The following is a 72089-nucleotide window of genomic DNA, read 5'->3' on the forward strand; positions in this document are numbered from 1 at the left end:
CACACCGTTGGGTGGCTTGCGGAGTGTAAATGTAGATGTAGATGTAGACCAGTACGAAGTCTGGGCCCACATACCTCGCAGAAACTGCACATGGGGTCCCAAGAACTCATCACGATATCTGAGAGCTGTTAAACCTTGCCACTCATACAATTTTCTGAAGAGGTGTTCTAGCAGTCAACAAAATCTCTGCCCACAGCATTAGGGATCCTCCTCGATACCGGTCTCTTTCCAGAATGTTTTAATTCCGAAATCGTGTTCCAAAGTCCCCTCCAGATGCTAATTCGTCGAGAATCTCTCTCCCGACCGAATCGGAATTCGTCTGTGAAAATAACTTTGGCACATTGTTTGACCGTCCAGGCGGCATGCTGACGATTCCACTCTAGACGATTACTTCTGTGAAGACGCGTCAGAGGTACACATACAGCAGGTCTCCGACAATAAAGGCCACTCTACAGAAGCGCTCTGTACATTGTTTGCCTCGATACAACACGTCCAGTTGACGCTGCGAGGTCAGATGCCAGTTGTAGTGCAGTACTAAGGCGGTACTATCATGTCCTCGCAGCCAAATAACGGTCCTCTCTTTCTGATGTCACGCATGAGAGGCCCTGTCCTGGTCTTTGGGATACAGTTTCGGTCTCTATTAACTGTCGCCACATTCGAGAAACAACAGAACGATTCACATTAAGCCACTGGACCACATCTCTTTGCGTCTGTCCTGCTTCCATTCTTCCTGTGGCCCTCAGAGAGTCTGGTGGGCGTTTTCTCTGTACCATATCGCGCCGTCTGTGACTAAGTACACAGCGGATGTGGGACTACCTAGTAAACACTACCACGTTTGGTAGGTGCCCTGACGTTATCACTGGAGTGGTTGTCCGTTGAACAGAACGCCACCTTCCACATCTACATCTACATCCATACTCCGCAAGCCACCTGATGGTGTGTGGTGGAGGGTACCTTGAGTACCTCTATCGGTTCTCCCTTCTATTTCAGTCTCGTATTGTTCGTGGAAAGAAAGGTTGTCGGTATGCCTCTGTGTGGGCTCTAACCTCTCTGATTTTGACCTCATGGTCTCTTCGCGAGATATACGTAGGAGGGAGCAATATACTGCTTGACTCCTTGGTGAAGGTATGTTCTCTAAACTTCAACAAAATCCCGTACCGAGCCACTGAGCGTCTCTCTTGCAGAGACTTCCACTGGAGTTTATCTATCATCTCCGTAACGCTTTCGCGGTTACTAAATGATCCTGTAAGGAAGCGCGCTGCTCTCCGTTGGATCTTCTCTATCTCTTCTATCAAACCTATCTGGTACGGATCCCACACCAGTGAGCAGTCTTCAAGCAGTGGGCAGAACACTATCGTATGGACATCTATTGACAGTTTGTATGATCATATCATGAATTAGACACAGGGCAGGGAAATAGCGGTTTGTTGCTTTACTTTCGGACACCACTGTATCTCGATACTCATTCAGGAGCAGAATGTGTTTTATAATGCCCAGTGTCGGGCCTGAAGTTTTATAAGCAAGCTTTCGCGAACTGCTATGATATCTCGTCGAGTGTCTAGCAGTTCTAGTTTTTCCAGCAATTATGCGGCACCACCCTCGAGTTGAAGAGACATCATTCACACTGATCTTGTTGTGTTTGATCGACATGTCCGCTCAACAGCACTTTATGCGTATACCATACAGTGGGCCAGTGGATAGTAAAACCTGTTAACCTACGTTCTCAATATTTCCAGTTGATAAAAAGTTTTGTAACCTAAAAAAAAACTTCTTAAAAATAAATTAGGGTTTCGTTTCATTTTCATGTTTATTTTCTGTACATATTTGCTCTGAACACCTACTGGACTAAATGTCAAAGGGAACGGGGAATAGAAGTGGGCAGTATGTACACTTATCTAATAGTCTCATAGAATTTTGCGGTTATTTTGTACCTCATAATTAATACTTCTCTCTTATTTTGTATCAAGGTTATGTATGGCCGGCCGCTGTGACCGAACGGTTCTAGGCGCTTCAGTCCGGAACCACGCTGCTGCTACGGTAGCAGGTTCGAATCCTGCCTCGGGCATGGATGTGTGTGATATCCTTAGGTTAGTTAGGTTTAAGTAGTGCTAAGTCAAAGGGACTGATGACCTCAGATGTTAAGTCCCATAGTGCTCAGAGCCATTTGATTTGAAGGCTTCGTCTTGGTTTTGACTGGTGTCAAAAATGCTTTAATAGTTGTGAACTCTCGCCTTTTTCCCACTGCATAGTCTGTCCGAATATGTCACAAGAATACAGCCAGGTAAAAACTGTCAAATAGACATATTTCTACAGACAACCTGCCCATCGTTCTCAAGGCACCAACTGCAGCACAATCTGTTTTGTTTATTTGTGAATTACATTCACTGAATTGGAGGCCGGTCTAGAGTGGTCATGATACCGTTCTTCAAACTCTGATAAGGAAAACAATGATGATGATTGATAGGGACTCTTGATAACAGTGGGTAAGTAGCTTGTATATGGAAGCTACTGGAGTGTATTCTTTATTAAGAAGGATTCTGGACATATTGGAGGAAGCAAGAGATAATGTAGATGTAAGAATTAAAAGGCAGGAGAAATGTTAGAAGCTAGGGCGATACGATCAGAGCGGCTGGTGCATGTGTTTACGGAAGGCATGACTATAACTGCCATAACGCCAGGAAGTCGCCAGGTTCTTTTATCGAACGAAAAAAAAAAAAACATACAGTTCACAGGCACGACTGTCTGGGAAGGTTAATAGCCTTCTTTCAAGTGTTGGAATTGGTCGGCCTGGAAAGATCTCTTCGTAAATAAGGGACTGTGGTCTCAACTAGGTAGACGTATTTTGCCAAAACATGGCCATTCTTACTGTGAGAATGACGCCCCCTAATCTAAATTTTTCTTTTTTCCGACTAGAGAGATTTTGAGTCCCTGATTGGATCCCCTCAGGATATGCAAAGCAGAGGCTTACTCCCCCAGCGTGGGAAAGCCGGTGCTGCGTCTGGATTGGCTACCAGATCACCAAAACAGTCAAGAGTGGAGATTCAGTAAGTTCGATTGGTTTGTAGAACATGGAGGCGGGTTTTCTCTGCTAATTCGGCTCCTTTACTAGGCTAGGTGGAAAGTGTTTGTGCTTCTTTGTTTTCTTTCGTCTTCTGGTACTCCCCTGAAGGAGAACTTCGTGTCTTTCCCTAGTGCATGAGACTTGTTGTATGCAACTTGTGGTGGACTAAGAGCCAGTGGCAGTTTCCTACTGTACCGACAGTGGAACTGAATATCATCTTCGACATGTCGTGTGTCACGAGGGTGAACTTATCATTCCTGTGAGTCAAGTTGGTTGGCCAGACCAGGGAATGGGTGCACCTCACACTGAAATCCGCCGAGTTCTAATAATCAGAACACCAGTCCGCGTAGTTTGCAAGTTTTCATGGACACGCCAGAACATTACAGTTGCTGCCGCACTCCGGTCATCACCCACAGCGTGACGTTTTCTGCTACCACCTGAATCAAGGTGAATGGATAAAGTATTGCTGCACCGGCGTAGGACTGTTAAATGATATCACAGCTCCCTGTTTTTCGTGAACCATAGTTTGCGGTGTCGTAGTTGATTCCATTTGAATATAATTTAACCTCATAGTGGATCAAGTAAACGAAGTCTGACTGCATTGTAAAAGGGCTTAATTCAGGGAAGAACTTGTTTAGTTTTCACCCCAATGAATGCTTTGCCAATCAAGCACCATTCCTTTCCAGATTTATGTTTGTCATTTTATGTAAGATTTATCAGCTAGATGGTGGTTACAAAAGGGCGAATAAAAACTTGTCATTACTTTTGTAGACTTAAATACGCCACTGTTCTCATTCATACTTCTCCAGCTATTCACTGTTTTTATTTCATTGTGGTGATACATGGATACATTAGCAATACAGATTGCAGTCGTACTAAATCAGTTATTCTGATGATTCGACATCTACATCTACATACATACTCCGCAATCCACCACACGGTGCGTGGTGGATGGTACATCGTACCACAACTAGCTTCTTCTCTCCCTGTTCCACTCCCAAACAAAGCGAGAGAAAAATGACTGCCTATATGCCTCTGTACGAGCCCTAATCTCTCTTATCTTATCTTTGTGGTCTTTTCGCGAAATGTAAGTTGGCGGCAGTAAAATTGTACTGCAGTCAGCCTCAAATGCTGCTTCTCTAAATTTCCTCAGTAGCGATTCACAAAAAGAACGCCTCCTTTCCTCCAGAGACTCCCACCCGAGTTCCTGAAGCATTTCCGTAACACTCGCGTGATGATCAAACCTACCAGTAACAAATCTAGCAGCCCGCCTCTGAATTGCTTCTATGTCCTCCCTCAATCCGAGCTGATAGGGATCCCAAACGCTCGATCAGTACTCCAGAATAGGTCGTATTAGTGTTTTATAAGCGGTCTCCTTTACAGATGAACCACATCTTCCCAAAATTCTAACAATGAACCGAAGACGACTATCCGCCTTCCCCACAACTGCCATTACATGCTTGTCCCACGTCATATCGCTCTGCAATGTTACGCCCAAATATTTAATCGACGTGACTGTGTCAAGCACTACACTACTAATGGAGTATTCAAACATTACGGGATTCTTTTTCCTATTCATCTGCATTAATTTACATTTATCTATATATAGAGTTCGCTGCCATTCTTTACACCAATCACAAATCCTGTCCAGGTCATCTTGTATCCTCCTACAGTCACTCAACGACGAGTCCTTCCCGTACACCACAGCATCATCAGCAAACAGCCGCACATTGCTATCCACCCTATCCAAAAGATCATTTATGTAGATAGAAAACAACAGTGGGCCTACCACACTTCCTGATTAATTTGAGTTCTGAAAGTGAGCGCAAACAAAGGCAAGAAAAGTGCCAAGAGTAAATTCATCATTTTCAGATATAAAAATTAAGGGTGTAAATCACGATTTGAAGATTGTTGAGAAGATAATACCTTTCATATTTATGATAAAGCAAACGACCGCTTGCGAGAGAGAGAGAGAGAGAGAGAGAGAGAGAGAGAGAGAGAGTGTTAATGTCATTTAGCGGTCTTTATACCGCGATAGCAGGTTATAGCCACCTTGTCATTCAGTTTTAGCACATTTGTCGTATATTTTTGCGAAAAGTTTCAACGCCGACATTAAAGAGCCTTATACCAACGTAATTCTTTTCTCAACAGGTTTGGATGCCATTAAAGAAAGACCATCGTTCCATTTAAACAATCTATACACGTTTCAATAGCGGGATTCACTCAGTAAGCAGACTTAGAGGGATGGATCTAGGTTGCAGTAGTTACTCGGAGATGAAGAGGGATGCGCAGGCTAGAGCAGCACGAAGAGATACATTAAAACAGTCTTGGGACTGCAGACCAAAGCAACAACATCTGGATTCATACAAGAGCATTCATTACCTGCTGTGTCTGCCATCAGATGCGGTACACAACTATATGCACAGAGGGCTCCACACGGCAGGGCGAGGCTCCAGCATGGCTCCACATAGTCATGTGTAGGCGCCACACAGATGGCGCACATAACCGGGACCATGTTGTGCTTCCGCCATAAGTCACACAAATAGTCCGATCCATCCACCGTATTAGGCTCTGACGCCACAGAGGGCGCTGATTCCACTAGAGAAATAGTTCGCAAACGATGGTTAAAAGTGGAAGAACACTTCCACTCGGCCAGCTGTCTCCTATGCTAGTAGCTGCCATTAGTTATCCAGCAATCATCGCGCAGTGCCGAAGTAGCTGGCGAGTGTCGCAGAGTGTGTTATTAACAGAGTCACAACGTTAGAAACTGTCACACACAGCAGAGCTGGACTGCAGTTACTACAAACATTAGATTAGTTATCCGTCCTTCGCTTCATTAAGTTTAGATCAATACTGAGAATTTTAAGCTCAGTGCCACATATTCACACCATGATCATCACACAAAAGCTGAGTGTTGTATAAATATTCCTTATAATTAACGACTGTTGATTGGTGCTCATAGTGTTCCAACACTTGAAACGTCCCCTTAGAAAAATTAGTGAATTACTGTGCTGATAAATCTCTTACATTATTTGATTTTCAAACAGCTGAGCAAAACTGAACGTACTCAGACATTTCGCTCTTTACCTATTCTGATCAACACTAAACTGACACACAATATTTTTAGCGCAACGCAATCTGACTTTCAAAAATCCCTACAAAAGAATGGCCCTGACTAACATTAACCTATACCTTTCACAAATCACTTACCTCACAAAATCTTCGTTACTCGAACTACTGCAATACAGCGAGCGCCACTACTGCCAGCTAAATAAAAGATTCCAACTACTGAAGGCGCTAACTGCTGATAGGCACAGTTAGCAAATGAAAGATTTTGATAGAGAATAAACAATGCATTTACCTTAATAGTATTCAAAAGTCATATATAGCAGTTCATGACATCCATTCTTACAAATGTACCGTTTCTGATGGACACACGTCTAGATCATCCGCTCTCAAAAATCCGCCATCTCACTTCCCCACATCCACCACTGCTGGCGGCTCACCTCCAACTGCGCAACGCTACGCGCTGTTAACAGCCAACTGCCCAACACTACAATAGCCAACAACAATGCAAACCAGCATAGCCAGTGATTTTCATACAGAGCGCTACGTGGCGTTACCAATATAAAAACCTAAACAGCCTACTTACACACTATTTTCGTTGTGCCCAACTGTGACCCGCGACGAGACAGTTACGGGGTGCAAGCGCATCTCCTCATTAAAGCACTACCTTCTGCAGTAGGGAGTACGCTTCCTATTAACCTCATGTTGTTCGCCAAACTTACAAGGTGACAATTACTGAACTATATGAAAAAAAACTTAAATTAGTTACAAACTAAGGCGTGCATACACTTTATTCAACATGTAAACTTCACTACAGATATTCAGATTTAGGTTATGACATGTTCGATACGCCTGCCGTTATTGGTGATGATGTGGCGCAGACGAATAGCGAAATTCTACATGACCCCGCTGAAGAGTCGGAACATCGATGCTGTCGATGACTCTTGAATGGCTCTTTTCGCCTGAGCAATGGTTCTGGTATTATTACTGTATACTTTTTCTTTAATATAGCCCCATAAAAAGGAGTTGCATGTGTTCAGATCCGGAGGATACGGCGCCCAATCGATGCCCATCCCAGTTACCTCTGGGTACCTCAGAGCCAGGATACGGTTCCCGAAATGCTCCTCCAGGACATCAGTCTCCTGCTTCGATGGGATCGAGCCCCGTATTTCATGAACCACATCTTGTCGAAATCAGAGTAACTTTGGATAATGGGAATGAAATCATCTTCCAAAACCTTCGTGTACCGCTCAGTAATCACCGTGCCATCAAGGAATATGGCACCGGTTATTCCGCGACTGGACATTGCACGCCAAAAAGTCAGCCATTGAGGGTGAAGAGACTTCCTGATCGCGAAATGCGGATTCTCAATCCCCTGAATGTGCCGGTTTGCTTATTGACGAACCCATCCAAATGTAAATGGCCTTCGCCGCTGAAACTAACCGTACGTACGCATACTAATTTCCACCATGCCCCACTGCCAACCGTGCAGTTTGAACGTCCTTACGCAAATCGTTCAGAAGCTACGACAATTTTATTTCATATACACTGAAGCGCCTAACAAACTGGTATATTCATGAGTATTCAAATATAGATATATGTAAACAGGCAGAATACGGTGCTGCGGCCGGCAACGCCTGTATAAGCTACAGTGGCAGGTTATCAAGATTTAAGTGAGTTTGAACGTGGTGTTATAGTCGGCGCACGAGCGATGGGGTACAGCGTCTCCGAGGTAGCGATGAACTGGGGATTTTCCCGTACGACTATTTCACGAGTGTACCGTGAATACCAGGGATCCAGTAAAACATCAAATCCACGACACTGCTGTGCCCGGAAAAAGATTCTGCAAGAACGGGACCAACGACAACTGAAGAGATCGTTCACAGTCACAGAAGTGCAACCCTTCCGCAAACTGCTGCAGATGTCAGTGCTGGGCCATCAACAAGTATCATCTTGCGAACCATTTGGAGTCGAAGACTCTTAATGACTGCACGACACAAAGCTTAACGCCTCGCCTGGGCCCAACAGCGACATTGGACTGCTGATGATTGAAAATATGCTGCCTCGTCGGACGAGTCCCGTTTCAAATTGTGTCGAGCGGACGGAAGTGTACGCGTATGGATACAACTTCGTGAATCCATGGACACTGCATGTCAGCAGGGGACTGTTCAACTTGGTGAAGGCTCTTTAGTGGTGTGGTGCGGTTGTAGTGATATGGGACCCCTGATACGTCTAGATACGACTCTGACAGGTGACACGTACGTAAACATCCTGTCTGATCACCTGCGTCCTTTCATGTCCATTGTGCATTCCGACGGACTTGGGCAGCTCCAGCAGGACAATACTGCACCCCACACCTCCAGAATTGACGCTCCAGGAACACTCTTCTGAGTTTAAACGCTTCCGCTGGCTACCAAACTCCCCATACGGTGAACATTATTGAGCATATCTGGGATGCCTTGCCAATTGCTGTTCAGAAGAGATCTCCACTCCCTCGTACTCTTACCGATTTATGGACAGCGCTGCAGAATTCGTGGTGTCACTTCCCTCGAGCACTACTTCAGACATTAGACGAGTCCATGCCACCGCGTGATGCGGCACTTCTGCATGCTCGGGGGGCCCTACACGATGTTAGGCAGGTGTACCAGTTTATTTCGCTCTTCCGTGTAGTTCAATAATTGTCACCGTGTATTTGCCAACTCATCATTACTACAAATGTTGCCACTCTGGCAACTACAATTTGCCGACAAACCTCGTTTTGATACCTAGAACAGAAGATAGAAACTCCTGTCCGGAAGGGTCATCGAAAGATACTACAAGTTGTCAATAACATAAGGCCAACACCTGCTGCTAGACCATCACTTCCGTAGCAACTTCCGTAGCACTTCCGTAGCAAGTTTCTTCGCCCGCGGGCCGAAAGCATAACTTTTCCCATTGTGCCGAACAGCATTCATGTTGTTACATGGAGTCGAATAATCTACAGTTGCAGTTCGTCCGCGTGTAAGCTCACGTTTCTGCAGAAGGGATGGCGTGGCAACAAGTGTCTGTCGTACAAGTACCATAGCGTCGTTAGTTAATATTTCCATGAATGTTTATTGCCTTTCATTTTTTCTTCAAAACGCCCTCTACAACACCTCGAAAATTATCGGCATTGTTTTATTACGTCAGTGTCGAATCACAGCTGCATGGAATACGATATTCATCTACCTTGCAGATCCTAAAAGACCTTCATCATACATGGACATCGAAACAAACTACATTTTGCGCCATCTGTATCGTTTGTGATGCTACCTACACAGGGAAGAAACTTGTTTTCTCACGAGCCTTCTCGATACCCTTCATCGTTTAGTAAGATGGTATCAGACACTGGCGAAGATGTAAATTCTGTCAGTTGGCTTTATCGAAACAACTTGTCCTAGAGTATCATCACCTTGCTTCCTGATCAACACACCATAGAAAGAAAAGTACAAACCCTTTTCCATCTCTACAGAAAAATGGAAGTTTGAATGGATGGAGTAAATATGCTTCACAAGGAGGTGCAAATTTCCGTAACCTTAAGACCAGTTTACAAAGATATCCAAATTTGTCAAGAAGGAAGAAGGCTTAAATTCCACAGACTCAATGACGTGTTCCTGAAAGTGCTACATAGATAAAGGTCATACGCAATAGGGAACAAAGGGCTACCCATGATCAACTTTCCAGAAGAAGTGGTTATTAAAAAAACATAAGGACACAAACATGTGTAGAATACATTAATTAGTTGGTTGTCAAACGCAGCCCCAATTAGTCGCAAAGACTGTCTCAGTGAAACATGAGCTACAAGAGACTCCACATCGATACTTACATACTGGCTTTCCCAAAATCCATATAGGGCGTGACCCGACTTCGGCCTACTGTTAGCAATATCCATGAATTAGCTGTGGCTCGAGATCCTCTAACATCGATGAACTGGTAGGCCATCCTGGACAGCATATCAGGAATTAGTTATGTTTTTTACGCCATTTGAAACCATTGTGTCTAACGATTTCGAGGCATCTGTATAATTGAAATACTGACTGGCAGAAGAAATGTATAAGTAAAGAATAAACGTTGATAGAGTAATTCAACGTCTCTCCTTGGGTAATTCAGCGACTCTCCTTGGGAATGCCTAAAGACAGAAAAATTTCTTCTCCTATTAGCAGATGACTTGTGGCTTCTTGCCTCGATATGATTCCAAAACCGTTAATTACGTCACATCAGTGCTACCAATATCTGCCAACAGCAGCAGCAATTCTCGGTGGTGGCTTCATTGTGCTAGCGTTTACCCTGCACATTCCCAGCTGTATATGTATGGTCTCCCAGCACGTCTGCTATGTAATACGAGAGCTAACACAGTCCCCGAGCAGAAAGATATCCCTGTACCTGTTTTACAACACAAGCTGAACAGGTTATCCAGCGATGACACACTAGCCTCTTGCACTTTGGACGGTGGAGAAATGTCATCCTTGACTTTAACCTGTGTGAGTCACATTCAGTCTTCATATCTGTAGAGAACTTTTGGAAATTCATGAGATGCGAGGTGGGTGAACTTGTTAAGCGACTGCCTTCGTACTCGGGAGCTGCTACGTTCACATACCAGTCAGTTCGTCCTGATTCAATTTTGTCGTAGTTATTCCTAAATACCTTCGCGCGAATGCTGCTTTAATTCCTTAAAGCAAGCTGTAATACTGCTCTGTCTGCAAGAACTTCGACATCGACAAGACGTTAAACTGTAAAGCGCGTTCCGAGGTGCACACACTGTAGTTTGTCTCATTGTTGTCTGAGTTAATCAATAGCTAGTACCATATTTCATGTTAGCATAATATGTCAAGAATGTCTGCTTAGATGCTTGGCGCTATGTCCGTAATCTTACCAGCAAAATAAATGGATGAATATTTCCTGCTATTACGTATTAAGGTAGTTGATGGTTTCATGTATCGCTGTTTCGTTGTATTCCGCTGTTCTGTGGCTATTCTCTAAGACCATCTTATGATGGAAAATGTTTCGGGAGTGTTAAGATATCTGCTGCGGTTCAGTTATTGTTTCGTAACAAGAGAATCATATTCGAAGTCGATACAGATCCATTCATTAACTGACTGATGTTCAGGTGTAGTCCAACAAATATAATGGATATAGTTCAGCATCTTTCCTATCGCGTGTAAACGCACTATGTGAAATTCATCGACTATTTGCGGTTGGTTTTAGAACTGCCCCTCAGGCAAAGGTTGCGTCCCTTTGTAGAACTAATGTAAGTCCTAAACTGGATAATTAACGTAACAAAATTCGTCAGCTACCATAAGTTGTATACAGCGGTTTCACGACAGTCAAAATAGAGAAATGGTACCTTTTTTTATTTGTTCAGATTTCACGTCAAAATATTGACCTTGCACGTGAATTTGTTGTCGGTTTGTGCTAGATTCGTTTTCATAACACAAAGTATCGTCACCCGTGATTATTTTTTGGTTTCTTCAGGAAAGAATTTTCCGCATTTTGAATTTCAGTCAAGTCGCTGCAAGCGTTCACGAGCCTTTGTTTTTGGTCGGAAGTCACCGTGTGCAGATCAGACTTAGCACATACTTTTCTTCAAAACATTCTAGAGAATGTCTTAAACACTTGATTTAGAGTTGCTGCTCCATCGCAGTTTGTGAAAGAAGAACGTTGATCACTTCAGCGGCACGACCGCTACTTGAAACTGATTGGTCGATTACTGCTTAAAGCTGTTAGTTCAGTCTGCCACTGTAGTTATTGCACTGACGCAATTAAACACCAGGAATAAAATCAGTCTCTGAACTTTTTAGATAGACGGCACATACAGGGTGATTCCGTGAAGACGTTACAAACTTCCAGGAATGACGGATAGGGACGCTGGTCCGGAAACGGCAGAGTCGAAAGTTACAAACTAAAATCCTTCTGACACGTGTGACAGTGCAATACATACACCAATACTGTGATTGCCAAGACTGTAGTGTAGGCAACTTTCAGAGGTGACGGTATGGACCAAAACTAGGAGAAAATGTTGACTAAACATTGATTCTAAAATACGTATCGTAACAGCTATGAGCAAGCGTTCATATTTGATACTTTGAAACACAGCTCTTCTACTGCAAGCTCTACGTTTTCCATATTTTTGGGGGGATGTAGTACGGACGAAAACAAGAAAAAAGTGTCCAGTAAATGTGGGCTCTTAAATGCATACCGTGAGAGCTATAGGTACTTCTTCAATAGAAGAGATTTGTTTCACAGTAGCGAAGATGAACAAAAGCTCACATCTCTTAAGCCCACGTTTACTGGACTTTTTTTCCTTGTTTTTGTCCATACTACCACCTGTGCAAGTTGCTTCCCCTACAGTCTTAACAACCGCAATATCAGTATACGTATACCACTGCCAGAGGTATCAGAAGGATTTTCGTTCATAACTTTCGACTGGACCGTTTCTGGACCACCGTCCCTTACCTCAAACTGACACATTTATCCTTCTCCATTATCTTGAAAGTTTGCATACTGTCACCTGAGCGGAACAGCATTCGCCAGTGAGCTGCAGGAGTGTGCAGAAAGACAACGTCCATCACAGATATTTGCAGAAGTGCTAAGGAGTGGGTCATACACCCAGATGTCTAAATTTAATGTTTTTAGTAAGTACGTGTTTTAATTTTCTGCATATACTGTAACACATCATAATCGATTTCGAGGCAGTCTGCAAAGGTCATCGCCTGCAAGAGCTGGTAATAGCTATCTCTGCTTGCTGATAATTCTAGCGATGGTACAAGTCTGGAACAGTGATTACCTTACTATTCGCTGTTTGTGAAAACTACAGTAAGAGGACACTAGTCTTTAGGTTACTTTCAGTGTATGCACGGCCTGAGTGAGCAGTGGTTTCAGTTTTATGAAAAGACTGAGCTATGACACGTAGTTGTAGTGTCTGAGTGTTAAGTATGATTATAGGAGTATGAGTATAGAAAACGGAACCTAAAAATTTTTAGAAGACGGAATTTAGATGTTTCGGACAAGATAAGATTAATTTAGACACTGACGGACATATTATTAAAGTGTAAGGAGATTAGGAGCTGGGTAGTACCCTGACATGTGATGGACGATGTGACAGAGATATCCAACAACAGATCGCTCAGGGAAGGTCGGCTGTCCAAAAACTAAATCCCGTACTTCGGTCCTCAGGAAATGAGAATGCATTTTTACAAATCCTTCGCGGAACCGATATGCTATGGGAGCTCACAGAAAGAAAGAGACTTAAGAGCTTTAGAAATGGATCACAGAAAGAAATAGAAAAAGAGCTTCAGAAATGGATCACTTGAGAAGAGCATGATGAATTTCACCACTTGAGCACGTAAAAAAGGAGGCAATGAGAGAAAGGAAAGAGACTCGTTGTAGTATTATGGGTAGAATAGGAAAAAACCAGCAAGGACGGTCTGGGCATGTCAAAAGAATGGATTAAAGATAGATGGTTCAAGAGAGTACTTTGACGGCAACGTGCTGGAAGGAGAAGGGGATGACCTCGGAAAGTGTAGCTAAGTGGTACCGAAGAGGTGATTGGGAGAAGAATAATAGAGGAGGATGAGGAAGAATGGCGCGATGAAGGTGTTTGGTAAGAGATGTTGGTGCGGCGACACCTGTAGGACCGCCCCGCCCCCCCCCCCCCCCCCCCCACAAGAAGAAGAAGAGAAACATGCCTCGGGTTGGTAGTGCTAGATTTAGTGAACACAAAATCTTATTAGTCGTTTCCTTCGTATAATATGCGGAAGTAATGTAATACGATTCAAAATAACAGTAAATATTGTTGAACATTTGGCCACACTGTTTGTTCACCAGTGCTATGGGCCACCGCGACGTTAACTCCCCCCCCCTCTCAATCAACCCCCGCCCACCGTCCCTGTATACACCCACGACATCTTTCAAGCAGTAGATACAAGTGAATCGGTATATTCCGTCTCCACAAATTTCTGAAAGTCGTTTGACGCTCTGCCAGAACGTCTAATACTACAGCGCACGTCACGAAAATAGGCACAAGTTCATCTCACCAGTTAGTGGTAATTTCAAATGTTGGGAAAAATTCCGAAAAAATATTAGATATCTATTTTTATTCTATAAAACGATGGAGTACTTTCCAAACGAAAATTCTTACTACCTCTACAAAAAAAAAAAATGAAAACTGACGTTACAAGAAATTTTGAAGAGAAATAATTTTACTTCAACGTATTAATAAAAAAGAATCACTGACATATTTGGACTGAAAAATGTATAAACACTGTGAAAGTTTATAGATGAATGTGATAAAATATTTTATCGTGAAAACATGGAAGTACTCCGACATGAAAAATATACACCAAGAGGTGTGAAACTGTTCCGAGCGTCAAGCCAAAAACGTCGCTGAGGAATCTGCGTTCTGTTGGACCTTTTAGAAGCTCCCAGCGAGAAAGTTGCTAACAAAACTATAAAATTGATTTTGGTAACTGCGAGAGACTCCGTGGCAGGCCGCTGTGGTCGAGTGGTTCTAGGCACTTCAGTCTGGAACCACGCGCCTGCTACGGTCGCAGGTTCGAATCCTGTCTCGGGCGTGGATGTGTGTGATGTCTTTAGGTTAGCTAGGTTTAAGTAGTTCTAAGTCCTAGGGGACTGATGACCTCAGATGTTAAGTCCCATAGCGCTTAGAGCCATTTGAACGACTTGAGAGGCTCCGTGCCCGGCAGCGCATGGATACTTCTATGCTGGCGTCAGGAGTTTTGTTCCGAGGGCCCGCCGTAATAAGACTGAGAATATTCCCTACCTCCAGAAAATATTTTATTTGCATGTCTTACTGACCGTTCGTCACTGCACCAGTCACCCAAATCGCGGAATACGCTACACAAAAGTAGCTGGTCCTACTTTCAGGCCGCTACCTTCGTTGAAGTCGGCGAAATTTATTTTTGCGTTGGTTTTTTTTTTAAACCTAAGTTTTAGCAAAGTATGCTAAAAGGCTATTGCCCTCAGCAAGCAATAAGTGCATTGTACACAAAACTTCATTCGTGCGGTTGCATTGTTTCTGTATTCCATTAAAAGGTTTCGTCTACCATTACTCTTTCTGAATCAAAAACCGGATGAGCGGAGAGAGAACAACTCTTCTGAGCCAGAATAATTAATTTTTTCACTGAAATCACCCTGTCTTTTTGTAGCTATTGTATATTCTGATCTGTCATACTACTAAGTACAATTCTATGGATTAACTTCTTGTCAATATCGTCAGTTTCCGTAGGTTTCCATTTTCATTTGCATCTCTTTCGTGTAGAAGCAAAACACATGTCGAAATGTGCAGATTCTGTCGAGTTAATTGCACTGTTGATATGGGACAGAATCGATTCCGAGATACCACAAACTTCTGTCATCTTTTTATGAACTTGCGAAAAATTTGTATTACCAGTATTCTTGCTTTCTTTACTGTTAGCCAGCATATTCGATACGACAATTTTAGATTGTTTTCGTATCTCTTTTCGCCCATTACGCACACCGATTGGAGTAACATTACACGTAGGCCCTGCTCATGCATTTCGCTCACTACCAAACGCCAACCCAGCGTTCCACTGGAGACGGAAACCACAGTTGGTGCTGACCTATTGCGCTGCTACGTGTGGCAACAAATCTAGGAAGCGGGCGAATCACAGTGCTTAGCACCTGTGGACTGTAGGCAGCGGTTATGATCTTGAGGGTGTCTTACTTTCGTGACGGCACTATAGGTAAGATATTGTGATAGGCAATGTCTTCGCAAATACGTGTTTGGATCGATAAATAAATATTAATAAGCGAATCCCACTCGTTATACTGGACGGTGAATGTTTCATAGAAGCGATAGTAACGTCGATACACACAGAGAGAGCAGATGAAATCTCTTAAAGTTTTCAGTGTAGGTAAGAGAGTTATCAGAAGATCTCAGCAGTGCTCCTCTGTTTTTCTCTGGCGGTGCTCCTGTCTACAGAAAATGCTGCTTGATGGAAATGCAGAAAGACAAAGATAAATGCGAGATAATGCCAGTAACAATGGGAAAGAAATTGCATCCGGTTACAAGATTAGTGCTGAACATCTGATACATATGACCTTGTGTCAGTGTTTGCGGGTCATACTAAGAATAAATATCAAATGGGAAATCAGTATTAGGGAAGGCGAGTAGAAGACTTAGATTTGTTGGAAGGGTTCCGGAAAGAATGCATTGCGCCTGTGGCGAAATCGCATAGTATTTCGAGACATTATCAAAAACGCATGAGAAGAAGCACTGATAGGATCTTGGAAAGTCGATATAGCCCGTAGAAAGTGTAATAGAAATTCTCGGAGAACCTAAGTGGGAGTGCTTGGATGAAAAACGACGTCGTTCTCACGAAACCCTGTTGGGTAAATTTAGTGAAACTGCAACGTAAGTGGACTGAGCGATCATTTTGTTACTGTCACGTAGGAGTAGGTATCATGGGAACAACATAGGAGGGATATTTGGAAAGCAGGACCGGCTTTCTTATACAACATAAAACGTCACAGTTTTTTTTAATCTTTTTATTTAATTCCTTCCATGTCTCTCTTATTTTCCTACCTAGTTCGAACATTTGTCACAACATTCTACAAGCTTCTGTATTCGTAAGTGACAGCCTGTGAAGATCAACAGTCTTCAGCTGCTTCTTTCGTCTTGTCATCTGTTGCGAACAAGTGAAAATCGTTCGACGTGAAGTCTGGACTGTACCATGGGTGGCCAGTTTGTTCCCATCCTAAATATTTGACAAAATGGGGTCTGGCATTGTCATGCAGCTATAAAACTCCAGATGCCAGAAGCCACGTCGCTTATCCTATGTTACATGTCGAAGGGCGGTATCCGCCAGACGTCGGATACCGGTGCAAATGGTTCGAATGGCTCTGAGCACTATGGGACTCAACTGCTGAGGTCATTAGTCCCCTAGAACTTAGAACTAGTTAAACCTAACTAACCTAAGGACATCACAAACATCCATGCCCGAGGCAGGATTCGAACCTGCGACCGTAGCGGTCTCGCGGTTCCAGACTGCAGCGCCTTTAACCGCACGGCCACTTCGGCCGGCTGATACCGGTGCACACGTCAGCGAACAGGCGAAATACGATGGTGACGCAAGGCGGGTAGACTGCCTGCGATAGGGTCTCCAACCCACGCCGGAATCGAGCAAAGGGCAGACGAACGGCGGATCGGACACAACGAGAGAAAGACACTCTATGCTACGACGAAGTGCAGCGAACTGTCGACACAACGCTGTCAACAGATCAAGTAACACCATAATCCAAATCGATACTAGGGAGAAAAACCAAAATCAAAGCGAAGTTGTTGAGGAGCACTCAATAGTACGATGGAGATAGAAAACGAACGCTTAATGTACGAAGTACACGACTGACAGAACAGAGGGAAGACAAGGCAGGAGGGAGTGCAGAGACACTGAAAGGGAGCACAAGAGAGGGAGGGGGAGTAGGAGGGGGAAGCCGCTCAGGAGAAGGGAGGGGGAGGAAAGGGAGCCCTGAGGAGGAGGCAGGAAGATGGGGTTAGAGTTGGCAGGAACAGTAGATGTCAGGGCGAAGCTCATCATCCGGGAAGGGTAGATGGTGGAAGTAGCGTTGGTAAAGGAGGCGCAGGGTGTGGAGATGGAGAGAGGGTGGGACACAACGATAAGGCGCGCCAACATGTTGGGGGTGAAGGGGAAGGGAGACTGAGGGGATGAGGGGGATCAAGGCGGCGGACAATATATAGTGTGCGGATGTGTTCAAGGAAAAGTAGAAGGGGGGGGGGGCGGAAGGGACGAGGTCGTAGAGGGTGCGCATGGGGGACGGAAGGCGGATACGGAAGGCGAGGCGGAGGGCATTGCGTTTGAGGATTTGGAGGGCTTTATAGAACTGGGGAGGGGCGGAAATACCAGCTACGCTGGCATAACAGAGGATGGGCCGGATCAAGGATTTGTAGGTGTGAAGGATGGTGGAAGGGTGCAGACCCCACGTCCAGCTGGACAGGAGTTTCAGGAGGCAGAGTCGGTTGTAAGCTTTGTGGTGGATGGTAAGGAGATGGGGAGTCCAGGTGAGGTGGCGGTCGAGAGTGAGGCTGAAGTATTTGAGGGTAGGAGTGAGGTGGATAGGACGACCATAAATGGTGAGGTAGAAATCATGGAGACGGAAGGAGTGGGTGGTGCGGCCGACGATGATCGCCTGGGTCTTGGAGGGGTTGATACGGACAGAACAGTAGAGACATGGCGGTATTTATGCCGGACGCAAGGGACGCTTCTGGCCAGTGTATTCACGTGGGGAGACTGTGGCGCACTCACTAGGCGAATGCGGCGCTGTGGCGACCATGGAGGTAGAATAAGGGGAGATGGCGCTATAGACTTGCGCTGTACGTTGTTTTGAAGCCAGTGGGCGGGGCCTGCCGCCATCTTGGATCCCCCAAAACATTAGCAGACGAGTGTTTACAATTGCTTCTTGTTCGTTATTTATGTCGTGTGCACGTGATATTTGTTTTATATAGTAAATGTTACTCGGTTTTAGCGAACAACACAGCATAAGGAACGCAACTTCAAACGTTTTTCTGGTCTTAAATGCGTATTCGATACAGTAATACGTAAAAATATTACGCTTCTTGCCTCAGTACTGTAATTCCTTTTTGTTTATACACTTATAATAACCGAGAAGAGACGTATGTGCTATGAAAAGCGTGCTTTTGTAATCCATTTCTATTCACTTTCATTGTGTTTGTGTCGATAACTAATAAAGCCAGAACTCCAAAAACAATGATTGATAGTTTAGAGGCACCGATTTGTATTCGTTGCATTTTCAAGTCAAATGCAAATTTTAAATGTTCACGTTTGCAAGAAACTTACCTTATTTCCTTTGGTGTCCCATAGATGTATGCAGGGATGATATAAACAAGCCAGCTGTCATGTCAACAAAGTGAAAAATACGTTAAATTACGAAGGAACAGAACTGAATTTAAGATTGTCAGGCCCATTGCAATTTCCACATCTGCTTTCTTTTTAAATTGAACCTACCAAATGACATTCAGCGTGGCAAAGAACAGAAATTTACAGGGTAATACGACAACACAGTGATTAATGTAATGATCTAAGCCTGGACTTCGATAGGGAACTTTGCTTTAACAAATATGTAACCATTTAAGTACTTATATTTTAACCACTGTAACAGGTGTTCCACGCATTTTACTGAAGATTTAATTAACTACATGTAGTTACATTAGTTTTATATTAAATTATTGCATTTTAAAACATTAGTCCCTATTTCCAGGATATTTCTTGCCAGGACTTTTCAGTTACTTCAGAATAACCACACAGTGAAAACCAAGTGTAATGCTCACTTCCAGACAGCTCTTCGCCTTGGATTGATAGAAATCTAAAGTTAAATCACAGAAATAAAACCATACTGTAAAACTTTACAGTGCATCAGAATTTCAAGTATATATAAGAAAATAGCGCTTAAATAAGTTCACTTACGAATGAAATGTGATTTGTTTAAACTTTAGACTACAATCAGAACGATTAGTACACCCGTGAGCGACGCAAGCCCGGCATTTTTTATCAAAAAACTTCACGACTACACGGAATCAAACCACCAGAAGCGAATGTTTTAGGGTAGCTAACATCGCGGACCTTCTCTTGGGTCGGCTTCAAGTTTGTGACGTCATGACAACTCCTCTTATTTTTACCTCCATGGTGGCGATACTGCCCTGTACCGGCCATAGAGATCCTTTTGTCCCGGCGGACATTCAACTTTCGAGCGGCACGATATCAGATCGAAGGTTAAATAGTATAGCGCAGTAAGTGACTGCATTAATTGTTGTCCCTTGCTGCATAAACTCAATTAACGAGACTCAACGTCTAGCCAGAGATGCGGTCGCCATAAACTTGCATGTTGAGGTTGTTGGCTTGGCCTTGACTTTATTTATTTATTTTAGTTATTGTTTCGTGGGACCACATTAAGGAGAAGTCTCCATGGTCATGGAACGAGTCAATACATGAAATTATAACACGATTGTAGAAACAGATAAAATGAAATATAAGAAACATATTCAGTTGTAGATTGTAAAAACAGATAAAAAATATAAGAAACATATTCAGGCGACAAGTCGTTAGCTTAAATAAAGAAAATCAAGAATGTAACACTGGAATTTGCTTAATTTTTTAGCTCTTCCAGGAGCTCCTTGACAGAATAGAAGGAGTGAGCGATGAGGAAATTTCAGTTTAGACTTAAAAGTGTTTGGGCTACTGCTAAGATTTTTGAGTTCTTGTGGTAGCTTATTGAAAATGGATGCAGCAGAATACTGCACTCCTTTCTGCACAAGAGTCAAGGAAGTGCATTCCACATGCAGATTTGATTTCTGCCTAGTATTAACTGAGTGAAAGCTGCTAACTCTTGGCAATAAGCTAATATTGCTAACAACAAACGACATTAAAGAAAATATATACTGTGAGGGCAATGTCAAAATTCCCAGGCTATTGAATAGGGGTCGACAAGAGGTTTTCGAACTTACACCATACATAGCTCGAACAGCCAGTTTTTGTGCCAAAAATACACTTTTTGAATAAACAAAACTGATAAATTAATAATTAATAAAATTAATAAATTAATAAACAAAACTAGTACTAATTTTATCTTATTTCATTAGTTTTGTTTATTAATAGAAAATGTTATGTACGCATGCTATTCCTATTTTTTTGCTAAAGGTTTTCCTGTCAACTCCATTGTTATTTATGTACTGTTCAGTTTTTACTATTTCATTGCAAAGATGTTACTCACTGTATGTTTCTACATCTCTCTAGATGTGTTACTTCTCTTCCAATGTTGTCTGCTAACATTTAACTTCTTTGGTGATAATACTCAGTAAATGTCTGAAGATGGCCTTGTAAGCCGAAAACCGATTAGCAATAAAAATAATATTGTAGAACAAAAGCAAACTGGTGCTTTTCATTTATTATTATAATGTTGTTCTACCAAGAACCGACGGAAGATTCTGTTAATATGAGTCTATTATTCTTTATCTTTGCCGTTCTTGCGCGGTGCCTGTAAATCTCTATGTAGATGTATCGATTAATGGTGTAAAAAAGAATTCTGTTGTTTCAAGACAAATGAAGCTTTTGGCGCCTCAACTTTTTACTGTTTGTATTCTATGAAAGGCGGACGCGGACTTGCTGCGTTCCGCAACTGTATTTTATATTTTATGTGAAAATACTGAGTGAATATGCTAATTGTTATTTTTTCAATCAGAAAACATGTAGTTTCTTGTAACTGAATACGAACAGACAGCATCAAGAGGGCATTTTGACTGTTATGTATAAAGTATTTAACCACAATGGTCATCTATTGTAATTTAATATGAAAAGGTACGTAGCATTAAAAAAAAGGTGTGTTACAGATAAGTGTGCTTATTTTAGTAAATTAACCTTGATGATTTCCATCTCCTCATTGTCCGCCCCAGTAGCTGAGTGGTCAGCGTGACGGATTGCCGTCCTCTGGGCCCGGGTTCGATTCCCGGCTGGGTCGGAGATTTTCTCCGCTCAGGGACTGGGTGTTGTGTTGTGTTCATCATCATTTCATCCCCATCCGGCGTGCAGGTCGCCCAATGTGGCGCCGAATGTAATAAGACCTGCGATATGGCGGCCGGACCTGCCCCGCGAGGGGCCTCCCGGCCAATGACGCCAAACGCTCATCATCATCATCATCTCCTCATTTGCTTGAATTATAATTATTTTGTGTTACTTCATCACCAGAAATTACGATCACGCTGATGGGCCGAACGCAGCATGAAGCAGAAGGAACATTATTGTTTTCCAATTATTTCTGAACCAACTTTTTTGTGTAGTGTTGCATTTCTTTTAAAGTCTATAAATCTTCTGGTCCCTTAGTGTTGATCCGGGTATGACTACATCACGACTATAAAAATGCACAGAAATGATAATGTTTCTTCCGAACGATCTCAAATATATATATCAATATGCTGCTCTTATTCAGGTATTTAATGCTCAACGTATGTTATTATAATAGTGTAATCAATCCCTGATTGTTGCCAAGTGGCCCACCAAAATATTCACTTTTTCGACATTAAAAAAAAAAAATAAAATAACAATTCATTTTCTTTTCGTCCCCCAAGAGCAACGTTACACTTGGCGCCCGAACAGGGACTTGAACAAAAATCATTTCATGTATGTGTTTAAAAATTTTTCAGTGCTTGTTCTAATAATTGTTTCATTTTTTCATGTGGATGCAATTCAACCGAGAAAGAGAAGTGGGAAAACCTTTTAATTAATTCAGAAGAACGATTGATGAAATTACCAAAAAACGCGAGTATCCAGCCGTATCACCATCAAGACAGCCATAGTAAGTCAAATTTTTGTACACAGTAGCCAAGCTTTCGTAGTGACATTGCATCATTCGAGTTGATCAGAGCGTAAACCGGTCTTTCCTTGGCTTGAAACAGCTTTATTTCAATTTGTCCATAGTCCATTCTTATGTAGTTAAATTCAGTGAAAGTGTACCATTGTTGTCAGTACATAAAAAAAATTACGACATGGCGGATAACTACGCTCAAAACTGGTAAAACGTGTGATATTTCATTTGCTTGTAGTTAGAAGGAACCATCTTGTCTTCTTGGTGTACATGAACGTCAGTTGTTACCCAGAGTTAAAATTTCATCTTAGGTCCCAGTAAGCTACGTTACAGACAAACGACTGACGGCAGTGACAAGCAATATCTGTAGCATTTTGACGTTTGACAAATAATTCATGAACATGGCTGACGGTAAACAGCGGACACAAACAAAAGCAGACGACAACGGTGATGCGGATGGGCCTCACTATCCATTACGATCACGCGTGATAGGTTCACGAGCGACGGCAGAAACAGCCTCGACCGAAGTTTTAGAAGCCGGTCCTAGTGTGCAAACTATTCCCGCTTTTGAAAAAAATGACTTGGCCGCAATGATCGAAGCAATAATGGAACGCAAGTTCGAAAGTCAAAGACAGAGAGAAGCGCAAACACAAGAACGTGAAAAGCAGGAAAAACTAGATGAAAAAGCCTGCGAAGAAAACGAGAAGGCCGAAAGACGGTATAATAAAAATCAGGTCCTTACAAATCTGTGCAATTCAGTAAAAGCAGACATAAATTCAATAAAAACAGATCTGCAAACGGAGATAAATAAATTTGTGTCATACCGGAAAAGAGCTGAAGTGTTTGCTCAGAAAAGAAAACTCGCCAAGAGTGGGTTTACTCTGAGGGAAGATCTGACGCGCGAAAGACTAAAAGTTTTGAACACTGCGATCACACAGTTCGGCCTTCAAAATGTATGGACCCAGGATGGAAGGATCGTAGTCAAGACGGAAGGAGGGAGGAAAACGGTGACGAACATGTCCGAACTGAAAGACTGAGCGAAATCTCGCGAGACACAAAGTCTCATATTTTACTCTGTCTAATATAAGTTAATTTTTATTCTTTCTTTTCATTTTTTTACGTCAATATTGCTTCGTTATTTCTATATGTACCATAAGTACTCTATTTAAAATCAGTCAATTGTTTCACATAAATATTGCTTCTTTAGTTGCCTATCATAAGTGCTCATTTGTATTCATATTGTCAGTCAAACGGGAATTAACATTCTCCATTAACAGGAATCTCCTTAAAACCGCCTTTCTATATCTGTTATTTTCATCCTCGTCACTACCACTACTACTACTACTATCTTTTTCGTAACCACTACTGCCACTTTCCATCTTTCTTTTCGCTCCCTTCTCCGATACCTCCAGCTTGTCTTTCACCTTTAGCCCACAGACGCTTGAGTCAGTCACGACCTTGGACACACCCGTAAATATGTCTTCCCCCGCGAAATCCAGCTTTTGTCCCTCTTCCGGCCAGCAGGTAGACGGAGCGCGCTCGGTCCTACAGGCGGCCACAATGGGACGGACCGGTTCCGGCGGCGGGCTCTTTGTGGCCCACGCGAACGCTCAGTCGCTAACGGCTCACTTCGACGAGTTCTGTGACCTGTTCTGCCAATCGCTGTTCCACATTATCCTCGTCTCTGAAACTTGGTTGAAACCAAACATTTCTTCCGACGCTATCCGAATCACTGGTTACTCTCTCCTAAGGGCAGATCGTGAAACACGACGCGGGGGTGGTGTGGGTGCCTATATTCGCTCTGATCTGAGACCTACTATACTATGCACATCGGATGCAAAGGGCGAAGGAGAAGCAGAGTTCTTGTTTTTCGAAATAAATACATCAAATCAGAAACTGCTAATTGGAGTAATCTATAAACCTCCGAACGTCGGTGCTATGTCCTCCTTTCAGTCTGCCCTGTCCTCGCTCGTGACACTGTATGAACACATAATCATTATGGGCGACACAAACATCGACTTACAGTTAAAATCTCCCTCTGCAGAAAAACTTAGGAGACTGTTCCACTCCAATGATATGAGTTTAACACCGCTGGACCCAACTCATCACACGCCACACAGCCATACACTCATAGATATAATAGCAACAAAGCGACCAGATAAAATAATTCGCGCCAATCAGACATCCGCTCCAGGACTCTCTGCTCATTACGTGATTTTCTTAAATTACTCAGTACATACTACCAAAGAAAAATCTCACCTGGTAACCTACAGAAACCTAAAAAATGTTAACCATGACGCTCTTCAAAAGGATTGCTCAGACATCCTTTGGCATGATATAAGCAATGAACCGACTTTAGACGGAAAAATTCGGGAATTATGTCGCAAAATTATTGCACTGTATGATAAACATGCTCCTCAACGCACTGTCAAGGTAAAGAGAGCTCCCGCTCCGTGGCTCACCACTGCATTACGCCAGTTAATGAATGAACGTGATGCTGCACATAGGGCCTTCAAGCGTAACCCAACTCCTGAGGCGTACGAAGCTTATAGGAAACTCCGAAATAGAACCAAGCAAAGCGTGAGGAATGCCAAAATCAGACATGCCCGCTCTGTCGTATGCGGCATATCAAAACCTGCTGCATTGTGGAAAAAGCTGCGCAGTTTTGGTATAGGGAAGCGAAGATCTGACGCTGTTTATCAAGCGTCTGCAGAAGAATTAAACGATTTCTTCTCAACAGCCGTAAACTGCCACGCAGCGACAAATTACCAGCCCCAAGATATCAATCTCTCGAGAGACAAGTTTTTCCTAAAACATGTCACTACCGGCACAGTACACAAGGCAATTATGAGAATCTCTTCCGAGGCAGTAGGAAATGATGGAGTGAGCATTGGCATGATTAAGAACGTCGTAAACACTATTACTCCAGTTATCACAGACATCTTCAACCTGTCTCTTGTCAGTAGTACATATCCTACTGAGTGGAAGCAAAGCTTAATTCAACCTATACCCAAGACTGACAACCCTAAGTCGCCAGGTGACTACAGGCCGATCAGCATACTTCCTGCGATATCTAAAGCCCTAGAATACATCGTCCATGAACAGCTGACGGATTACCTCAAAACTCATAACACCCACGACAAATATCAGTCAGGCTTTCGAAAGCACCATAGTACAGCAACTGCATTAATCAAAGTAACTGATGACATTAAACATGCTATGGACAGACGTGAAGCTACCATCCTAACACTGCTTGACTTTAGCAAGGCTTTTGATACAGTTGACTTTGATATATTACTAATTAAAATGAAGCAGCTGAATTTCTCAAACAGCGCAATACACTGGTTCGACAGCTACCTCAAAAACAGAAGTCAACAAGTCATTTGTGGGTCGGAAAAGTCATCATGGAAAAACGTGCGCTCTGGAGTTCCCCAAGGCTCTGTCCTTGGTCCATTACTCTTCTCACTGTACATTAATGATATTTCTTCAGTGATTCACTCCTGCAACTACCATCTATATGCCGACGACATCCAACTGTACATAAGTGCAAGCCCCAAGAACATTGCTGACGCAGTAGCGAGTATGAACGCAGATCTTTGCTCTGTTTCTCGATGGGCACAGAACCTAGGTCTGAAACTAAACCCCAAGAAATCCCAGGTCATACTTATATCTCATCCAAAGTTAATCAGTCGGTACTTTCGCGAAACAGTCCCTCAAATACTCCTCAATGGTACCCAACTACCATACCAAAAAACAGTAAAAGACCTTGGAATAATCTTGGATGAACACCTAAACTGGGAAGAACAAACAGTCACAGCTTGCCGGAAATCGCTCTCCTCCCTACATGCAATTCAAAAATTTAGAAAAATATTTCCAACCCATGTTAAACAAAAATTAGTCCAAACACTAGTCTTGCCTAATCTTTACTACTGTGATGTAGTTCAACAAGGCACAAATAATGAAAATTCGAGATGCCTAGAGCTAGTGATGAATGCTTGTGTTAGATACGTATGCAACATACGGTTGTATGATCATATCAGTCCTTCATACTCCCAGCTAGGTTGGATACGTCCACATAAGGCACGCGATCTCCACACGATGTGCTTACTTCATCGATTTCTTAGCCACTGGTGCCCCCAATACTTATCTTCTCACATTAAACACCTATCATCATTCCACAACCGCAATACCAGATCGGATACGTCTAGCATCTTGGCTGTACCTTTACATAACACAAAATCTTTCTCCGTGTCATTCTCCATCTCAGCCATACGACTATGGAACGCGCTCCCCTGTGATCTGCGTCTTATCCAAAACCACTCAACATTCAAGAGGGAACTTAAGACTTACATATTAGGGACGGTATAGCCACCATTGTTGTGCCCCCCCTCATCTTTTTCTTTCTCCTCTCCATCATAGCTTCGAATTTTACCATTCTACTTCTCTTCCTCTAACCTATCTACGTCTTCTATATCTCTTTCACCCCATTCCATCGTCTTATGTCTCTGCTTGATGAGAATAACTCACAAGCTGCTAGAATATAACGAGAAAATTCCCAACTAGCAATAGGACTGACACTCATAAAAGAAAAATATGTTTACTTTCATATACATAGTCATTATTATTATTTTCGATTATTCCCATTTAAGAGAGCGTTTGAACTTGAATTCCTTTATGATGATTGTTTGTGTTTTTTCTGAGCCCAAATTTTCTTCATGTGTTCACTGTGTTGTTTCTTTCGCTCCGCTGTCCATTTGCATCCTGGTCTCTTCTGTGTTGTGGTGTCAAATTTATGTTTTTTGATGATGTTCCTGAATTCAGTTCTGTTTTCTGCATCGTTTACTGTTATTTGTGCTTGTCTGAGGTCCTCTTCAACTTCTTTTATCCATTTTGTTTTTCCCCTGCCTGAGTTGACGACTTTAAGAATTCGCTTTGAAATTCTGTTTTCATTCATCCTGTGGATATGTCCGTAGAACTGCATTCTTCTTTTCCTTACTGTATCTGTAATCTTGTCTGTGTATTTATATAATTCTGATGTTGGTCTCTTCTTCCAGATTCCTTGCTCTTGTATCGGGCCAAAAATTTTCCTGAGAATTTTCCTTTCTTGTTTCTCTATTTCTTTGATTTTAGTTTGCCCACCTATTTGTGTTGTTTCAGATGCATACAGTGCCTCCGGAAGTACGACAGTGTTGTAGTGCCTCAATTTTGCGTTAGTGGATATGGACTTTTTGTTATAATAGTTCCACGTGAGTTTATATGCTTTCTGTAATTTTTTTATTCTTTCCTCATTGGCCTTTAGGTTGATCCCTGATGGCTGAATGATTTCTCCCAGGTATTTAAAATGTGGTACTTGTATGATTTTCCCATGGGTTGTCACAATAGGCAATTTGTCTTGTGGCACTCTTTCTATGTACTGGGTTTTCTCATATGAGATTTGCAGGCCAGTTCTTTGTGCAATTTCGTGTAACTTCTCTATGGCGTTAGTGGCTTCTTTTCTATTATTTGTGAGGATTGCAAGGTCATCTGCAAAAGCTAAACACTTCACATTGAATCTATTATCTTTTATAATGCCAATTTGGATTCCTTTGACTTCTTTTTCCCATGTCCTGATGATTTTTTCAAGAATGATATTAAAGAGTAATGGTGAAAGTCCGTCACCCTGTCGCACTCCAGTTTGGATTACAAATGGTTCCGAGATATCCCCCATAAATTTAACCTTGGAGACTGTGTCAGTTAATGTTTCCTGAATGATTGCTCTTGTCTTTCTGTCAATGCTGAATTCTTCCAGCGTCTTGCAGAGCACTACTCTGTCTATTGAGTCGTAGGCCTTTTTAAAATCTACAAAAGTAACCACTGTGTTTCGGGTGTTTCTTATCTGGAGAATCATTTTCAGATTCCAGATCTGCTCTATGCATGATCGTCCCTTGCGAAAACCATTATTATTATTATTATTATCATTATTATTATTATTTTTATTATTCTTGATTGTTATAATTATTTTTTGATTTTTATAATTATCATTGTACTACTTTTATAATCTCTATTTTTTTTCTTTAACATTAATACTGTATAACATGTTATATGTCCTAATTTTCTGTAGACACTGAAATTTGTTGAATCTGAGTATGCCTGGTTAGGTGTAAGAGAGGGCCTGAAGGCCCTAATCTTGCCAGGTAAAATAAATGCATAAATAAATAAATAAATAAATGACCTAAATACATGGTTAAATTCGGTAAAGGCCGAACTAAAGGCAGACATCCTGTTGGGTAATATCCAAAGCCAAATCAGTAGTCAGATCACGACCATGAGGCTAGAAATTGACACACAAGTAGAGTCAAAAATTGAGGATATTTCAAAACGGTTAGATGAGAAAATCGAAGCAGTCAAGGGAGAGATAAATTCAAAAGTGATGGAATATCAAAAACAAACTGCGACCTTAAAAGAAGATTATACTGCAATCTATGATGAGGTCAAAGGAGTTAAAACCGCAGTAGACACGATCGAGAATGTTGTTGATGATCTTTCCAAACAGATTGAGACTCTTAATGTAGAGGATCAAATAAAGAATATTGTTAAGGCACATGCTGAAGCATTGTCCGAACACTACCAAGAGTGGATTAAAAACAAAGACGGATTCATAGAAAACAAGGTCAAGAACAAACTCAGGGAAACTGTCAAGAACGTGACCTTTGAAATATTGGCAGCCCCTGGAAAACAGGAGACACGGTGATGTCAGAATTAGGCCAGATAAGACGAACGTTAGCTCAAGGTTTACCTGAATGGCGTTAACAGATAGTTGATGAAGTTCGTACACTAAAACGGCAAGTTGAAAATTCCCACCTCCCGTGTCAGGAGAGTGCAATAATTCACCACGATGTAATGAACAACAGCAGGTACATTACCGTTCACCATTTGATAACGCTCAAACTCATAGTTCTATAGAAGCACAATTTAACCAGAGTACCAGCCCACCAACTTTTGTCAGTTTGATGCAGGAGGAAAGCGTGATCAAACATCGTGTTTTTCCGACCTTTCACCCACAGAAAAGAGAAATTCATCCTATAGTGTTCCTCCGAAATTTTTCAGGCATTTTCCCGGATAGCTGGAGTGACCGCCTGCGAATTCAATTCGTTACTGGATTTATCGTAGGCGATGCTGCCTTATGGGGAACCGAAATGGTCGACTCTTGTAAAAGTTACAAAGAGTTTGAACAGATGTTTTTAGCTAGATTCCGGAGTTCTGGTGTGCAGCAGCGCCTGAGAAAAGAGGTTTACAACGTCCAAGTGTTTAACAGTAAGCGCGGTAGTTTGAGAAGATATTTTGAAAAGTATTTAGCGAAAATCAAGTTCTGGGATTCGCCGATCACCGCCAAAGACGTTATTATGATTCTAAAAACTAAGCTACCGATTGCGATCAGAGAAAAGTTAGTAAACGTGTCTGAGGACGATACGGACACTTTCCTATCTGTGTTAGACTCGTTAGATCTGATTTACGAGGACGCTAGAGTTGATGTTGGCAACGCCCACTTTAGTGGAGGCGGCCAGCACAATACAGAATACGCAGGCAACAATGGTGGCCGAGCGAAAGCGCGTCGCAGCGACGGCCAGTACCAACCCCACAACGGTTTAAAAAATAAACACACTACGTACTCCAACACTAAATACAAAAATAAGTACAATAACGGCCAGAGATACAATCCAATATATAATTCGTCACCACCTCAGTACGGAAATGCACTTTATAATACACAGCCCCAGCAATATGGAAACACGCAACCGATCAATGGTAATTATCAAAACGATCAGTCTTACGATTCAAATCGTGAGTGGAAAGGAAATAAATGGCATAGTCAAGGTGGAGACCAACGTACACCTTTCAGTAAAGGTTACAATCAACACAAGCCACAGCAAAATACCTTTCAGCCACAAAATATACGCTTCATGCACCTTCGGGAAATCTGAAGCCTAAACGCCCGCATAATACGCCAATTTATTATGCGCAAGCGAATACGCCAGGGCAACAAGATCCATTTCCAACCGAGTTCGTACCACAAAACCAACACCAGTTCCAGACGGAAGAAACTTTAAGAAATATAAATCAGCAGGAAAGTAAGCGTCGATCGGAAAATTAAAAGCAGCACCTTTGAGTCTCCTAGAGGATGCTGCAGGTTTGAATGGGGGCTCCCTGTCCCTTAGTCCACACGAAATTAAAGCAATTAGGTATGACAAAGAGACAAACTTACGGGATGATCTAGTAGCAGACACTGAGACGAAAGACAATGATGACGTATGGGACGAACAAGTTCAAGCTTCCATAAGAGTATCAATTGCCAACATACCAGTAACAGCCATTGTAGATACAGGAGCTAATATAAATGTCTTATCTTTACGTTTATTTAAGCAAATATCCTCTGTATGCTAAGTTTTATCACTTCCAATTCAAGGTTGCACCGTTTCGAGAGCAATTGGTCCACTAACACAACGTGTAAATCTTCAGACTCAACTTCAAATCCAGTCTATTTCAGTAATGTGCATTTTTCTTATTGTTAAAAACCTATCAGTGCCATGTATCCTGAGTATGGAATTCTTGGGGCAGACGAAAGCTAAAATTGACATCGAGTGTGGAATCTGTACTCTGGTAGCGAGCCAGCAACAAGTAACTGCAAATTTGTCAAGAAGTAAGGTGAAGACAAACTTTGGGGTGCTTCAAATAGCAGTACGACCATGGACTAAAAGACAACAGTACAGTCAGACAAGAATTGACAGATCTTGAAAGTGTTAATGACGATGAGTATAAAGACCTACTTCCCGGTCAGAATGAATTCTACGGTAAAGCTAGTGAGTCCACTGAATTATCCAAACAACAGAAGAATGAGCTTTACAATTTGTTAACAGATTACGTTCAAGTATTTTCTAAGAAACCTGGACTAATAAAAGGCTTTGAATATCGAATGGATGTCCTGCCCCGTTCAACCTACTGTAGAACAAGCTATTCCATTCCATATGCGAGACGCGAAGCTGTCAAGTGCGAGATCAGGAAAATGTTACGCTGGAATGTGATAGATATATCTCATTCACCTTATTCGAGTCCTTTATCGTCTGTACTAAAATCAGATGGTAGCGTAAGGCTAGTCCTAGATGCAAGATTAATCAATAAAATTATAGTACCCATAAGAACGAAAGGAATGAATGGATAGACCCCCTTCCGAAGTTACAAGACAACGTATGCTAACCTCCGAAAAAAGGCATTTGATAAGAAGGTAAACAGTTATCGATTTCAAAGAAGGAGAAAAGGTATTAGTCAGGACTCACTTTAAACCATCCCTGTTGTTAAAGAAGAATCGTAAGTGGCAACACATGTATGAAGGTCCCTTTAATGAGGAAACCACACATTGGTAGCTATTTGTTATCTGACCCTGCCACGAATAAAATCAAAGGATTGTTCCACCATCATGGTTTAAGAAAATTTTATAACGCCAGGAATTAATTTAAGCTGTAAGAAAATTCTAATGTATTGGAGATCAGGATTAACCAATGAGTGGCAAGAACTGAACTGAACTGACTACGGACGTTAACGGGTGCTAAAAGGAAACCTTATGTATTAAAACAACGCGTCTGGAAAATAAAATGCAGAATAAGTTGTAGACAAGTATTTACATGAATAATCTTTATGTAAACAGGAGGACATGTCCTAGAGGCGATTTACAATTTTAGTTATAAGTTAGTATGTAAGAAAAATGATGTACTTGAGAGTTATTAATTAGCCCTGAGGTACTAAAATGAGGAAAGAGGAAGGAGCGAATAATGCACTTCTCTCGCTAAATAGTAATATGAAAATGATGATTATATGTGCTTAGTATTAGTAAGTGAAATTTAATTGAGGACAAATTAATGACCTGTTTTAAAAGGAAATACTAAAACGTCCAGACAAAACAGGAAAGTAGTGTGAGAAGATTCGATTCCATGAAGTTATTCCCTATTTTCAAATGTGACGTAAATAAGGCACCACCTGTTAGCGCAAAACAGTCGGTAGATTTAACTTGTAAGTTCCAGCACAGTGCTGTGCCAGCGATAAAAGAACATTAAAAAAATGGTTCAAATGGCTCTGAGCACTATGGGACTTAACTGCTGAGGTCATCAGTCCCCCAGAACTTAGAACTACTTAAACCTAACTAACCTAAGGACATCACACACATCCATGCCCGAGGCAGGATTCGAACCTGCGATCGTAGCGGTCGCTCGGCTCCAGACTGTAGCGCCTAGAACCGCACAGCCACTCCGGCCGGCAAAGAACATCACTTTGAAGTAAACAGGTACCTAGGTTTAAGCATGAAGAGATTGATAACGCAGTGCAATTGTTCTAAAAAGGCCCGACGTTAACCTTAAGTAAAAGCGTGATGGAATAAAAAGGAAGTTTATTATATAACGCAAAGTAAGATGAGTCCAGACTATAAACAAGCTGAGTAAAAGAACGTGTGAGTAACATGGTTTATTATGGCAACTTCACAGTACTATTGAGCATTAGCGATACTGCAAATTCACAAGCTAGCAGCAAATAGAATAAGAATCTCACCCAAGCTTCACAGGTCGCAACGGCAGCAAACAACACTCTAGTGAGAGGCTTATATATACAAATGATAATTAATACCCAAATGCGTAATGCATAAACTTGACTTAGTCTAAGAAATGAACAAAGAGTAGTAAGCAAGCTGCAGCAAGATACATATTAGATATACATGCTTGAAGTGATAGATTTTATTTTAAGTGCGTACTGCAATATTTATTGTTTTCTCTGTGATTATTGAATCCCTTTCCTAAGTGCAAATCCTTTAAGATCCTTGATCCTATCCACTCGCCAGGATCAATTTGTAACGATGCACGTGTGCTTGGGAAGTGAGGCACTACGTATAAAAACGAGTAGGTTCGCGACGCGCATATTGCTTTTGTAATGCGCAATGTAAATTAAATTTTCGACCTGGTTGAGGAGTAATTTAAATTCTGTCGACGATCCGCGAGTAGGCCCGCTTTTCCCACTTTTCTTTTTCGACTTTTTGTATTTCTACACGAAATCCAGAGGCGGATTTGCTATTTTCAAATCTGTCCTCGAACTTTCTTTAAAGACAAACACATACGAGAGAAACTTTGACATAAATGAAGCTCCCCTCACAAGTCACTAAATAAGATGAGCATTAAAGAAAATGTACTGAGCCTACAAAATTAATAAGCAAGTGTGATAAAGATTACTATGAATGAAATCAATTTGTAAAGGAGATTGGAATGAATTTGGTCAAAGAAAAAGGACTTATAATAGCTTACCTGTGACCATAGGCATAAATAAAAAAAAAACACAAATTAAGAAACAAATGTTCTGATTCAAAGTGGTCAATTAGATTATTTCTCGATTTAAATGCACTCTTGTAAATATTAGTATGTAAATCAACTTGTAAATACCGTGTGATGTTATGAAGCGAGAATTTCTTTTAATACACCGTTCACGCAGACGCTCACCACAGTGGAAGTGAAGTTTTAAAGTTCGACGATTTTCAGTGGCAGTATTCTACTGCACCATATGTGTGAAAAATTCATTGATGTGTGCAGTGGGTAATAATCACTGTCATTCTACACATTCAGTTGCAGCGGTAGCTACCACTTACCTGTGAATCCGAAATTGGATAGTGGACAGGAAGTGATGTGAGGCAGTTTCGGTGGCAGAAGCTCCCTCCAGCAATCTAAAAAGCACAAAGCCACGATACGCCGAACAAAAGCGACGCATGGCATCTCAAACGCGAAATCAACGCTCTGCAAGAAAGCTCCGGTCACGTGCGCGCGCAGACTGAATTTCAAGATTGCTCGCAACAGTGGATGTGGACCGCCACCATGTGACGAAATAATGTAAACGTGCGCTATATTCTGTAACAAAAACATTCGCATCCAGTACTGAAAACATTTTTGTATGTATTATAAACCTTCTGAGAGACTAAGATGGAGAAGTTAGCGTAATTAGTATAATGACTGATTGTACACAGAGATAAGTCACAAGTTCACCTCTGAACACTGTTGAAAAGTAAACTTTAACGAGAGGTCACGATACGAATGAAAATAAGCACACGAAAATACGTCAAAGGATCCGATCCTTCCTATATCCCATCCCACATGTATATAAAATTAGTTTTGTAAGCTATTCTAATATAAGATATTTTATCTGTTTCATATGTGAAATAATTCGGAGAGCCACACTCGAGCCCAGAAAGTGAAAGATATGGACTTCCTTGTCGAAACCATCACCAGTGGCCGCTCTACAATCCAAGTCTATCATAAATAGTGTATGTGCGACGAAAATAAATGTATAATTAAGTGCGACAACGGACAAGGCAATCAATCGACAAGACGATGACAATATAATGAATACAATCAAAACAGGAAGTTGTATACCTGTTGTGATAGTCAAATTACTTTTGCAACGATGAAAAATGAAGAGTGACTCTATTTCCTTATAAATTTTGTAAATATGTGTACTTATAGCCTTAATTTTAAGAATCATCAAGAAAGACTGAATCCATGCAAACACTGATAGAAACACAGAACAAATTCACAATGATCCACCGTCAGTAATTACAAATTGAAACGTTAATTCTTTTATTATGGAATGAATGTGAAATGAAACTTTTAATAACCTATATGTTACACCCGAAAATTACAAATATTACAATGGGCATGAGGATGAAAGTAATACCTTCGGTATTCCTTCCCTTCTCATGGGAGGCAGCGTAATATTAGTAATTTTCGCCTCACAAAATTAATATACGCTCAATAGTAAACGCCTGATGGCCCAACGTTATCGAACAATTGTAAAGTAAAAGAAATGAATCATCGCATAGCAGCGACAGTCTATTATTCTTTATCTTTGCCGTTCTTGCGCGGTGCCTGTAAATCTGTATGTACATGTATCGATTAATGATATAAAAAAGAATTCTGTTATTTCAAGACAAATGAGGCTTTTGGCACCTCACCTTTTACTGTTTGTATTCTATGAAAGGCGGTCGCGGACTTGCTGCGTTCCGCAACTGTGTTTTATATTTTATGTGAAAATACTGAGTGAATATGCTAATTGTTATTTTTTTCAATCAGAAAACATGTAGTTTCTTGTTACTGATTACGAACAGACAGCCAGACAGCATCAAGAGGACACTTTGACTGTTATGTATAAAATATTTAACCACAATGGTCATCTATTATAATTTAATATGAAAAGGTACGTAGCATTAAAAAAAGGTGTGTTACAGATAAGTGTGCTTATTTTAGTAAATTAACCTTGATGATTTCCATCTCCTCATTTGCTTGAATTATAATTATTTTGTGTTACTTCATCACCAGAAATTACGATCACGCTGATGGGCCGAACGCAGCATGAGGCAGAAGGAACATTATCGTTTTCCTATTATTTCTGAACCAACTTTTTTGTGTAGTGTTGCATTTCTTTTAAAGTCTATAAATCTTCTGGTCCCTTAGTGTTGATCCGGGTATGACTACATCGCGACTATAAAAATGCACAGAAATGATAATGTTTCTTCCGAACGATCTCAAATATATATATATCAATATGCTGCTCTTATTCAGGTATTTAATGCTCAACGTATGTTATTATAATAGTGTAATCAATCCCTGATTCTGTTGCCAAGTGGCCCACCAAAATATTCCCTTTTTCGACATTTTTCAAAAAAAATAAAATAAAATAACAATTCATTTTCTTTTCGTCCCCCAAGAGCAACGCTACAAGGCGAACCAATTGTAAGCTACTCCCCTTACTCCATAATGGTCCAACTTCTGCAGTAATATTTTGTGGTCAACACAGTCAAAAGCCTTCGTTAAATCAAAGAAAACACCTAACGTTCGAAACCTTTTGTTTAATCCGTCCAAAACCTCACAGAGAAATGAGACTATAGCATTTTCAGTTGTTAAGCCATTTCTAAAACAAAACTGTACATTTGACAGCAAATTATGCGAATTTAAATGCTCCAGTAATCTTGTATATACAACGCACTCGATAACTTTAGCAAACACCGATGGCATAGAAATAGGTCTATAATTGTCAACATTATCCCTGACTCCCTTTTTATAAAGTGGCTTCACTACCGAGTACTTTAATTGGTCAGGAAACCGACCACTCCTAAAGGAAAAGTTACAGATATGGCTAAGTACTGGGCTAACATACATGGAACAATACTTCAGTATTCTGCTAGATACCCCGTCATATCCATGAGAGTTCTTGATCTTTAGTGATTTAATTATTGCCGGCCGCGGTGGCCCAGCGGTTCTAGGCGCTTTAGTCCGGAACCGCGCGACCGCTACGGTCGCAGGTTAGAATCCTGCCTCGGGCATGGATGTGTGTGATGTCCTTAGGTTAGTTAGGTTTAAGTAGCTCTAAGTTCTAGGGGACTGATGACCACTGATGTTAAGTCCCATAGTGCTCAGAGCCATTTGATTTAATTATTAACTCAATCTCCCTCTTGTCAGTATCATGGAGGAGCATTTCAGATAACAGTCTCGGAACACTTTTTTCTACGAGCGCTACATTATTCCCTGTTGGGACTAGGTTTCTATTTAGTTCACTTGCTATATTCAGAAAGTGATTATTAAATACTGTACATATATGCGACTTATCAGTAACACGGACATTCCCACTACGCACTGATTCTATATCCTCGACCTGTCTCTGCAGACCAGCCACTTTCTTTACGACTGACCATATGGTTTTAATTTTTTCCTGAGACTTAGCTATTCTATCTGCATACCACATACTTTTTGCCTTCCTAATAACTTTTTTAAGTACTTTACAATACTGTTTGTAATGGGATGCTGCATTTAGATTGTGACTGTTTCTAACGTTTTGATATAATTGCCACTTTGTTCTACACGATATTCTTATCCCTTTAGTCAGCCACCCAGGCTGCCTGTTTGTGCTAGTACCCTGTTTTGAACGTTCTAACGGAAAGCAACTTTCAAAGAGCACGAGAAAAGTCTTGAGGAAAGCATTATATTTATCGTCTACTGTATCAGCACTATAAACATCTTGCCACTCTTGTTCCTTGATAAGGTTTACAAAAGTCTCTACAGCAACTGGATCAGCTTTCCTAAAAAGTTGGTAACTATATTTAACATGTGTTGCAGCACAAAAATCTTTTAGACTTAAAATTTTGTGCATCATGATCTGAAAGGCCATTCATCTTTTTGCTAACAGAATGCCCTTCTAGTAATGAGGAATGAACAAAAATATTGTCTATGGTTGTTCTACTGTTCCCTTGCACTCTCGTTGGAAAGAATACGGTTTGCATAAGATTATATGAATTAAGGAGGTCTACCAGCATCCTTTTCCTTGCACAATCACTTATACAATTAATATTGAAGTCACCACATATAACTAACTTTTTGTATTTCCTATAAAGTGAACCAAGAACCTCCTCTAGCTTTAGCAAAAATGTTGTGAAATCGGAGTCTGGGGATCTATAAATAACAACAGTAAGAAGTTTAGCTCCACTAAATTTAACCACCTGCACAACATTCAAACACCTTTTCAGTGCAGTACTTTGAAACATCAATTGACTCAAATGGGATACCGTTTTTCACATACATGGCTACTCCCCCACACCGCAAAGAGCTCCTAGAAAAGCTGCCAGCCAACCTGTATCCTGTATCCTTTGACTGGTGTTATCGTGTGACGCCATTCCAGTGACGGACTTTCAGATTCTGAGGTGATGTGAGAAATCCACGTTTCGTCCCCTGTGACAGTGTTCTCTAAAACTGGTCACCGTTATGATATCGCTCCAAAAAATAAAGCGCACAAGCCATTATTTCCATTTTGTGTTTCCCAGTAAGCAGCTTGGGTTACTGGGAACCCTGCATTCAGACAATTTGCGAAATTCCAACTGTTCAGAGACAATTTTGTGCAAAGTTGATCCAGCCACACTCGGAAATTCCAGTGTTGAAGTTGAATTGTGAATCGCCGGTTTTCACGAATCTTTTCGTCCACGGATTTGATCAAATCTTCTGAGATCAGTGATGGTCAGTGTGATTGCTGTTCATCATGGACATATTCCCATCGGACCTTGAAAGCTCTCACGGTATTACGCAGTTTGCTGTGACCGAATCACTAACCATACTTCACAGTCGGTAGGCCGATCAAGTGTTTTACGCGTTTTTAACTGCCACTGTAAATAGTACGCTGCTACAATACCCGTGCAAATGACGTCGAATGACGAACAAGGCATGCCGGGAGTCGATGCGCATTCACGTTTCAGTGTTTACGCGACTTTCGATTAGCTACGGCGATTCGGTCCTTACTTTCCTGAATATAGAGATAAGGACGAGTACAGAGGCATACAGAGGCATTTTTGCTTGCCGGATATGCGAATGGAATAAGAAACAATATCTCTAATATCGGTAGGAAGTACCCTCCGCTATACACTGTCAAATGGCTTACAGAGTCCCTTTGTAAATACAGGTATTGAATTTAAAGTACTCGTGAAAAACTATAAACTTCAAGGATCAATTAAAGGTGTTGAATTTTGTCTCTTCTTAGGTTAGTAATGCAACTGTTGGAAATTTGTGCGTAGCACAGGGAAGTGAACAAAGTTCCTTGTGGAGATTTTATTCTTACATTCATTTGGCTCCACCTGGAAACATATTGAGATCTTTCATCGATCGTGGGTACGCACAAGCTGTTACTGAACAGTAATATTCGTGAATTCCTGTAAGATTCATCACCATTCAATCAGTGTTTAGGTCCAGTGTCACGCTGTAGACAGTACCGTTCCAGTGTCCAGTGATGTTCGCAAGGACTCACGTGAGTATATTCCCGTGTGGTACACGTGTTGACTTTCTGAGCCGGTCATGGAGGACTCTCCCGGTTTGATAAATCGTCTAAAAGTCTCTCTCAGACTGAATGGTGAAGCATATCAATGATTGTTAATCCAGCACAATACCAGTCTGACTCTGATTCACTTTACTATCTCTCAAGTAAGGAGTACATGCTTTATGCTACATGAACAGGTCTTGTAATAAACATGAAAGTAATTGGAAGCTAAAAAAATAGTATTAAAAGGTCTCTAGTGACGAAATTACTGTTATACAGCCGAAACCGATGGCTAATTTTCTCCTAAAGTTATGAATAATATATCACATACGTAACCTTTAGCGTATGTACTTTGTAAGAGTCTGAGGTGCGTGTAATTGGCATATTCGTGTTTCTATTGATAAGTTGCAGGACGGTAGGAAATATCAGTTCGGTGCCAGATCATTGCAGACTTATGTCTAAAGCGTGATTGAGGGATTCTGTCTTATTATTCTGGAAATGAGGACGGAATCTCAATCAACAGTAGCGGACAATGTTGTATCTTGATACATTTTTACTACTTCCGTCTCTTGCCAGCCGTCAAATGGAAGTTTAATACATTTTATTATTCCATTTTTAAATGATGGTGTTCATCTCTTATGTGTCGCAGTCTTTTTCTGAAGTTACAAAAATTACTTCTGAAAATTAAGGGTTATCGAAATGCGAAAACATGTTCCAAGATACAACATGGCCATGTACTTAGGAACAAATATTGGACTGAAATTTAAAAGCATTAAAATCGAGAAAATATTGTCAATAACAGTCCATGTGTTATGTTATTACTCTACCACACGCCAATAAAAAGTTAGTGAATTCAAATTAGGCAGAAGTATTATCAAAAACCATTCACACATTAAACACATTTTGAAACAGAAGCTACTGGAAACTAACACAAATTTTAATTTTCAAGATAGTAAGAACTGTTAAGATATTAAAGAAACTCATTTAATATTGCCTCTGTCTCGGGTTCATTTCATTTGCAAGTATCATATGTTCCATGGTAAGAGATCTTCTCTTTCGCTGTACACGATGGAGCACGGGCGATGAAGTATGTCTTAACTGTCCTCATGTTATACGGGATGTTCAGCTGCCCCTGCTGCTGTGGTTTCATGCAACCCGCAATGTATGTGTTCTTCAAAAACCATGCGCTACATTTTCATTTTCTCTTGCTCGCTACGTGCAAACCATTAGTGTTGCAGAAAAAATGTACAGGGCATTTCTTATAGGAAATTGAATGTTGTTAAAGTTTTTACTGGGACATGTTTTGACTGGAGGCCACAGTCTCCGAGTTATTCAAGAAAAACGTATAAAACTGACCGTCAAACACACTTTCATCCGCACATTCATCCCTCACGTCAGGATTTCTAGGGTTATGATACTAGGGTTGTGATACTCCTTCCTACCAAGGTAAAAATTTCCGACCACTTGAACTATTCCCTATATCCGTCCTGTTTTGATCTGCATTGAGCGGACTTACTACGCACCGGCTTGGTTCAGCAGTTACAAATTGTAAAATTTACGTGAGGGACGAGTGTGGGGGCTGAGGTGCGTCTCAAGGTGCTGTTCACTTTTCCTGTAGGACTAGTAGTTTGCGCTTAGCGAGCGAGTGAATGTGAAAAACCCATGGGTGGTTGTTGAAGGCTAGATATAACATTGCCGGTTGCGTAAATTTTACCTGACAATTTTGTGGTTTTAACAGCATAAGACAGACAATTACATCGTTGTATTCGTCAGGGCTGCTGACTATGAAACTACTGTGCTTGTAGGGGTTAAGTTTTGCTCGAATTGCCAACGTAATTAGTTCTAGTGTAACATTAAAAGAGTCGTTTTCCTTTCTTTACCCTCACGGGTATATTTAAATTACTAATTTTAATGAGCCGGCCGGGGTGGCCGAGCGGTTCTAGGCGCTACAGTTTGGAACCGCGCGACCGCTACGGTCGCAGGTTCGAATCCTGCTTCAGGCATGGATGTGTGTGATGTCCTTAGGTTAGTTAGGTTTAAGTAGTTCTAAGTTCTAGGGGACTGATGACCTCAGAAGTTAAGTCCCATAGTGCTCAGAGCCATTTGAACCATTTTTTTAAATAATTTTAATGAAATAGCTGACTATCAGGGTGGCGTAAGAGCCCAATCAATAGAGACAAAATAAGGTAGCAATATCGGGAATAGTTCGACTAGTCTGAAAAGTTTGTACAGTGGTAGGAGGTAATGCGACGATTGCCAGTAGAAGTCCAGCCTTGAGGGATGAGTGTGAAGGATGAGGTGCGTCTGAAGGTCGTGTGCACTTTTACTGTAGGGCTAGTAGTCTGCGCGTAGTGAGCGGGAGAATATGAAAACCCGTGCGTGGTTCTTAAAGGCTAGATATAACATGGCGGGTTGTGTAGAATGGTAGCAGTAGGGGCACCTGAACTGTATAAACAGTTATATATATAATTACTCACCATGAAATTCTGTATCTGAACGATTAACAATATATTATAAATGTCTTTAATATATCACACAGCACTTAAATGTTTAGAACGCGAAAAGTTTACAAAAGCTGCACGAAGCACAACCTCACGTCTAACATAAACAAAAACCGTAGAAAATATCGGAAAATGCTTGTAGCGGTCTCGAGTGCGCAATCGTCGATCAGTATGTCGAAATATTGACCAAAAAACATCGTGTGTTCCTACGTACATTATTCTCTATGTACAACACTCTACCCACTCTCCATGACCCACTACATATAGAGCTGAGATTTACCACAGAAATTAGCAATTACGTTAGATAATTCTGTCACTCTTTCCACTGTCTGAACAAAAGGGAGTGAACCGCCAAACCTGCGGTCAAGAACACTCGTGTTTCGCGAACTCGGCCACGGACACTGTATTACGAAACAAAACAGCCATTCAGGTAATTACGTTAACTACGGGACGTAATAATGCTTAATGGCACAGGAGAACGCCTCGTCCCGTACGCAGAACTATATGCAAAGTATGTGCTCGCTACGCAACAGGCACAAAAGGAAGGCGACCGTGCAAGCTTTAGACAGGCACTGAGCTCCCGGGGTGATGACCCGTGACCCCGTTGAAGCACGTCAGCCATCACCGAGCGTTAATACCCGTCTAGAGGCTCGACCTGGCGCGTGCAAACCACAGTCGGTCTCCTTGACCGCAGGTAATGGCGGGTGAGACTTTACCTCGCTCGCAGACGCCGCAGTTGCCATGGTAGCGATGTCTCAGACGTACGCACCGCCTCGCTGTCGAAACCCGCTGCGCGTGCTCTGACACACACACTACTGCGACACGGACGCGTGCTGTTGGCGCTGACAGGGCTCTGCTATCGGCAGCGCCTGTGATGCCCGTCTCTGACCTCTCAGCAGCTGCGCTGTGTGCTAACGCGCTTTGTCCTCGTACTGTTTACAGTTCAGCGTCTCACAATGCTCTCATTCACGCACGGATTTCAACGGAGTCATACACTCAATGAAAAATGAAATGAGCATATCGTCGATGAAGAAACAATACCGCATAACTGACAAATCGGCGATTTTTCGTTCTTCAGTCAGACGATGTCGTTGACCGTACGCACATCTACTCTTAACGTCATGATAACGAATTTTTAATTATTTACCATAAAAAAATTATCTAAAACAATACCGCGTATGTGACACAGCAAATAAATGGATGGCAATACCGCGGAACTGTAGAGTATTACATACCGCGTATCTACAATCTATGGATACTGTAAACAAGACCGCGTAAATACAAAAGCTCGCGCAGCCACAGCACATTGTTTCTGCCTTATTACGTATTTAACAGTGCTCGAAAGTGGTTCCATGCTTGTAGCTTCATTCGTGACAATGGACAGCGATATAGATGATCTTTTCACTGAAGAAGAAATTGTTTCTCAGCTGAAATCAGCTTATGAAAGCGGAGAATCGTTCCTGAGAGTGACTGATAGCAGTAAGTAAATTGTTTTATTATTCACCTTCGAATGTTAGTAGCACCGCAAGTGTCTTATTGTGATATAAATCAGAACGCCCCCACTTCACTCGTTCTGTGCTTTATTCATTTCTGCCAAAGATTTCTAGATTGTCCACTTTCTTGTAGGATCTCCCGTAAATGCAAAGCAAACAACAGGCAAGAAAAGTCGTAACGCTGAAGTTACATTTACCGAAGAAGAAAGAATTTTGTATATGGGGTTCTCGGTTACAGTTCCTGCAACATCTAATCACGCAGGTAAATTTTCTTGGGATTATTGTTAATAGTATTACTGATGACGTCGTTCTCATAAATACATAAATTTGAGCTTCATCTTTGTCTGCTTAAATTAACAAATAAATATTTTTCCATCTAGAAACTTCAGTGCTGTATCCAACAATGCTCAAAATGAAACCACAGTCAATGTTTCCACTAGAGACGACAGTACTTCACACTCATTGCTATGCGATGGTGCTCATTGTTCGCCAAACACTCTGGATAAATTATCGGAAGATCACGGGAGCAATAATGATGCTGACAGTGAAGGCCAAGAATTTTATGGTGATGTAAGCAGTGACAGGAAACGGAAATCTAAACCACATCCTGAAGATTGGAAGAAAAATGCCAATAAAATTCTGAGAATGCGTGGACAGGCGTATATTGGATACAAAAGAAGTCGAATTGATAAAATGACTCATGATACTCCAAGAGAGGCACGAAAATTACGTCCAACATGTACTTCGAAGATGTGCCTGAAATCCGTTCAAAAGAAGTGTCATCAGTTTTCTGCTGGTGATAGGCAGGCAGTATTTAACACATTTTGGGAAACGATGTCATGGGATCAGAGAAAGGTTTACATTATCAACCTTGTAGACGTAATTCCAACCAAACGTCCAGGGAAGAACATTGGCGAATCCAGGAGAAAAGGGAGGCTCATTTATCATTTGAAAAATGAGCTGGGGAAACATAAAGTATGCAAAAAGATGTTTCTCAATACTCTTGGGATTAAAGAATGGACAGACCGATATTGGTTGGGTAATTCCACACATGGGATGAGTCCTGACACAGAATCGTCACCACCTCGAATCAAACAGACGTAAAATAAAGATGAGAGAATCTTCATGAACGAATTCCTGGACTCTCTTCCGAAACTTACGTTGCATTACTGCAGGAAATCCTCCTTGAAGTTGTACCTTGAGCCTATTCTACAATCCAAACAACATCTGTATGGACTCTATGCGGAAAAATGTCATGCGGAGAAGATTTCACCATTAAGTCGGGCTTCCTTTAACTTGATTTTAGATGATGGTAATATTAGCTTATTTTCCCCCAAGAAAGACCAGTGTGACTTGTGTTGTAGTTACAGGCTTGGTAACCTGAGTGAAGACGTATGGAAGCAACACACAGACCGGAAAGAGCAGGCAAGGATGCAAAAAGATGCTGGCAAGAAAGAAGCCCAGCAGAAGCTCTGCTCAGCGTACACCATGGACTTACAGGCCGTGAAAGTAGCTCCATTTTTAAGTGCAAGTGCAGTTTATTATAAAACAAAATTAGCTGTTCATAACTTTACAATGTATAATTTAGAAAGTCGTGATGCACTATGTTACTGGTTCGATGAAACACAAGGTGATTTAGTTGCATCATGTTTTGTCTCATGCATCGTGGACACCCTTTCCAGAACGATTAAGGAAAATCCCATTCAAGTCATTCTGTATTCTGACGGCTGCACATATCAGAATAGAAATGTGATATCATCAAATGCTCTTTTAAGATTAGCAATTGATACTGGAGTATTGATGACACAAAAGTTTTTGGAGAAAGACCATACTCATATGGAATGTGACCCAGTTCACAGTTCCACTGAGTGCAAGCTTAAAGGACGTGAAGTTACACTTCCTAGCCAATACGCTATGATATCTAAAGAAGCGAGAAAAAAGCCACAGCCACACGAAGTCCATTACCTAGATGATTCCTTTTTCATCAACTATGCAGAGAAAAGTTTGTGGCTATACGACTCAATTAGGCCTGGAAGAGCTATAAAAAATGAGCCTACAGTTACCGATCTCAGGGCGCTACAGTACCGCCCAAATGGTATTATTTACTACAAGTGCTCTTTCAACGAGGCGTGTCAAGAAATACCGAGGCGTCCGAGGAAAATTCTTGGAGATGTTTGCTTCCCGAAACTATACAAGGAAAAACGGAAAATCAAGAAATCCAAATGGGATCACTTACAACAACTTAAATCTGTTCTTCCTAAAGATTGTTGTAGTTATTATGACAACATTCCTTATGAATGAAAATTATCGTGGAGGTAACTGTGTGATGAGTATCAGTGCAGTGTAGTTCTCTGTTGCTGCTTTGAATGACGTTTAGGATTTTTCTTGAAGAAATGTGCAGACATTATCGCAACTATGTAAGCAGTATATTTATTTAAAATGTTTCTATGAAGTCTTTCAATGAAAATTATTAATGCTCAAAAACGTGTTCTTACTAGCTTTCTCAGCACCAAATACCAACGTAAAAGTTTCAAGTCGTGCCGGGAGACTGACAAACAAATACCGCTTAAGTAGCAGATCATGGCATAAATACCGAGACATTTCCGCGTATGTGCCGTAATTAAGCTTTCTAAAGCGTATTTTTTTTGTTTCACATTTTTATTTGATTCAACATTTCCTTGTAGTGCTACGATGCAAATTTAGCGCCGGTGTGAAATGTATTAGGCATTTTAGACAGTTTTTTGTCTCTCGTGTAAAATTCTTATTTTGCTACTTACGCGGTATCGTTTCTTCACCGACGATATGGCATTGTTGGCCGGGAGGCGCTATGCGGGGGAGTTCGGCCGCCGTATTGTTTTTAAGTTCTTTTTAGTTGACGCCACTCTGCCAATTTGCGAGCCAATGATGATGAAAATGATGATGGACACACACAGTCCCCTGCCAGCAATCGAACCCTTGCCCCCTACTTGGTAGGCGGAAACGCTACCGCTACCCTACGGAGGCGGACATCAGCATTGTTTCATCAATATTGTTCATCTTTGTTGGATGGAACGAATACTGCTTAATGTATGAAGCGATTCTCAATCTTCTCGGAAAAAAAGCAGTAGATCATTCCCGTTTCAAGAAGCGTTGTAGAGCTTACACTTAATAATAATGAAAGTGCTCTTTAAAATAATTGAAAATAATGTATAGTGAAAGTTCTCTTTTAAAATAATTAAAAATATGACTGAAGTACTGTTTCTGATTGTAAGCTCTAAGCTGTAATAATATATGAACTGTCGTAATGAAACTTGTACTGTCGTAATGTGAAATCAAAGCTGCACTTTAATACTAATTAACTGTCGGTATTTAAAAATGGAAATATTTCGTACTGTGAAAGTTGTCACTATGACTGCAAGAATTTTGAACAGTATAAACTGCCTGAATAAAAAACTTTGAGATGAAACCTTGAGTAATTGATTTTGCAAAACTGATCACAAAAACTATGTCTCAATAACATAAGTAGGCCCTGATTGAATAAAAAGAAAAGCAAAATATCTACTCCTTATCTGTATTCTGCGCAAATCTGGATATTGCATTGCAGTACTGCTCTGTCTTGCGTGCCGCTATGCTAAAGCTGCAAATTACTGTATCTACACAGAGACACTCGAGAGGTGCAAATGAGTTCTCTGATAACTGCAAATCGAACTGTTTTTCGAACATACTTGGTTCCATGATCCATTAAAAACTGTAAGAGAAAGGTTGGTAAGAAATGAAATATGCGCATAAATGACAACAGTAAGCTTTTTGTATACTGTGAAAAAGTGCTCAATGCAGATTTTAAATTTAATGAATTTCTTAACACCCAATCAATACACTTTCCTATCTCCAACTCTCAGTACAATAACCAAATTAGTCCTACGTCGCAGCAATAGTGAAAAATAAAGTAACATCATTATAAAATTTACCTTTGACATTCCATTAGACTTCTTCCTTCATACATCAGTTTCCTTTACAATCTTTGATATAATCATGTTGACTGAACAAATTGATAAATTGAGGCTTTAAATTTGAAACATAATATTACCACTGCTACCCCACTCTAAAGCAGCTTAACATTGTCTGCCTCACTCGAAAACAGCTTAACCTTGTCGGCTCGAGTGCCCCTCGCGCAAATCAGAGATACTAGCTTAACTTCTACGATACAGCTTTACAACATCGCTGCTCGCTCACAATCGATTCCGATACCAAAATTATACATGACACCTATCAATAATAGTAATAACCAAAGGCTTCACTAAAATCTGAAGTGAATAGTTTCACGTCACCCACAATCTCACGTGAAATAACACTTCGTATTCCAATTAAACGGTGCGAATGGAAGGGATCGGTTGCTTAAAAAAGGAGGGCGCGTGTGAAGTAGCCGGAAGTTATATGGGCGTGGCGTTTGTGCGAGAAGACAGAAACTGTTTCGATTGTTCTGGAAAGAACTTCACTTAGGTAGAGTTTTCTATCAGCTTAAAAGCTCGCGGAACGGCTATGCCAAAAGGGAATCCCCGTATTGATCTGCTACAATAGATCGAGATATCACACAGAGACAAAATAGTCCCAGGAGTTCTTAACCTTTCAGGTTCATATGTTTTTATTCATTTACAAAAACTAATACATCTACTGTGACTCACGAGAGCGAAAGCGTATGTCTAGTGGAGCGTACACCAGCTAAGGTGTTGACCCAGTCCTAAGATTAAGTCGCTACTGGCCTGCCTGAGAGGGAGGTCACGCAGATGAATGCGGGCCAAAAGTTCATTTTCCGATTTAATATAATACTTTCAAAGTATTATCCTCCGAGTGTCCGAAACGGCACCTGAGTAGCGAAAGATTATTTTCCGTAAATATAACACGCAGTAACGTCTACTAGTAGGAAGTGACTTTGAATGTGGGCACAAGTATGATTTACAACTGTGATAATTGTTAGAACGTCGATAGGATTGCGATCTCGAGTCACTATGCTGCATCAACATGATGGGTAAATAACTTGGACACACGGCTTAGCGATTGCGAGACCTCTGATGGCCGTGTCTTGAAAAGATGAAACACGCGGATAGCCGACTGGTCACATGGCAGTATTGAATCCCGTTCCTTTATTCCGTTTATTCTGGGCAGACGATAAAGATTACACTTTAGAATCATTATTGGAAAATCCACGTGGCAGTGCAAAGTTGATTAATGCAAACGAAAGTTTCTTTGCATACTCGTACTGTTTCTCCGTGTCGTAACTACGTTAAACTATCAAGTGCTTGATATAGATTTCTGGAGTTCTAGAAATAGATAACGCGAATGAAAATTGTCTTCGTAGTGAGTACGTGATTTGTAAGAAGAATTATATTTAACTTGGCAGTATACAAGAATAGACGTTTGTCTGATGCCACTGTCTTCCGTGAGCTCTCGTCTTAAACAATAGGTGCCAAGCACGACTGTAACTATAAATCCCTTGCTATCGTAACTTCTATTTATTAGAGGACAAAGCGCCTCTCAATTCCGTTTGAGGGTACGGCAGGTCTCTTATTTTTATTCGTGACTAGCCTGTCCTTCTTTCTTCCCAAGCCATCTCAACGTAATTATGATTTGGATAATTTTAGTATGTACCTATGACAGCGGATTAGCAGGGCTATCAGTGAGTGCTTTTTCGACGAGATGGTGAAATATGGGGATTTGTGGCGCTCGCGGCATATTAAAAACGTGAGGTGACATTTGGCATACTGCCCGTCGTGGTAAAATGTAGAGTGGCACTCATGTAACTGGTTACTGATGTCCAACCGACACGATTCAAACAAATTTACGTTTAAATTTTGAAATTAAAAATTACTATGCTACCTGTTCTACATCTACATCCACGTGATTACTCTGCTATTCAAAACAAAGTGCCTGGCAGAGGGTTCTACGAACCCTCTTCAATCTGTCTCTCTACCGTTCCACTCCCGAACGGCGCGCGGGAAAAAAACGAGCGCTTAAATGTTTCTGTACGAGCCCCGATTTCTCTTATTTTATCGTGATGATCATTTCTCCCTATGTAGGTGAGTGCCAACAGAACGTTTTCCCAATCTGAGGAGAAAACTGGTGATTTAAATTTCATGAGAAGATCCCATCGCAACGAAAAAATACTATTTCGCAGGAACTGTCTACTTCAATTTCACTACAAGGCAGACTACCTCTAACAGCAATAAATACTCCACCACCAACTGTATTTAATCTATCCTTTCTGAACACTGTTAGATTGTTTAAAAAATTTTGGGCTGGACTTTTTTCCGACTTTAGCCAGCTTTCTGTACCTATAACTATTTGAGCTTCAGTGCTTTCTATTAGGGCTTGCAACTCTGGTTCTTTCCCAACACAACTACGACAATTTACAACTACAATACTGATCGTTTCAACAACTACCTCACTGTGTTTTACCTGCTCCCTTTTAGACGGACGCCCTCTCTGTGGTTCCCTGAGACCCTCTAACCTAAAAAACCTCCCAGTCTCTTCCACACAGCCCCCGCTACCCGTGTAGCCACTTCCTCTGTGTATTGGGCTCCTGACCTATTAAGCGGAATCCGGAAACCCACCACCTGATGGCGCAAGTCAAGGAATCTGCAGCCTGCACGTTCACAGAACCGCTTGAGCCCCTGATTCAGACCCTCCACTCTACCCTGTACCAAAGGACCACAATCGGTTCTATCGATGATGCTGCACATGGTGAGCTCCGCCTTAATCTTGGAAGCAGGACTGGTAGTCTGTACCATTTCCACTAGCCACCCGAAACCTGAGAGAATCTTCTTCGATCCAAAGCAACGCACGTCATTGGTACCGACATGAGTCACCACCTACAGTTGCCTGCACCCTGTACTCTTCATGGCATCCGAAAGCACCATTTACTCATCCGGAATGACTCCCCCCCGGTCAGAGTGCACACTGGCTTCCTTCCACTCCTTGGCAGCTATGTTCCTTAGGGGCCCCATTACGCGCCTAACATTAGAGCTCCCAACTACCAGCAAACTCACCCTCTTTGAATGCCCAGACCTTGCGGGCCGAGAAGCTTCCTCTGGAACAGGGTGGACGACTGCATCCGGCTCAGAGACATCGTCAGCCACAGATAACGCCCGAAACCTGTTCGTTAAACGAACCGAGGAGGAGCAACTATCGGCTCCTCGGAAAGTTTTTCGCTGCCTGCCAGACTTTGGAATGACCTCCCATTGGACCACGGGTGAGGGGTCAGTCTCAGTGCAGGCAGTACCCGGGGCAGCCTCAGCAGTGGAGCAATCGGGGGACACGTGGGACGTGCTCGACATCCCTCGCATCCCCGCGTCTGACCCCCCACAGTGATGCCCCTTTGCAGCAGCCTCAAGCTATGTGACGGAAGACAACGCAGCCTGGTGCTGTGAGCGAAGGATCTGTACACAACAATCACAGTTCCTATCCATTTCTGAAGTCGCTCCTGTTTGAAACTCGTAAAAATATGTAACAAACAAACGGTCTTCTCGCCTTATTAGCAGCAGGAACTCACGGTGCACTATTACTGAAGGTCTAACCGTCACTGAGCTGTTCTAATGAAAACAAACAAAAGCCTGTACGATACGAGGGTCGATAGCAACGGCGATACTCTATGCTACACTGTTATTAAACTAAAAGGTTGTGCCTAGTAAGCACTCAAACACGCAAGAAATTACAAAAATAAACTAGTAACTACACAGATAACTGAAAATAAGTCGCTCCCGTTTGGAGCACGAAAAATATGTAATAAATGAACGGTGTCCTCGTCTTACCTGCAGCAGGAACTCGCGGTGCACTCTCATGGACGGTGTAACCGACACTGTTTCCGAGATAGTCAAGGGGGGACTGGTTATTCCATTTTATAATTCTCCACTGTGCCTGCTAAATTCGGAGATGTGCAAAAACTATAGGCCTATCTAACTGATGTAAGTCTGTTGCAGAACTGGGACGCTTAGGTTTTGTGGTAACGTTTATAACCTTTCTGGAGACCGAAAATTTCCTCCAAAGGAGTGAGAATATATTTCGCAAACAACCGTCGTGTGAAACCCAGCTCGCTCTGTTCGTCCACAAGACCCAGATGGCACTAAATATCGACGGCCAGGTTGATGCTGTTTTATATGTCTTCCGAAAGGTGTTCAATACATTTCAGTACTGTTGCTTAATGGACGTAATACGAGCGTACGGAATCTTAGACCAACCTTGTGTGTGGATTGAACGGATCACCATATACAGATCATTGTTTGTCATTCTTAATGGAGAGAACCCTTCAAGCATAAGAATAACTTCGGGCGTGCCAGAAGGAAATATTATAGGACAATTATTATTAACTGCATATAGAGGGTGAATCAGAACCACCGAAAAACTTTCAGCAGTGTTAGTATGGACTAACACTAAAAAAACCTCTCAATTAAACGTAGGCTTTAAATGTAGACGTCAACAGCCATTCATCATTGATAGTGTGAAATACATCTCTTCCTCTCCAAGTTCTTTACTTTCCGTACTTTGGGAAAAACTATTATGAACCAAAACAAGGGAAAAAGTCAAGAAAACATGGACTTTTACACGCATACCTTAAGAGACATTAGCACTTATTCAGTAGAAGAAAGGTGTTTCATTGTAGCGATGATGAACAAGTGCTCATAGCTCTGAAGGTATGCTCTTTAGAGCCAATGTGAGCTGGCCCTTTTTTTCTTATTTAGTCCTACCTCTGAAATTTTGTTGGTCGAGTTGGAGTTTACCGTGTATAAATGACCTAGCGGATAACGTCGGAAGATCCATGAGGCTCTTCGCCGATTATATAATAGTGTTCCCAGAGAAGTCGCAACGGCAGAAAATTCCACCGACGTGTAGAAACACCTACATAGGGTCGACGACTTTGTTCAGATATAGGTAGTTGACCCTCAATATAAACAAACGTAAGGAATACCCATAAATAAGTGGTAAGACCCTCTACTGTATGATTGCACATTTGCGGAACTAGTACTGGAATCTGTCATTTCCATACCATATCTGGGAGCATGCGTACGGAACGATTCATGGTGGAAAAGCCACATAAAAATAAGCGTAAAGATACGTAGGATTCCATATAGATTTATTGCAAGAAGTGTAATTCTCCCACGAAGTTGCTTACAAAGCCCTTGTTCGACCGATAGTTGAATGGTGCTCATCAGTCTGGATTACTAAATAGAGAATATCCAAGAAAGGCCCGCGCGTTCCGCCACAGATTCGTTTGGAAAGCACGAAAGCATCACGGAGCTGCTCATAAATGTGCCAAATGGTACAAGGGAGGTGTTTACCAACACGATGTGGTTTATTGCTAAAATTCCATAGATGTCTTTCCCAGAAGACTCAACCAATATATTGATTCCTGCTAAGTATACTTCGAGCAACGAGATTCGAGCTCACACGGAGGTTAGCCGACAGCCGCTCTTCGCGCGCGCACCGTTCTGAACTGAAACAGGAAAGGGGGCACTGATAAGTGTACATGGGGTATCCTGCCCCACACACCGTAACGTTTCTGGCAGTTTGTGAAAGTGATTAATGCGGGTCACAGGAATATATTTGCTGTTAAATGCGGTATAGTGTACGTTATTGGTTCCTTGTTGTGCATAATATCACCTGTATGTGTGACTTGGAAACGTACTCGTGTCACGTAATAAGACAAGTGGTCCATAAGACCAGAAATAATGTTTTTTCGACAATGACAGTCAGGCAGGACAGCCAATTTTTAACATTTCAACACGCACTTGTAAATGGCTACAAAGCCGAAATGATGATTATGTAAAATAAATGAGAAATTAGCAGCCGATATGGGGGATATTTGCTTCATAGAATAAAATTAAATAAAACAAAAATAAAAAAATAAAGAAAGGAAATATGTACCTACGACTGAACCTTTCTGCGTTGACGTCATGACTAAGAAGAAGCACGGAACGTCACTCTCAACAACTTTCATGCATGCTACGCAGTGTGCAAGCTGCAGATAAAATCGTTACAAAAATGTGTTTATCTAATATTTTATCACCGTCAGCAGAAAAACAAAAAATAAATAATTTTCTCATTCTCGTTTATAATTTTCGTCTCAGACGTTTCTTATCTCAAACTGACACGTCCTCCTTTCTCCACAATCTCTGACAAAAACTTTGTAGAAACAAATGAGCTCGTGACGCAAAAGTGCAGTTGAAGCCGTCTTGCTGCTTCTGCTTGCGCAGTCACACCTAACGTCTAATTTTTTTTTTCATAACAATTTTTTTGCTTATCTCTTCTGCACTAACCTCTGAGGACATACATTTAATACATGCAACTTTTATTTTCATAAGGATTGATTCTACTAAATTAAGCTCCTCCCGAACATGCCATTGAAGGCCCATTGGTAACTTTTATTTTCATAAGGATTGATTCTACTAAATTAAGCTCCTCCCGAACATGCCATTGAAGGCCCAATGGTAACGACTGGCCTGCGTGTCATCCTTAGCCCAGAGGCGTTACTGGATGCGGATATGGAGGGTCATGTGGTCAGCACACCGCTCTCCCAGCCGTAGGTCAGTTTCCGAGACCGGAGCCGCTACTTCTCAATCAAGTAGCTCCTCAGTTTGCCTCACCAGGGCTGAGTGCACCCCACTTGCCACCAGAATTCGGCAGACAGGATGATCACCCATCCAAGGGCTAGCCCTGCCCGACAGCGCTTAACTTCGTGATCTGACGGGAACCGGTGTTATCACTGCGTCAAGGCCGTTGGCAAGGACTGACACTAGCGTTCTTTAAAAAAATTCTTATGCAGCGAACGAATGCCATGGCCCACTGTATTTTTTCTGCTACGAACCGTCAACGGAACACTAATATGCGTCCCAAATCCAGCCAAGATCTTAAGAAGATAAACTTAAGGTAGAAGCAAAACCTTGCTCTTTGTTAACAATAAGTATCGAATTTTTTTAAGTAAAATGTTTGAAGAATCGAATGCCGGAGATATTAATTATCTGGATTGAGCAGAATGTAACATTGATGGAAGAAATATTAATATATCAGCAACATATTTTATATTGACTACATTTTTCGTCACACGTGTGGGAAGATTTAATTGTTTTTGCAAGTCAGTTGCCTTTTTTGAAAAGGACGACAGAATCTGCAATTAAAAACAAATATGTAGAAAGAAACACCACAAAAGATCACTGGATCTGACGAGATATCAGTAACATTCCACATCTATGTGAAAAATCTGGTTACTTAAATTCTACAGGGTGTTCGGAAATCCCGTTACAATGTTGTAGGGCTTGTAGAGAGGGATGAGTACATAATATTTTTAATAGGAACCCACGTCCAGAAAAGTACCGTTTCCGTTCTACGACGGTTTCAATCAAGATGTGTAACGTGTCCACGCCGGCTGAGGAAAGACAGAAGTCTCACAGTTTCTTGACCTTGTATGCAATAGCGTAGACTCAGACGGTCCCTAATGTCGCTTAACGACTTCATTGCTGTGAGACCTATTCGTTGCCAGTGTGTCTTCGCTACAGTAAACATGGCTAAGCATACATTTTCGGAATACGCCGATGCCCGTCGTGTAACTCGAAGTAACTGAAGAGCTGCTAGGTGGCTGTGTTACGAACGTTTTCCGCAACGTAGGACGCCATCGCATAAACTTTTTGTCCGAGTTGCGCAGCGGCTCCGAGAAACAGGTACCTTCACCGTGAGGAGGCGGGACTATGGTGCTCCATGGCAACGCTGCCCGCCTGAATTTGAAGATGTACTGCACGACATTGAACAGTACTTTCGCACTCTTTGTCATTGCTCGCGTAACAACTAATATATTGATAAATGGATGAGATAAAATATGTTACTACGAAAAGAGCCCTGAAATACTTTTTAGGGATGCTGTGCTTTGACTTTCTTTCGATCATTAATTTTCAACAAAACGAAATATATTACGTTCTTATTATTCTGGATCTAGCTTTCTATAAAAGGAATATTGTTTCCTTACTGTAACTCGCTATTAAGTTCAACATATCTCTCTTACTCTACAGTTATTGAAAAGGTTACTGAAAATTATTTCGTAATCAATACTGATGTTACAGTACGCAATGTTTGTTCAACATCAAAATTTTGCAGTGGATTTTTGTTAACATTAAAACACCAATAAGTACCACGACTAACACGAGTACATGAGACTACTACTATCAGAGAAAAAATGTTTTTACTATAATGTTTGCCAGACCAGAACTACGCACTGCAAGATTTCTTTTATGTCACGAAGGTAAATTATCTTTTTGAACTGTTAATAATATGACATCATCCGCAGCCCGCGTCCACCTGTAAAACACATCATAAAATCTGCTGCTCTGCCCTGCAATCCCGAAAGTTGAAAGAAATAATTTTAGTTCACTATTACCTGTCCGCTTCTTTGCGGTGTGATTGGTTTCATTTAATGCAGTTTGAATGCGTCGCAGCAGCGGCTCGTTCGTTCGTAGCGCAGCTCTGCATCACGAATAATATTCAATTAGCTGAAAAGTCTTAAAAGGATGGGATAAAATATCAGGCAAGTTCATTACAAATCATAATGCAAGTTTTCACTAAATAACTCTATTCAAAACATTTAGGCAGATTAAATTCTTACACACCTTTACAAATCAATGCCTAATGGCGTCCTTCCCTCAATCTTGACAAAAGAATGCTACGGAAGCATACAATATAGCTTCACAGGCTCTTCCTACTCACGTAACTCCACAAAGACAACAGAGAAATTAATGCTCGGTCACTACTATTTATACTCGGTTTGATACATTTACATCTTTGTTTGATATTTAATAAGTATCGTCTGTGACGGTTCCAGTACTTGCCGACACAGATATTATCTTTAAAAAATCGATACATAATTCTATACAAGTATAAAACATGACACATAATGGTTTCTCTTTATTACATAAAGTTCACACAATCATTGTCCATGCAGAAATAAAATTATAATCATCCAGTTCAATTATTTTTTCTTTTTTTTACCACATATAATACGTGTTTTGCCAGGAGACGTTACAGTACCCATCAACTAGTGCTCGAACAGTTGCCCGTGCATTGGGCGTTAGTCATAGCATCGTATGGGACGTTTCTGCATGAGCAACGATTTTATCCGTACCATTTACAATAGGTACACTCTATGGGTTATAAAGGCACATTTGCATGCCGTGCGTGAGTTTCCTCGTAAACGCGAAATCTTAGTTAAATAATTAATCTCTGACAAATAAATAAAGCCTATGGCACAGAACTGCCGCTGATAAAACAAAATACAATTATGACACTCTTATGTTTCATTAAGAAGAAGTAGGTCGAGTAGAATAGCTTGGGGCGGGAGGCACGTATATTTTATTAACTGGTACACCACCATATTTGATGTTATATAAGAACACAGCGAGTTGCAATCTTACTAGGCACTCGATTCTGTAAAGAATTTATATTTATGAAAGTAAGTTGAATTATTTAACTGTAGACTTATTCGTTGAATATATCTGATTTAACTAACTGTGTAAACTTTTTTATGTTTAGTAGACAGTCACCTCTGTACGACGTATTGACATAGCTGGCAAATTATTCTAATATTGAGATTTAGATTTTGAGTCCGCACCTACCGCAGCAGTCTTTGAAAACGATTTAAATACGAAGTCCGATTATTTGAGTCTTATTTCACAGTCAACTACGAATAACATTGTATTTACGAAAAAGCTATTGTCAAGCGTCTGATACCAAATAATTAAACGTCCACGTTCCAGATAAGCAAATATTAATTACAACCAATCACTGTCATACATAATTAATATATTTTATTTATTTATTTATTTATTTTATATTGGCGACCGTGACAGGACGTTGTTATTTTGTTATTTGTTACATTGTTCTCTTTGTTTCATGTGAAAAATCAACTTTCTGGACCTGGACTTGAATATATGAGAAATAACAAAAATCTGAAGATATTTTCCAATTCTAAAATTTTGCGGGAGTACGCAACGAAGCTTCCAGCAAAATAAGGTAAGACGCAGCATCTTTGCATTGGCAGGCTTGACCAGACACATAATTCAGTGTATTAGCTCTTCAGTAGATTCTGTAGTATTTCTTTCGCGCGTAGCAGTTTTCAGTGATAAATTTCATTCTCAGTGCTTTTCCTTAAACAATAACTTCTGCAACAATACCATTACACGAGTGTACAATATGGCCGACTTCTGTACGATACATTGTAACAGGGCCAGCTGCCATTAACAATAAGCCCATATTCAGTTTACATTTTTAAATTAACAAACAGCCATTGTTGCTACGAGCTATTCATGTTCAACTGCATTTTATTTTAAAACCAGTGTCAAACTTTATTTTCTTGAAGCATATCTTACGTGTGGCATGGTCATAAATAGAAAACAATACGCAAAGATGGAACAGAAAAGACATACTATTCAGACGCAATCCGACTCGGACGAGAGACAAATGACTTTACGACAGCAACCGGTAGTGACGATTCATCAAATATTGACGCAAGTGTTAACGGAAATTTTGACAATAGGCCGTCCACCACAAAAATTTCAAATTCTCAGTCAGAGCCCATGTTAATACATGACGTCACGTCTAATGACGCGGAGGGGGCAGTAACCTTGCAAACAGTAAACATTGCCAACATGTTACAAATGCTAATGAAACAAAACGCAGAAAATATGGCAACCTTAAAGATACAAAATGAACAGTTAAAGACACAAAATGAACAGTTAAAGACACAAAATGACGAAATTAAAACAGATCTCATAGCAATCAAGACAGGTAATGACAATTTATGTAAACGTGTGGAACTTGTAGACGCCACACTGACCAAACAGATGACTGAACTCAGTATGAAATTTTCCAAGCTTAATACGATACAAGAAAAGACTACAAATGACGTAGCACTTTTACAGACACAAGTAAAAAACCTTAATGTCACGTGTGAAGCTCTTACTGAACAAATTCAAACATATCCTTCAGTACATGACAACCTTGAAAAACGAATTACTGACGTGCAGAATAAATTTGACGATGTTGAACAACACCTGACTGACATCTTACAATCTGATGCCACAGCTCATTTTCAAAATATTAATAAAGAATTTCATGATTGGGTAGAGAACAAAGACAAACATTTTGATAGATGCATACGTGAAAATTTACCAACAATTGTGCACGACTCCGTAGCGGAATGCATCACTAATAACAAACAGTTGATTAGTGACGCAGAACAGTCTGTCACTGCACCAATGAGACAATTAACCGATCAACCACAGTGAATGTAGCGAAAATATCAGTCAAAATGTACAGTTCAGAAACCAATATACATACGAGTATGACGCACACATACCGCACACAACAAACACACAAGAACAAAACACACCACGACAACAACACATACCACGTCGTGCAAACACAAACACAAGCTGTTACCATGGTAAACCACAGCAACATTATCGTAATTACTCGCCATCCGAACATTACAGTAATTACAGTGGAACAAATCCATATCATAATGCAAAGGAAGAAGAAATCTTAATAAAATACAGGCAATTTCAGACTTTTACGCCAGAAAAACGAACCACTCATCCGGTGATTTTTCTTAATTCTTTTAGTAACACATTACCACGCACTTGGAGTGACCGGAAAAAGATTTCATATATTGTCGGTTACCTCCAAGGCGATGCAGCTGTCTGGGCATACAGTCAAGCTGACGTATGTTCCACGTACAGTGAGTTTGAGCGTGCCTTTCTGAACAAATTCTGGTCGCAATCCGTCCAGGAGCGACTCAGAAGACAAATTTTAGAACCTGAAACTTTTAACAGTAAAAATGGTAACTTAGCAGATATTTAGAAAAATACTTGAACATGGGACATTTTTTGGACGAACCAGTCACAACACATGATATACTCCGTGCATTGAAGGGTTCGTCACAACACATGATATACTCCGTGCGTTGAAGGCCAAATTGCCTTTCAACATTAAAGAAAAACTCTTACATATTCCGGATGACGATACAGATTATTTTTTAACAGCTTTAGATTCGCTTGACATGTTACTAGAAGATCAGCGCTTCGCGCGGAAAAACAGCAACCACAATGTTTATATTAGTGGTATGCAAAACATGCGGGCTTGCCAACTCAATTCTGGGGCGCTGACAGTTGGATACGCGGTACAGCAAAAACAGCAAACTCACATGGCGTCTCAATATGGAAATCAAAATCAACACGCGTATTCCAATACAAACAACAGTTACAACAGTAATAACACTTCATGCGGCAATCCATACAAACCGACAGGTAAGTCATAATGCGCAACAGCAACAACAACCGCAAAAGTTTGGAGATCACAACAGGCAATATCCGAATGTGAATATAATAGAAGTGACACCTGATACACAACCTCAATCTGTGTCAGTACCTAATACAAATGCTAATCCAACAAACTAGAAACAGTCACTTCTATGCCCCGGGTCGTGGCTGAAGAATTCTTGGGGGGCGACTTCAATGTTAATCAGTTATTTGACACCACCATTGAACAACAAAATATTGATATGCCTAATAATTGTAAACAAAAACTACCTGTCTTATTTATAAGATACAATCACAATGAGAATATATCAGATGAACTTTCGCAAGACCTTACACAATGTCGTTCAAACACAAATGAAATTGTTTTAGCCTCTACTACTTGTGTAGTAGGTGGGATTCCAACTACTATTATCTTAGATACAAGTGCAGCTGTGAGCGTTTTGTCTTTTAATTTCTATAAAAAGATGTGTGAATTGGAGTCTGTGCCTGACTTTCCTGCCCAAAACTGTAAAATAACTACTGCTCTAAGTAATAAGTCATGTAGGGTTAAGAAGCAAGTTTTTGTAAATATTAAAATAGGTAATGGAACCGTACAATGGCCATTCCTGGTTGTACAAAACCTGGTGACAAATTGCATATTAAGATTAGATATTATGAGCGAGAAGGACTGCATTACAGACTTCTCCAAAGGTAAATGTATTTTAAATGATAAAGGCAGTGTAATTATTATTGATTTGGACAGGAGAACTCTAAAGCACGACAAACACTGTACAGGGTACAAGGTTCAGTTAGTACTTGACAATGACATTCAAGACACGCACACACACTCATCTGACACAGAGCTAATGGACTTGAAAACATTGCTTCATCATAAGATAAATGAAGCTACAGCTCTCAGTGTACATGAACTTATGAAACTACAGGAAGTGTTACCCAAATATTTACAAGTTCTTACCGAACGATTAGGTGTTATCAACACGTATGTGTACAAGATTGAAGTTAAGCCTCACAAGATCTTCTACCACAAGACATATAACGTACCGTTATCTCAACGACCTGCTGTGTGGCAAGAACTAAAACAAATGTTAGACTGGAAAGTCATTGAACCATCCACCTCACCTTACTGTAGTCCTCTACTTGTTGTCAAAAAACGGAATGGTAGCATTAGGCTAGTGTTAGACGCACGAGCAATTAATGAAATAATTTTACCGGTTCACACAAAACCCTAAAATTTAGAAAAGCAATTACAGAAATTTCTAGATGCAAAATATTTCTCCACAATAGATCTCGCTAATTCATTTTGGTAAGTAGGTATCACTCCTGATTCTCGGAAATATACTGCATTTATATTCGGGAGGCGAACCTATCAGTTTTGTGTTCTACCCTTCGGATTGAATGTCAGTTCTGAAGTATTCATTACAGCCCTGGATACCGTGCTTGGCGATGATTTAGTTGAGACCGTCACACACTATGTAGATGATATACTGATAGCTACACAGTCTTGGAATGAACACATAGACACACTTCAAGGAATTTTAGAATAATTTGCACAAGCTGGAGTCACAGCCAATCTTAGAAAATCAAAATTTGGTTACAGTGAGATAAAATATTTAGGACATATCATTAATTCACAGGGCATACGTCCTGATCCCAGTAAATTAGATGCTATCAGAAACTTTCTAGCCCTCGAACAAAAAAGCAGTTAAAATCATTCCTTGGGCTATGTTCATTTTTCAGACGTTTTTTACCACAACCACTCTTGAACAGTAAACATCTGTTAAATCTACTCAGAAAGAATCAAGTTTGGATCTGGTCGGAACAATGCCAGAATGACTTTAATACAATTAAACATGCTTTAGTGAATGCAAACATATTGAGGCATCCAGATTTTAATTTAGATTTTTGTATGGCTTGTGACGCTTCATGTTCTGGCTTGGACTGTTGCCTATTTCAAGTTGTAAAGAATAAAGAAAAGGAACAGATAAAAATTATTGGATTTGCAAGTCGTACTCTAAGTGAATGTGAACGTACATACTCCACTACTGAGTTAGAAACACTTTCCATAGTCTGGGCATTCAAGAAATTCAATTATTATATATTTGGCAAACATACAGTAATTTATACCGATCACCAGGCCCTGACATTTTTGTTAACTTGTAAACGTGTACATCCTAGACTATCACGATGGGCAGTTAGTCTTCAGAACTACTCTTTTGAAATTAAGTACATAAAAGGTAAGGACACCATCATTGCCGACGTTTTGTCTAGACTTCCACAAGGTATGAATGAAAGCAACAGTGGCTTAGAAAACATAAATGACTATAGGATTCTCTTAATGTAAGACAAGCAATATCACCAATATTATATTGATATGTGCAGAAACATGGCTAAATTACAAAAATCTGATCCTCACTGGTATAAGATAATAACATTACCGGTAGAAAAACACAATCATCCTTTGATTAAGTATTACAAGTTACACAACGATGTATTATTTTATCGCCGACATCCGAATGCTACTAACTGGTGTGTATGCATTCCCAAAGAGTCTGAACATAATTTGATTTGGCACACACACTTAGTTTGGGGTCATTATGGGACGAAAAAGCTCGGCACATACTGTTATTTTAGCAATATGAGAAGAAAAATTTACAGGGAACTGAAAACATGTCTCATATGTCAAAAATCAAAACCTTAGAATTTATCCACAAAAACAGATTTACATTCTATTTTACCGAGTAAACCCCTGGAAATTCTGTGTACTGACATCAGTGGACCGCATCCAACAAGCTCTGGAGGCGTCAAATATATCTTAGCTTTTTACGATATATTTTCTAAACATATAAAACTTTATGCATTAAAATCCGTCACTGCAAATGCTGTAATACGAAGATTCTCAAGTGATTACCTGACGCACGTGGGAAAACCTAAAGCAATTCTGTCAGATAATGCAGCATACTACTCTGGGTACAAATGGAGAAATTTCTTGAAGGACAATAACATTAAAAGTATATTTATTTCAAGGTCTAGTCCACAATGCAACGCGACTGAGACTTTTCCGAAAACTAAACCGATTCATGAGGACCTGTACTTTATCAAAACATACTAATTGGGTGTCCTACCTAAGTCTTTTCGAAGACGTACACAATAACTTAAATATTTACAATACAAATTACACACCTAACGAGATCATGTTCAATTGCAAACAGAACGATCAATGGATAGAACCATTACCTAAGTTGTCAGACAAGGAAATCACACCTGAACAGAAAATAAAAGAAGTATTGACTACACTGACACATCACGCACAGATACGAAACAAACATCACACAAACATAATAAAAGGAAAACAAAAATTCATGGCAGAAATGCTTGTACTGCTTCGCACTCATCATAAATCTGTAGCACTCAAACGACGCAATGCTAAGTGGCGTCTGCTATATGAAGGACCTTATATTATTGTTAACATACCGCATCCAGGTGCGTATCTGTTACAACATCCTAGAACTAACAAAATTATTGGGCTATACGCACACCAAGATCTTAGAGTATTTCATGCTAAATAATAATGTCAAAGTCATATCCATGAAAACATTGCGAAGCAACTCGAAAAACTCTATTTGCTACAACATTGATAATAAGTAGTATAGAAATTTTCATTTCAGCTGTACCAGTGATGCAGTTGAAGACAGAAGAACTTTTCTTTCAACGCCACGGCACTACCAAGAAGACTGAATATTAAGGTAAAATTTATGATTACGTAGCAGTGAACGATATATTAATTTTTCACGGAACATTTGTGACTGTAGGTACCTCTCACTTGGTATGACACCTGACGAACCGACAGACGTCATTTGTGAAGGGATCTTTTACTTCGAGAAATAGATTAGACGTACATCTCTCAGCAAGAAAAGCATCTACCAGTAGCCAAGGCCACACAGACACTATACACACACGCACAAAACGCGAGGAAGCTAACAGTTTTCCGTCTCTTATTATTTTGAATATTTATTGAGTAGTGAAAACGCCTGGTCTTGCCTACTGATGTAATGAATGTTGTGTCTAACCTATCTTAATTTCAGATGACATAAAAAAAAAGTCGATAAAAACCCAGCAAAACCGTTAAATAGAATGTAAATATCTACAATTCATGTAATCAAATGTGACATAATGTAATAATTTATAGCTATGTAATGATGATGTAAACATGTTTATGTGTAACTGTATTATGTTTATGCTAAGAAAATATGTGACATGTATATGTATGATTACTTATGTTTTTTAAAAAATGATGTATAATGTAACTTTTACTATGCGAAAATTTGAACGATAACGAGTGCCAAAATGTGAAAAACTTAAAAAAAATTGCATAGTGAACAACTGTTTATGGACATTAACGTACATTACTAAGTCTACAACTATGCAGAAACCTATGTGAAAGAAACTGTTAATGATATTCATCATGCATCGTACCTTTGTAAACGCGATGAACGATTTCTTTGATAAGTAACTACGAACATTTAGGTGAGCTATATTTAGCAAAAAACTGAAAATGTGAAGTGCATAATTGGTGAATGGTCTAGTGACATTACTACAGTATCTTGCTTGAAGATGTTAACTGGCTTAAATGGTCACAACGTGCCTGTCCAGAAAACAACACGAGTGGAAGAATTTTGGTTGGAACTTCAGGGAATGGAATGTTCTCGAAATGTGACGGGCACACCTGGACTATCCAAGGATCGACACCAGCTATGTGCCGTCCGAGGTTCTGCAACCAAGCTTGTAACCTCCCCACAAAAATACGACAATGATAATGTGAGCCAAGTGTAAACTCCCAATACAATTATTAAATTAAAATGATTTTTTAAATATTGTAACCTCTGAACAAAGTTGATTTTAATGTAACCTCTGAACAAAATTGGCTCCCATTTATAGTCTCTGTGCAAAGAATGCATTCACACTTAATATTCCCACAAAATTCTTTTTCTCATTTAATGTCAAGTTCGAAATAGAAAAATTCCTAAACACCAAAATAATTAAAAAATGTTTTGTAACCTGATAAATTTTATGAGGACAGCAGCGCTGACCTTCGGCCCTGTATTCTGAATAAAAAAGCAAAAATTCTTACCTCAATAAAAACCGCAATTATATCTGCTCTTAAGTTGGAATTTCTCGACACAGCTTCGTGCAATACAGGCGTATGTATATATATATATATATATATATATATATATATATATATATATATATATATATATATATATATATTCTTGGATGCAATGATAATGGATTGGAAATTCTTTAAGTTGAAATGAATGCTTTTCTTTAAAAGAGTTGCTTTATATTATAAAAGTTGTTATTGGGGCATTTCTTTGAACAAATTAAATTACAATTAACATACATTATTAAATATGCGCAAGGCTGCTTCTTTACCTTCTACAACAATACTCATCCACCAGAGTCCTGACCAGAGTCGCGAGCAGAGCACACAGCCGACGCATGCCGACTCCTGCCGACTAGCACGGACTAGCTACTACGGTCGATTCGCTACTACTACTGTCGACTCGCGCGGTCAAGCGCAGACTAGCAACAGCTAACGATAAACTACTCTCTGGTCAGAGATTCTGTCATGCCTCGCCGATCGTCGGCAATGTATACGTCTTTCATAACCCTCCACTGGGGGGGCAAAAATTTGGCAGCAATGGTGAGTCAATTGGACTTGCCATGAGCAAGAAATTTTTCTTAATTAACTAACTTTACAATCACAGAATAGGTGCAGAAAATAAAATATAGTGCACATGCACTGAGTACAGAACGTGTCAAGCAATAACAAAATGTATACAGAATGAGTACAAATCATATTAACAAATGACATAAAGTGCACACGCACTGTAGTACTGAACATATCTGAGAATCACAAAATGTATACGTAATGAGTACAAATGGCATAAAGTGCATGCGCACTGTAAAACTCTTTAGCATCTTTTTTACAACAAATAAACATATCAAGGAGTGAAATAAAGTGCACATGCACTGTAGAAGTCTTTAGCATATTTAGGACAACTAATCTTATTAACAAATGAAATGAAGTGCACACACTGTAAAAATCTTTAGTATTTTACAAGAACTGATTACGCTAAAATGAAATAAAGTGCACACGCACTGTAGAAGTCTTTATCATTTTTGCAAGAATTTAAATGGATTGTATAAGTGTTTACCATTTTACAAGAACTAGGAAAGGAATGGGAAGGATTGCGTCATGGTTGTAGCACTTTAGGTTGCACGCAGCTGCATTTAAAGTCCATATCTTTCTGCAGAAGCACAACACCAAATGAGACAATCTGAAGTTCTTTTCCTTGAAGTATTGATCAGTGTAGCCAAGACACTGAACTGTCGTAGTAATATTCATGTTATCATTTTGGTAGTACATTAGGTACACCAAACAGTGAGACTATTACAACATTTGCATCGCTCAAGGTGGTGGACAGCATGTCGTGTCAACACCACATTCTTGTAAGGTACACCAACGAAGAATTAGTGCAAAAACCAAATATAGTGTTCCATGATCATGAGGATATACAGGACAAACGGATATTGCAGTAATTCTTGGTAATTAGGGCAGAAGGTGAAGCACATTAAGTCACATACTAGTCTTCATTGAGAATTACACTAGTCTAACAACTGATTTGAGTAATTGGTGGCACTCATCGTCCACTTACTGAACATTTCTGTACCATGTACGTAGTATTACAGAATAATGTTCATAAATCGTTTGTTTACAGAGAAAATTGGCACTCATTGCCCAGCTACAAACCATCAGAAGTCATCATTCAGAACAGGAGCTAATAAATGGCATAGTATTACAAAATAATGTTAATAAACCATTTGTTTACAGAGAACATTGGCACTCATTGCCCAACTACAAACCATGAGAAGTCATCATTTAAAATGAGTTAATTATTGGCATATGATTTATACATAATTAATCTAATTATAGTAATCATTGGCATCATAGGTCATCTTATTACAGTAATCAGTCGCATTCATTGGCCAGTTACAACATTCAAAATGAGTTAATTATTGGCATAGTATTTATACATAATTAATCTAATTATAGTAATCATTGGCATCATAGGTCATCTTATTACAGTAATCAGTGGCATTCATTGGCCAGTTACAACATTCAAAATGAGTTAATTATTGGCATAGCATTTGTACATAATTAATCTAATTATAGTAATCATTGGCATCATAGCTCATCTTATTACAGTAATCAGTGGCATTCATTGGCCAGTTACAAAGCATTTATTTTTGTGCTAGCAATGCATTGCGTTGGGATCGATAATTAATAATAATATTTGCTTTTGAGCTATTGCTGCAAATGAAGATGTGTAACGTCATTCGTCATGAGTCAGCTGTAGCAAGGTTATGAAACAAGTAGAGTATATGTGATCACATTCATAAATGACATAGGGTTAATGAAAAACTGCTTATAGCACATTAATTTCATGAATAATTTCTCCTGCAAAATATACAAAAATGGATTATTAAACTGAAAGAAGAAACGCATATTATGCTGAAAAGTAGTGAACTTCGAATTAACAGTTAGTGAAACGTGTATAAAAAATATATGTGTTCCCTAGCTGTCCTTTCCAAAATCTTCAGTCATCATACTATGCGATATAAGACATACTGTCAAAACGAACTGCAACAAATACTTAAATAACTACATAGCATAAATACATAAACTTCAACATTATCCTCATCTGTAAAGAAAAAACTTCATTATCCATATTATCATAACTCCATTATTATCATCACCTGTAAAGAAAAACTTCATTATCCATAGTAGCATATTCTTCATCATTATTCATCACCAATAATTATCATCTGCAAAAAATCACTTCATTATTCATTATACAACTATTCCTTATTTCTGGCATATTTCCTCACTAAAACTAAGATGTGTAGTTCTGTCTGACAGCCTGCATCAATCGCCTCGTATTCTGAAAGAAAAAATTAGTTAAGACTGCTATTCTACGATGTGTATAGTATATTCTTGTTAATGCTTGTTAATTCTGATCCATTTACTCTTCCTCACGAGGTATTGCATCTTCTTTCGTTCATTCCGAAGGTGAAATTCCCATTTCCGTTTAATTTATTTCTCTTACATGTTATTTCTTTCTGAAAATGATGAACAAAGATTAATGTCTTGCATTTAAATCATGTACTCACTAAATAAAAACTGGTTTATAGTAAAATAATTGAGCATACAGCATAGAATGACAGAAAACGTAACATGTCAAAAACATAGACAGTGTTCAGAGGCAAAAATGTACACAGTATATCACAATGTAGCAGTAAAACAAACAAAAAAAATGTAAAATAGTCACGGTGTTGAGATATCATAAGGCAAAATGTCAAAGTCAACTGGTGTTTGCTATAACTTAACTATTTCATAGTGCATACAAACAAAACAGGAAAACAATCATACATACATAAAAAATGATGACAAGAAATGTGACCTTCTTTGTGTTCAACTTGTATGTTGTGTAGTTAATAGAGGCGAGAAGTAAAGACTTTAATGGAGAGAGAATTTAATAAAATTAATATGTCACTAGATAAAATTGCATAATTATTCATAAGATACGTAAGTTTATCTGGAAAAATGTGCATGGTCTGATGTATAACGACAAGAAAAGCGACCTGCTAACCTTACCTTGCCGGGCACTTGCCAAGAAAAAATACGACAATCATCAGTAAGTTGGCATGTGAATATAATTGCATAAGTGGTCATGAAATGTCTAAGTTCATCTGGAGAAATATGCACGGTCTGATGTGTAACGACAAGAAGAGCGACCTGCTAACCTTACCTTGCCGGGCACTTGCCAAGAAAAAATACGACAATCATCAGTAAGTAGTCATGTGAATATAACTGCATAAGTGGTCATAAAATGTGTAAGTTCATCTGGAATAATATGCACGGTCTGATGTATAACGACAACAAGAGCGACCTGCTAACCTTACCTTGCCGGGCACTTGCCAAGAAAAAAATACGACAATCATCAGTAAGTAGTCATGTGAATATAATTGTATAAATGGTCATAAAAAATTAGGAAATGGCATTACAGTATGATAAATCATAAAGTATGTTCATTCAATAAAGGGTTTGATGTAGGATATGTGGTGGTTCCCTTTGGTTTTTCTGGTTCTCAGTTTCGACGTGTACAACATTGGGGTGAGGAATGCTGTGAATCCGATATGGACCTGCGTATAGAAGTTCAAATTTACTACACCTACCTTTTCCTCTATTGGATAAATAGTGTGTACGTACTAATATCTTCTGTCCAATGTGAAAGTCACGGCGTGTTGTTGTTGTTGTGGTCTTCAGTCCTGAGACTGGTTTGATGCAGCTCTCCATGCTACTCTATCCTGTGCAAGCTTTTTCACCTCCCAGTACCTACTGCAACCTACATCCTTCTGAATCTGCTTAGTGTATTCATCTCTTGGTCTCCCTCTACGATTTATACCCTCCACGCTGCCCTCCAATACTAAATTGGTGATCCCTTGATGCCTCAGAACATGTCCTACCAACCGATCCCTTCTTCTGGTCAAGTTGTGCCACAAACTTCTCTTCTCCCCAATCCTATTCAATACTTCCTCATTAGTTATGTGATCTACCCATCTAATCTTCAGCATTCTTCTGTAGCACCACATTTCGGCGGCAAAACATTAAAGCTTGGTTGACCTTGTACATTACATTGTTGGTTAGGTATGCTAACCGGTTGGCTTTGATGCTGTTGCGGTGAAAAATGTCTATTGTTACCAAAATGTGGTTCCTGTTGCTGTTAATTTTACACATACTCATGATTAAAATTTTATCTGATATCAAAATTACGGCGATAGTTGTCATTTCGGGAGTGTCTAAAGAGAACTGTCACTTCGGTAAAATTTGTCGTATCAGGTTTCCTTTACTCATTCGTAATCCTAGATAGAGCGATAGTTAAAGAGCTGTTTTAATAGATATAAAGGATAGTAGAAGAGAAGGCAGCAGTGCAGAAAACTAAAGATGAAACAGCACTACTACGGCACGCGGCCCTGTGCACGCTACAGCACATATTCATTAAAGCGTAATGAATCCCCTGAGGTCTATTACGCGCTGCAAATAAACTTTAGCTTTTGCGTTACAGGCAATGGCGGTAAAAATTCAGAAGCAAATTGCTGTATCAAGTCCAAAGAGTGAATCTGTGTTCTGTCAATTTTAACTACCTTAGATTTTTTTTACAGATACAAATTGCTTATAATCAACGTTATCGTCACTGAATGTGTGAACAGATTCACGATTGCATAAGAATCTGTTTCTCTGTATCTTTTCGGATTTTAAGTCGTGTAATCTCTGTAAATTACTTAAATTACACTGGCTGTGTGAGTGTGACAAATGTTCGGAATGTGGCGTATGCGGTGACGTGTTAGTGACTGAAACATTTTTCATTTCTGTCACTTTAAAAAGTTCGTCAATTTGGCTGTTCTGTTGTTCACATTTATTATCGACTTCCTTATCCAGAGTGTGTGAAAGTTCTGGAGGCTTTAAATTAAACTCGTCGCGTATCTGTGTTGCGTTTTCTGAACATTGTTCAGTGACTGCATTACTTTCATCTCTAAGTGATTCTGTTGTCGCTGCATCTGTATTACTTAATTCTTGTGCAGCAGATCTAGTTTCTTCACTACTGTTCGAACCACAAGCCTCAATTTCGTCACGTAACTGTTCTTTAGTATTGTCACGTTGCACGGCAACGGCTGTAATCTGTTCACTAAGTTGTTCATTCTGTTCATTAAGGTTCTCGTGTTTTTCATTCGACAGTTTGAAACTTTCATTAAGTTGTTTGATCGATTCAATAAGTTGTTTGTAATGGTCCTTTTGTTCCTTCTTAAACTGTTTGTAATTGTTGTCTAGTTTTTCATCCATTTGTCGCAAAAATGCCATAACTTGATCCAACCCAATATTACCTACTCTATTCTCTGTGCTGTTTGATGGCGTACCTGCAATTGCCACGTTTTGTGTATCCATTAGGATATTCTGTGATTCTTGAAAAGATTTGCCAATCGAATGTGCACTGTTGGTCACTAAATCGGAATCAAATAAATCTGTCGTACTTTGAGTACATTGTTCATTTTCGTTAGAAATAATTATCTGTTCATTACGTAAATTTTGCAAACCAGGTGTGTCAGGCAGCGCAGCGTTCATTGTAACAGAACGTCCCGCGTCATCAATTGTTAAATTAACAGACGACACAATCGAATTTGTTTGCTCATCACTAGGATAAAAATCATTACTAGTGGTCGGTACGCACTTATTGTATGTAAATGGAGGATTGTCATCATTACACTGAGTGTCGCAAATACTATCGGTAAAATTATTCGAGTCGGTTATTTCACTCATTACACATCGCGATGTACTGTTACAGTCTTTCGCGGCATTTTTTACAAATCAAAATATTCACAAATGAAACCAAGACAATGCAAAATGCAACAAACACAAATACAACAAGGAGCAACAAATTGACGATGATCTGTGAAAGAAAGAGTGACAAATCAGTAAATGCGTTGCGCCAGATGCAAACTACATTTAAGTAAATAAGAGCAGATATATGACTACTTATCAGAAGATTCACAAAGAAATACGATCCTGGCAGGGTCGCCAAGTGTAACCTCCCCACAAAAATACGACAATGATAATTTGAGCCAAGTGTAACCTCTCAATACAATTATTAAATTAAAATGAATTTTTTAAATATTGTAACCTCTGAACAAAGTTGATTTTAATGTAACCTCTGAACAAAAGTGTCTCCCATTTATAGTCTCTGTGCAAAGAATGCATTCACACTTAATATTCCCACAAAATTCTTTTTCTAATTTAATGAAAAATTCCTAAACACCAAAACAATAAAAAAAAGTTTCGTAATCTGATAAATTCTATGAGGACAGCAGCGCTGACGTTCGGCCCTGTATTCTGAATAAAAAAGCAAAAACTCTTACCTCAATAAAAACCGCAATTATATCTGCTCTTAAGTTGGAATTTCTCGACACAGCTTCGTGCAATGCAGGCGTATACATATATATATTTTTTTGATTCTTGGATGCAATGATAATGGATTGCAAATTCTTTAAATTGAAATGAATGCTTTTCTTTAAAAGAGTTGCTTTATATTATAAAAATTGTTATTGGGGCATTTCTTTGAACAGATTAAATTACAATTAACATACATTATTAAATATGCGCAAGGCAGCTTCTTTACCTTCTACAACAATACTCATCCACCAGAGTCCTGACCAGAGTCGCGAGCAGAGCACACAGCCGACGCATGCCGACTCCCGCCGACTAGCACGGACTAGCTACTACTGT

This window comes from Schistocerca americana, chromosome 2 (genome assembly GCF_021461395.2).
Source record: "Schistocerca americana isolate TAMUIC-IGC-003095 chromosome 2, iqSchAmer2.1, whole genome shotgun sequence".
NCBI lineage: Eukaryota > Metazoa > Arthropoda > Insecta > Orthoptera > Acrididae > Schistocerca > Schistocerca americana.